This window comes from Lactuca virosa, chromosome 2 (assembly GCF_052849685.1).
Source record: "Lactuca virosa cultivar CGN04683 chromosome 2, Lactuca_virosa_CGN04683_v6, whole genome shotgun sequence".
NCBI classification, from domain to species: domain Eukaryota; kingdom Viridiplantae; phylum Streptophyta; class Magnoliopsida; order Asterales; family Asteraceae; genus Lactuca; species Lactuca virosa.
The window spans coordinates 186,949,981-187,022,069 of NC_136427.1; the positions used below are offsets into that span (position 1 = coordinate 186,949,981).

The 72,089-nt window shown below is 36.7% G+C and overlaps 6 protein-coding genes and 1 long non-coding RNA gene across 13 annotated transcripts; 3 read left to right on the forward strand and 4 right to left on the reverse strand.

The window, feature by feature from the left end:
• Positions 1-22,110: 22,110 nt before the first annotated feature.
• Positions 22,111-23,805, forward strand: LOC145159850 (signal peptidase complex subunit 3A-like). Its single transcript, XM_079078895.1, has 5 exons — positions 22,111-22,324; positions 22,425-22,472; positions 23,096-23,212; positions 23,308-23,394; positions 23,510-23,805. Exons 1-5 carry the CDS (start codon positions 22,199-22,201, stop codon positions 23,633-23,635), a joined length of 504 nt encoding a protein of 167 aa, XP_078935021.1. The 5' UTR covers positions 22,111-22,198; the 3' UTR covers positions 23,636-23,805.
• Positions 23,806-24,976: 1,171 nt separating this feature from the next.
• Positions 24,977-29,913, forward strand: LOC145159852 (uncharacterized). Of its 7 annotated transcripts, none has more exons than XR_013737945.1 (7): positions 24,977-25,540; positions 25,713-25,992; positions 26,151-26,251; positions 26,707-26,930; positions 27,005-27,428; positions 27,524-27,663; positions 27,827-28,085. It is a non-coding gene; the product is annotated as an uncharacterized LOC145159852 (long non-coding RNA). The 7 variants fall into 7 exon arrangements; XR_013737948.1 differs by having other exon boundaries at positions 24,977-25,321; positions 25,404-25,540; positions 26,707-27,428; XR_013737947.1 differs by lacking the exon at positions 27,827-28,085 and adding an exon at positions 29,281-29,913 and having other exon boundaries at positions 26,707-27,428.
• A 4,308-nt stretch (positions 29,914-34,221) lies between these two features.
• CAX11 (cation exchanger 11) lies at positions 34,222-36,101 on the reverse strand. The gene is made up of 2 exons (XM_079078897.1): positions 35,121-36,101; positions 34,222-35,021 (listed from the first exon to the last, which is right to left on the reverse strand). Exons 1-2 carry the CDS (start codon positions 36,018-36,020, stop codon positions 34,257-34,259), a joined length of 1,665 nt encoding a protein of 554 aa, XP_078935023.1. The 5' UTR covers positions 36,021-36,101; the 3' UTR covers positions 34,222-34,256.
• A 2,170-nt stretch (positions 36,102-38,271) lies between these two features.
• Positions 38,272-40,019, reverse strand: NF-YC9 (nuclear factor Y, subunit C9). Its single transcript, XM_079078898.1, has 4 exons — positions 39,849-40,019; positions 39,670-39,760; positions 38,589-39,419; positions 38,272-38,478 (listed from the first exon to the last, which is right to left on the reverse strand). The coding sequence occupies exon 3, from the start codon at positions 39,387-39,389 to the stop codon at positions 38,607-38,609; it is 783 nt and encodes a 260-aa protein (XP_078935024.1). The 5' UTR covers positions 39,390-39,419; positions 39,670-39,760; positions 39,849-40,019; the 3' UTR covers positions 38,272-38,478; positions 38,589-38,606.
• Positions 40,020-42,310: 2,291 nt separating this feature from the next.
• LOC145158029 (uncharacterized) lies at positions 42,311-42,736 on the forward strand. The gene has a single exon (XM_079076990.1). It carries the CDS (start codon positions 42,311-42,313, stop codon positions 42,734-42,736), a length of 426 nt encoding a protein of 141 aa, XP_078933116.1.
• A 2,626-nt stretch (positions 42,737-45,362) lies between these two features.
• Positions 45,363-46,497, reverse strand: LOC145156663 (uncharacterized). The gene is made up of 4 exons (XM_079075947.1): positions 46,275-46,497; positions 46,107-46,160; positions 45,820-45,945; positions 45,363-45,711 (listed from the first exon to the last, which is right to left on the reverse strand). The coding sequence occupies exons 1-4, from the start codon at positions 46,335-46,337 to the stop codon at positions 45,586-45,588; spliced, it is 369 nt and encodes a 122-aa protein (XP_078932073.1). The 5' UTR covers positions 46,338-46,497; the 3' UTR covers positions 45,363-45,585.
• Positions 46,498-69,411: 22,914 nt separating this feature from the next.
• Positions 69,412-72,002, reverse strand: LOC145159855 (increased DNA methylation 2-like). Its single transcript, XM_079078899.1, has 3 exons — positions 71,652-72,002; positions 70,043-71,065; positions 69,412-69,879 (listed from the first exon to the last, which is right to left on the reverse strand). Exons 2-3 carry the CDS (start codon positions 71,049-71,051, stop codon positions 69,626-69,628), a joined length of 1,263 nt encoding a protein of 420 aa, XP_078935025.1. The 5' UTR covers positions 71,052-71,065; positions 71,652-72,002; the 3' UTR covers positions 69,412-69,625.
• Positions 72,003-72,089: the final 87 nt, after the last annotated feature.

Sequence of the window (72,089 nt, forward strand, 5' to 3'; positions counted from 1 at the left end):
TGTGTGATCACATCTTGGAGATGAAGTCACATATTGACAAGCCGGGAGAGTTGGGTGTCAAAGTCTTGAGAAAGTTGGATGCTCAATCACTTTCTAAGTCACATAGTAAGTTCCTTATGGACTACCATGTAAAGGACTATGACATGACCCATAATGATCTTATCTGTTTGCTTTGGGGTGCTTAATCAGCAATGATTTGGAGCACTGGCAGAGCAAATCTGATTAGGAGATCAACTTCTCAATGGACATTGACAATGGTAACATTGGATACCCAGAAAAAGCATTCTCTTCCCAATGGAAAGGGATTGGCCATAGTCAACCCGGTTGACCAAATGGTAAAGAGAAAGGCTAAATCTGAGATAGTTCCATTACCAAAGAGTCCATATGTTTATCTTGCCAAAGGAAGGGGCATTGATTGCGAAGCTGCCTATTTACCTGAAAGATCATAAGGTTGATCAAGCCAAGAAGTTTGACTCTACTTTAGGTAAAGTCCACTATCTAACTCTGTTAAGTTTCTATTCTGAGATTCTTGTTACATGATGTGACTGGGTCACATGTTGATGTTTTAAGAATCAAATAAATGTGAAGAAACTTAAAGGAAGTATATGCTGATTCTGATCGCGAAGATAGATTTCGATCGCATGGTTTGGTGATCATAATTTTTGAAGTTGTTACTTAGGAGTTATGATATATTGCTTAGGAATAGATAACAACAAGTTTTTCATATGCATTTACACTGTAAGGATAAGCTTTTTCCGCAAAGTTTTGAAATAAAATAAAAGGTTTTAATTTTATATTTATTTTAAATATCCTTACAAGTGGCATTTGTGAAAACTGGTTGTTTATATGATTCCATTGATAGCAATATTTGGAAAAAAATGGACTTGATTTTTTCGTTTGTGGTAGTGTCATAATTTACCAAATAAGGAAAGATTCTCATTCCCAAGGCTTCAGTTGGATAGAAACTTGGAATCATGCAAGTTGAATAGTATGATGAATGAGAACTTTCAAGCTTTGGAAAATTAAGACTAATTCCTTGTTCACATGTATATGTCAGTCAAGTAAAGGACTAAAGGGATCGAGTACACATTCTTGTGCACTAGTCAAATCCACCACAAAGATTGATAAGACTATTCGTCATGATTTACTAAAGTTTAGTAAATATGGTTATACTTATAAGTTTAAGTATAATTCTGAAGCATTTGAAAAGTCTCGGTGTATGGCAGAACGAATGAGAAGAATCAAATTAGGCAGAAAGATTAAAGTTTCTCAAATCTGAAAAGATGGGAGAGTACTTTAGTATCATGTTTTGTGATCATCTTAATCATTAAAGAACCACATCACAATTGGTCTTCTAAGGACATCTTAGTGCATTCTTATGACTAAGAAGAGGAGTCATGAATTGTTGAAATGGTTAAATCAAGAAGATGAGTCATACTTCGTTTCAAAACAAGTCTTAGAGTCATACTCCAAGACTATAAGTTGAGTGACATGTCTTAAAGAAAGGTTTATAACACTTGTCAAATGTAAGAGTAAAAGTGTCCTACTCTTGTACATTTGAAGTTGGTAAGTAGTGATGTTTTGGATTAAACAAAGACCAACTAAGGCCAATTGTGTGAAGTGTTTGTCTTGATAAAGAATCCGTACTATCCCTTGAATATTTGACAAGAGAGTCTTATATGTCAAGAGGACAGTGGGAGTCTAAAAGGTCTTGAAAGTCTCAAGAACTAATCAAGAATAAAACCTGAGATACTTCACTAGCACACGACTTGAGGTTTATAACCTATCGTGTTGACATATTCTACGCCCATTCCAGTTAAAGTTGGCTTTGCATATGAGTTCTTAGAGTTCTCAGTTGGTTGCATAACAACTTGGAAGCAATGGCAGGCCCTTGAGCTGCCAGGTGGTAAGAAATTAAGATTGAGTTCAGTCCATATGTGTTTGGATTTGTCACTAACCTAGTCTTGTCATTATGGTGTTGACGATTCACATGGATAAGAACACATACACCATAAAATCTAAGGGTCATAAGGTTTCTCTCCGATTCATGAAAATGATGGTGAGGAAACACTTCCACCAAGTAGATTTGAAGCAGATGGCAAAAGGTCTAAACAATTGAGACTATGATTACGGCATCCCTTTTCATAGTTCTGAAATTGTTTAGACACACATGCATGCTATCTAAGGAAAGGTGTATGATTTTGATAAAGTCTTATCAAGGCAATCTCGTCTCAGAAATCTGAACTTTGGTAAGAAAGTCAGTAAAGTATTGACTTCTAGAAGTCCAGTTGATTTCTGAGTACATGTCAAAGCTAGTGAGAGCATAAGTGTTATGCTAATAATCATCATGTTAGTGGGAGCATGATAAGTATTGTTAGTGTTGCAAGTTAGCAATGTTAATTATAGAAAACAAAAGTTTCAATTCGTGAGGCTGCAAGGGTTGAAAAGGTTGTTTTGCTATAATTAAGGGAGAGGATATACTTCATTTCAGTTCTAAAGGCTTAGATTGAGACCTTAATCATCTTTAGTCAAGAATATATATATGAATTTCGTGTTGGATTTGTTCAAATTAAGGAAATTCTATATATTGCGTTCTCAAAATTCGATTATGATTACGACATCCCTCTTCATAGTCAAATTTTGAAAACATGGCAAATAAAATATTGTAGCAAAAGACTGGTCTAGAATCATGTATTTATGTGAGACATCATGAATCGTGTCCCATATGCTTCAGATATACGATCGACTGCATGTGCTATAATATTCATCCTTTCTAAAATTTTCCAAATGCCTGGGGCATTAAGAAGGGAAAAGGTCTAGAATTGGATATGACTAAAAGGATTAAGCAATTGTCGAGGACAATCTGAGGTTTACCAAAGATTGGTTGCTCAGGGACAGTTGGAAGTATAGTGCTAATTTTGGAAGGACCATATTGACATATACTGAAAGAGAGGCATCTCTTGTTCAGAAGTGATAGTCAAAATGAGAATATGGAGTTGTCTCCATAGGTGGAAGTTATCTGTGTAAGATTAGAAAACTTAATGCAAGAAGCATGTTCAAAGCAATGTACTTTGAATATGAGACTTAGTTTCCATGGAGTTGATCTCCATTGGAATACCTTATAATGACTGTTGACAAGTCTTTGTGACTTTGTACATATTCATTACAAGAGGGTCAGTGCATATAAGTTTAAAATCTAAACAGATTTTGATAAATGATAGGAATTTGAAATTCTCACATTTTTCGATAAGGATTTGCGAGTGTGAAAAGAGAATCATTGAATGTATGTTCAATCGATCTAGTTCACAAGTAAGGATCATAGACAAACATAGAGTGCATACTTGGTGTATGGCAAAGCTATTGTTTTGAAAAACATAGTGTACTTGCTTGGAGCATGGGACAACTAGTGTTTTTAATTCAAGTATAAAGTTGATGAAACCGAAACAATGAATAATGAGTAATCAGTATGGTGATAAATAAAAGTGTCTTATTTATATTCATAGGTTTTGATACCATATTAGATTCAATTATTCTTGTGTTTCACTTTGCATGTTTTGACTTCCAGAATAAACTAGGCCATTCTTCCTGAATGACTAAGTTATTCAAACTATCCACAGTCGGTCATATGTTGGAAGTAGATATGAATCAAGACTGTCATGGGTTGGCTTGTAGAGGTCTAAGATGTTGGACAAAGTGGTGCTACAACACTCATGAGTACTCATAAGTTTTGAGTATTGGATTCAACCCACGCTCATTTGAATCACTTCATGGATTTTATCACGAGTGATCATGAGACGATAATATCTTATATTCTTCAAACCTGGAGATATGAGTTGTTACTATGAGTTGGTTATATATTGATTGCACGAAAACACATTGGTAACTCGATGTTATAAAACGTGTCTTTGTGTATGATTCAACAAGTAGTAGAACAAGCCATATGAGTCGAAGTTTATCCATTCCTTTTACCTTCGGGATAAAAGCGATATCTGTGGGCCCCTCGATGATTTAGTGATGACACATGTGAGTGCTTGGCCAAGCTAGGACTGATTTGATCTGTTCAATAAGTCAGTCATCATAGATCGGAAATCGGGAAACAACAAATGGACAGAGAGAATGATTGATAATCCATGTCTCAGTCCATATGATATCTAGAATGGAGGAATATATGATCACTTATCTAATGGATAAGTCATTGACAAAGGTAAGAGATCATCGGCAAGGTCAGAGTTCGACGAAAGCTTTTGAGAGCTACGATTGCCAGTCGGTTCTTGAAGTCATACGCAATAATAGTTTTAGACTTATCCAAGTGGGAGACTGTTGGATTAATGTCTAAGTCCATAACTATAATTGGTAAGACTTGACCCGACCCGGCATGGTCCATTTGGGTTGCATGGCATCATGCATTTGGATAGACTATAATGAGAGAAATAACACTTAAGGTTTGTTAATATATCATAAGTTATAATATATTAATAAAATTATTTAATTAGTATTAATCAATAATTAGTTTAGAATTAATTAAGTGATCAAAAGAAGACTAATTAAATATATGGGTTGATTGTGTAAATCACCCATACTTGTATAGTGGGCTAATGCTCCATGGATTGTCAAGTTGGGCTAAAACCCATAAGATACTCCATGGATGCTCCATGGAGTATTTGAACCCATGGATCCAAGGAAATGGAAAGCCATGACAATTAGGGTTTACCCTAATTGTCACTAACTATATAAGCATCTTATTGTTGACAAAATCGGTCACTAGAGTATGAACATAAGGGCTAGCCGATTTGATGAAGTGTTCCAATTCTCTCAAGTTATTCCAAGTGTATTTGGTGTTGTGTGAACCATTTGAGGTGTCACACTTGGGGCACTAGGCACTCAAGCTTCATGAAGTCATTCTACATCAAAGAGGTAAGTAATTCTAACTTGATATATTCATATGAATCAATGTTATTATGCTAGTTAGGATGAATACCTTGGAAAGTTCATATTTGCATGTATAATAGAGAAAACATAGATCCAAGGTATTTAGGGTTGCATGTACACTTAGGAGTGTTAGAATGCTCAAAACCCAACAACTCGAGCACTCTCGCCGTTCTTCCAGGAGGTCCAGGTTTTCCCTTAGATTTTCACTATTTTCTCGCTCCTAGGAATACTCTGTTCGTATTGACCCTATCATAATTTTTGCTGGTAGCATCGCCTCAGCCCCGTAAACCAGGCTGAATGGTGTTTCCTTTGTGCTAGTCTGTGGCGTGGTTCGATATGACCAAAGGACTTCCGGTAGCTCGTCTACCCAGTTACCTTTTGCTTTGCCCAACCGCTTCTTGATCCCTTGCACCAACGTCCTATTGGACTCCTCTGTTTTCCCATTGGCTTGGGGGTGCGCCATGGATGTGAATCTCTGCTCTATTCTCCTTTCGCTACACCAGCCCCTGAAAAGATTTTCGGCGAACTGCAAACCATTATCACTGATTAAGATTTTGGGTGTCCCAAATCTTATTATGATGTTCTTCCAAACGAATTTGATTATCTGTTTTCCAGTGATACACACCAGCGGTTCGGCCTCTATCCACTTTGTGAAATAGTCGACCGCTACAACTAAGAATTTTTCTTTCTGTGGTGCTTCTGGAAAAGGGCCGACGATATCGATCCCCTACTGATAGAAAGGCCACAGACTAACTATACTCGTTAACTTGGATGGTGGTACCCCTTGTACCGGCGAGAAAGTTTGACATTATACGCAAGCCTGGGTTAATTCGACTGCGTCCTGGTGTATGTCTGGCCAGTAGATCCCCATGCGTAGTACTTTTCCTGTGAGCGCCCAACTGACCCTGCATGGGCTTCCTTTAGAGCCTCCTTCCCTGACTCACCATCTATGCACTTGAGCCATGGAGTCATATGGCCTTTTCTATATAGTGATCCCCCCAGGATTACATATTGGGGGCTCGTATCCTTGTTTTCCGAGCCTCCCTGTGGTCGTCGGGGAGTACGCCATGCTGCAGGTAGTCCATGATGGGCGTCATCCAGTTGGGTTGCGCTGTTGATAGGGAATCAACCTGGCACTCATCGATACTCCTTTCTTTTATTACCTCCACTAATACTTCCTTTGAGAGGTGCCCAAATCATGTTGACGCTAGTTTGCTGAGGGCATCTGCTCGCCTGTTGTTTCCCCTCGAAATCTGCTTTATTGTGAAACTCTTTAGCGAGCTCGTGATTCGCTGTACCGCCTTGACGTACTTATCCATTCGTTTATCCTTTGCTTCGAATTCCCCTGAGACTTGGTTGGTTGCTAGGCGTGAATCAGTCAAGGCCATAACCCTTTCCTCCCCCATTTTTACTGCCAATTTGAGGCCAGCCAGTAAGGCTTCGTACTCGGCTTCGTTGTTCGAGGTACGGAAGTCGAAACGTAAGGCGTATGTGACTTCTTCACCCGTGGGGTTGGTTAGGATTAGCCCTGCGCTTGACCCTTCTTTACTGGAAGCCCCGTCCGTGTAAAGGGTCCACTGCTAGTCAGTCTTCCCCTGTGACCCCCCTTGCGGGGTCGTGCCGGCTGCTTCTTGCTGGAGTTCCCCTGGGATTTCGAGTAAGAAATCTGCGAATGCATGTCCCTTGATGCTTACTCCGGGGTGATAGCTGATGTCGTGCTCTCCCAATTCTATGGCCCATTTTGCGAGTCGTCATGACGTTTCTGGTTTCAAAAGCACTTGTTTGATCGGGCAGCTAGTCAATACTTCTATTTGGTGGGCCTGGAAGTATCGACGGAGCCTGCGCGCTGCGTAGATTAGGGCGAGCACCAGTTTCTCGATGATTGAGTAGTTGGTTTCGGGTCCCTGTAGGGCCTGGCTCACAAAGTAGATCGGGAGCTGCCGCCCCCGCCTCTCAACTACCAGCACTGATGAAATGGCGTCCCTTGATGCGCACAGATAAACTTACAGTATTTCTTCGGGTATTGGGCTAGCCAGAGTGGGGAGTGCATGGAGCGCCTTTTTTATCTTCTGTAGCGCCGATATATTCGGCTTCTGCGGTCTATTTGAAGTTATTCTTTTCTATGCACCCTTTGAGCATATGGAACAGTGGCATGGCTTTTTTAATTGACTTGGAAATGAACCGGTTGAGCGCTGTTAGCTTTCCTTTCAAGCCTTGCGCGTCCCTTAGCGTGCTAGGCGAAGGTGTTTCCTCGGGCTCACTTATCTTGGATGGGCTTGGCTGAATTCCCACCTTTTTCACATAATACCCCAAGAATTGTCCCTCTTCTACCCCGAAAGTGCATTTAGCGGGGTTTAACTTCATCTTAACTCTCTCCAAGGTTTGTAGTGTCTCATCTACGTCTCGTAACAACTTCTGCTCTTCTGGGCTTTTGATGACCATGTCGTCGACGTAGACTTCGATGTTCCGACCGATTTGGTTGGCGAACAAAGAGTCGACGAGCCGCTGGTAAGTTGCTCCAGCTTTCTTTAGCCCAAACGGCATTTTTGTATAGCAGAAAGTATTGTGGTCTGTGAAGAAGGCTGTTTTCTCTTCGTCGTTTTTGCTCATCAAGATTTGATGATACCCCTTGTATGCGTCTAGGAAGCATTTCCATTGGAATCCTTGCAGAGACTCTACCTTCTGGTATATTTCTGGTAACGGGTAGCAGTCTTTGGGGCATGCCTTGTTGAGATTTGAGTAATCAATGCACATACGCCAGCTACCGTCGTGCTTTTGTACCATTACCAGATTGGCGATCCATGTAGGGAAAATCACTGCTCTAAGGATTCCGGCGCTGGTTAATTTGGCTACCTCTGCGTTGATTACCTTGTTTCAGTCCCCCCCCCTTGGACCCGTTTCTTCTGCTTTATCTTCTTGGTTCCTGGTGGTTATCATCAGCTTGTGTTCTATGATCCCCCGGTCGACCTCCACCATGTCTGTGGGGGTCCAAGCGAATACATGCTTATACTTTTGTAGGAGTTGGACCAGCACTCCTCTTATTTTCACGGGGAGGGTTGTTCCCACGATCACCCGCTGGTCTGGGTATTCCCGGTTGATTACTTCTCCCCCGTCCGAAAAATCCGGTCTTGGTCTCTTGGCTTGGGTAAGATGTCTTTTGGTTGCATGATCTCGTAACACTTGAGCTCCCTTGGGGGTGTGGCTAAAATCGTTCCTGGTCCCTGGGTTGTGCTGAATTTGACTATCCCATGGATTGTTGATGGGACTGCTCCGAACTTCAGTAGGGTCGTCCGTCCCAATATGATGTTATGCTCTCATGGGTGTCGTATGACTACGAAATCTACCAGAGCAGTCCGTCGCCTGGTTTTGTCTTGGCCGATTAGTGTAAAATGGCAAGTGAATCGTACCTAAGGGCCACAAACAGTGCCCAGTGAACCCTGTGAGTCGGCCCGTAGCTGGCCTTAGTCCTTCCTTCCAGGCGTTGGGTAGCCACCAGAAACAGTGTTCGTAAATGATGTCTGCGGAACTTCCAGTGTCGACGTATACTCGGTGGACAACGAGATCCCGGATGGATCCTTGGATGACGAGGGGGTTGTCTCCACTCCAACCAACCGGGCTTGGGTCGTGTATGGAGAATGTCAGCCCCTGCATTGCCTCTGCGATGCTTCGTGTGCCCTCCGTGTGTTCCGCTCTCCCCTTTTTGTGGTGTATCGTCAAGATTTCCAACCTACAGTCTGTACTTCCAGTGGCGTCTTTGGGGTTTTCTGCGTCGAACTTAGCCCGTAATCTCTTGGCGATTTCTATCACATTGCCTTTTAGTTGTTTTTCTTCAATTTCCCTTTTTAGAATTGTATAATTGATTGTGTCATGTGTCCTGCTTTTGTGATACTCACAATATCGCGTTTTGGTGCCTTTTGCTGTTGGTTTCTCGTCGACCGCATAGACTTCTGCTCGTCTTCCCTGCCTTTCGTCTTTAACAAAAGGTCTAAAGCGTCCTGGCAATCGTCTGTCTTGCCCCATGAATCTGCCGCCCCCTCGAGGGTCGGGGTGGGGGGTAGGGTGGTGGCCTCGCCTTCCGGCGGAGGCTGTCATGGCATTGAGGTATGCCTGCTTCGACGCTTCGCCTTCGTCCTGGCATAGGAATCGTTCCACTTGCTCTTTTAGTTCTGCCCTTGTCTGAGGTTGCTTGCCCATGAGCTTCTGGGATAGTGATCCCGGTAACAGTCCCCAGGTGAATGCCCCCACAATTAAACCTTTTTCATGCCCTGGGACATCTAGCGTTGCTTTAGTGAATCTGGAAAAGTAGTCCTTGACTGTCTCCCCCTCTCGTTGCTTGCACCCAATGATCGAGTGGCAATTGCCTTTGTATTTCCGGAGTTACATGAAGTTAGTTAGGAAAAGGTACTTCAACTGACTGAAGTTGTTGATGCTGCCCGGGCGTAGTGTGTTGAACCATGTCCCTGCGTTGCCATCTAAGGTGGTGGGAAAGTATGTGCACCATAATCGTTCATCTAGATTGAGGGACGTCATGGTCCATTCGTATGTATCGATGTGGCTATCTGGGTCGGTAGTGTCATCGTATGTTTTAAGGTGGGGTAGTTTGGTGGTGTTGGGAATTTCATATTCCAGGAGCTCTTTGACGAATGGCGATGTAACACTTCGTGTTAGGCAATCTTGGGTTGGGGTTCGCTGATTGAAGTGATACCCAGGCTGTTGCATTGCCAAGAAGGGTTGTACTAACATGTTTTTATAGGCTATAAGGTTCGGCGTTACCGAGCCATAGAAGTTTGACGGCTGAAATGGAGTAGGGAAGGTATGAGACATTGGTATTTGCTGTTGGGCCATGGGTATTTGCTATTGGGCCATGGGTATTTGCTGTTGGGTCATGAGTATGTGCTGGTAAAGCGCGAGTGGTGATGTTGACATGGTGCCCATCATCAAGGACGGGTGGCTCTGCGGTTGTGGTGTAACGTTTGGGCCGGTTATAGCGTTGTTCGCATGTGAGTTGTCCACGAAAGGCGTCATGGGTGTTGTTTGAAAGTTGTTAGGATTGATGGTGTTGGGGAAGAATGGCGGTGAAGTGGGTACTATGTATTGGTTAGACACACCGCTGTTTGGGAATGGGGGGGTGTTGTGTGAGTCGGAGTGGATGGCGATGTTTGACTCTGGGTTAAAACCGATTGCATGATTGCTGCAATGGATGGTGGTGGGCCATCCGGTGGCAGTGCCGTCACGGGATATGGTGGCGGACCACCAGATGTCGATGCTATCACAAGAGATGGTGGCAGGCCACCAGATGATGGTGCCGGTTCAAGAGACGGTGGCGGGCCGCCGGATAATTGTACTGCCTCAAGGGGTGGTGGCGGGCCGCCGGAGGATGGCGCTACTTCAAGAGATGGTGGTGGGCCACCGAAAGATGGCGTTGTTGGGGTGTTGACTGCTTCCTACGACGCCATCGAGTGTATCGGGCTATGCGGTGGCTCCGATGACTCACCCGTCGTCTTCTTCGTCATGCGTGGTTAAGTTGAAAGACAAGAGAAAAAGGGGTTTGTGTATCTATTGTCACACAAACGAATGGCGCCAAATGATGCAACCTGGCTCCAAACCACCTAAGCTGCCGTGAGATGGTCATTAGAATGGAACCTGGAAGGCCACAAAGAAAGAAAAGCCGTCAGCCGATCCTCGGGGAGGAGGTCCCGGAAAGACGCTCCGACGGTTAAGTTAGTGAGGTGAATCTGGAGTATGGAGGTAGATGGTCGGGGTAGAATAGCTTACCTCTCAAGGCAGAGTGATCGACCTTTTATATTGAAGATCTTCCTCGGTCCGTACGAGGGACAAGGACTGCGGTTCCGACAGGATCCGCAGCTCTTATTGGAGAGCCATGCTCCACGTTTGTGTCCGGCCCAACGATTGGTCCAGGCGATAATGCTCTAACTGCGCTCTTTGTCGCCTGGAGCCGTTATCCTCATACTGTAGCTAAAGGACAATACTTGGCGAGGGCGGACTTCCTACGTGATCGCCTCGCGAGAGTCCTGGGTCGCTGAGGCGGTCGAGTCGCTGGCTCGAATTCTCACTGTGAGCGCCTCATCGGGGGTTCGCTTGCTTCTGGCCCGCTTTGAGGGGCACGTCATCAAATACTAATTAAATAATATGATTTCATATTAATATATTATCACTTATAATATATTAATAAATCATAAATGTCCTCTTCTCAAAAGTCCATCCTTACAAATTGTTTCGGTGCCATGCAACCCAAATGGACCATGCTACTCTCGGGTCAAGTACATACCAATTATAGTTATGGGCTTAGACACTAAATCCAACAATGCAGTCATCCCGAGCCCTTCCCCTTGCTAGTGGAAGTACCTGAAACCAAAATTGAAAATTGTAAGCACGAAGCTTAGTGAGTCTCCCCAACTACCACATACCATACACATAGCACATAAGCATATCTTGGGCCCCGCCCCAGCTACATCGAGTCAAGCTCGGCATCGGGCCCCGCCCGACATCGAACCTTATTCGCCATCGGGCCCCGCCCGACATCGAGCCTCGCCCGACATCGAGCATATCTCGGAATACATAAGAGAATAACAACAATACACATAAACCTAAGCACATAACATTAACACTTAAACGTTCCTCGGGCCCCGCTCGGCATCGGACCGTAATCCGGTAACATACTAACATTCCTCGGGACCGCCCCGGCGTCGAACAAAAGTCCGGAAACATTCAATACAAACACATGCAAGAATCACAAATACATCAAGCATACAAGCATTCCCCGGGACCGCCCCTACATCGGATCGAAATCCAGAAAAGCATATAAACCTACATCGGTCCCCACCCGACATCAGACCATAGTCCGGAACTACTACTAACTAAACGGGTCGGCCTTGTTTCCTTAGACCCATTCCTACTGGATGAAACTTACCTCGAATGCTAGCTGTGAAATCTCGTGTGAGGAATCCCTGACGGCTGCTCCAACGACTCCCCGACTATCAATTTCACAATAACACTTAATCAGAATCTGATAATCCTTCTTAGGGTAAAATGACCATTTTACCCCTAGTCAAAGTCAACATACTAGTCAAAGTCAAATTCAAGGTCAACTCTCAGTCAACCCCAACTCGTCGAGTTATCTCCCAACTCGGCGAGTTCATGTACTACTCAGACTCGTGGTCAACCGAGTCAACTTGTCGAGTCCCTTCCCAGACTCGTCAAGTTCTTCCTGTCAGAAAATCGGGACAACCCGGCTTGAACTCGTCGCGTCCCTTACTGGACTCGTCGAGTTCCCCTGTCTGTTTGGGCTATCTTAATGGATTAAGCCCCTACACTTCAGATCCAGGCTTGATACTTCACAATAACCCTGAAAATGTCCTTTTAAGGGTAAAGTTTCTCAAGGGGTTTAGCTCAAACCCTAATTCCTTGGGACCTGGAACTTGGTCCTTAAGCCATCCATTCACCAAACTAAGGCTTACAACTTCAGATCTACTCTCCTAACACTACTTAGACACGTAAAGTTCCAACCTTTCTCCACATGCATGGCCTTTTTGGGCTAAAAAGGCCAATATAACACTCTATGTCTTGCATGGGGGCTCCAATGTCATAAAGTTTGCACCTTTATGTCATAACAACCCCTCTAAGTCCTAGATCTGGAAAATTATCCACTTTGGTCGTCCATTCTCCAAAAGTTATCATTCTTGGGCCAAAATCGTCATAAAAAGGAAAGGAAGAGATCTAATGAACTAGAGGTCAAGATAGAAACTTGATTACCTGAAAATGTAGCCAAAGAAGTGTAGTTTCTGGATCTACTCTCTTCCTCTTGATCCTTCCAACTCCTTCTTCTTCTCCAATCTTCAAGAACACAAAAGATTGCTTACAAATGGCTCACACACTCACAAGATGCTCTAGGGTTTCGTGGATTAGGGTTTGGGACAAGGTGGTTGTAAATGAGGCCAATGGGTGGGGATTAAGATGCTTAAATAGGGTGCAAAACCCTGAAATTAAGGTTTCATTCTGGCCGATCTACTCGTCGAGTCAAGGGCTCTTGACTCGTCGAGTAGATAACTTAAAGCCCACACATAATTTGCCTTCTACTCGACGAGTTAGGGTCACCAACTCGTCGAGTCCCTCTCTTAAAATGAATAAATACATAAGTTAAATGCATACCAGGAACCAGACGTTACACTTCTGGTTGACGAGATGCCCAAGAAACTGCACCTCACGCAACTAGAACTCACACTTGGAGAACTTTCCAAAAAGTCTCTCCCCCCTCAATGTCTCCAGCACCTCCCTCAGGTGCTCCTCATGCTGCTCCTGAGTCTTGGAATAGACCAAGATATCATCAATGAAAACTATCACAGATTGATCCAGCATCGGTCTGCACACGCGGTTCATGAGGTCCATGAACGCGGCTGGAGCATTGGTGAGCCCAAACGACATCACCACGAACTCATAGTGACCATAGCGATTCCTAAAAGCTGTCTTCTGCACATCCTCGTCCCTGACTCGCATCTGATGATAGCCCACTCGCAGGTCAATCTTGGAGAACCAAGATGCACCCTGTAGCTGGTCAAAAAAATCATCGATCCTCGGGAGGGGATAACGGTTCTTCACCGTTACCTTATTCAGCTCCCGGTAGTCTATGCACATCTGATGCAAACCATCCTTCTTCTTCAAAAAAAGGATCGGTGCTCCCCATGGCGAATTACTCGGCCTGATAAATCCCTTGTCTAGCAGCTCTTGCAGCTGCGTAGACAACTCCTGCATCTCGAGAGGACCCAACCGATATGGTGCCTTGGCTATCGGAGCCGCACCTGGGACTAAGTCGATCCTGAACTCAACCTGTCTCTCCGGAGGTATCCCATGCAAATCCTCCGAGAATACGTCCGAGTACTCTCGTACGACCGGTACATCATCCACAGTCGCCTTACCCTTATCCCGGGTATCCATCACATAAGCGACATAACCTGCGCAACCCTGCTGAAGGTAATGCCTCGCCCTCACTGCTGAACATAAAATTGGTCCGCACCGTGGCCTCTCGACCTGAATCACTAACCCTCCCCCACTAGGAGTCCAAACCCTCACTAGCTGTTGTTCACAATCGATCATTGCCCCATTAGGGCTCAACCAATCCATACCCACTATAACCTTATTCCCGAATAGGAACCAGATCTACTGAGAACTGCTCATCGAATAACTATAGTGTACAACCTCTGTGAACCCTCGCAACCCTAACGGTCCTGTCATCTGCTATCTCCACATCAAGTGGGCAATCCAGCTCCCTTGGAGCTCCTACGAATCGCTTGCTGAGCGCGAGCAACACAAAAGATCGGGTAGCACCCGAATCAAACAGTACCAAGGTTGATATACCGTTCACTAAGAACGATCCTATAACAAACACATAAACATAAGCAATAATCAATACAAATAAAGAGATAAAGAGAAGGTACATACCTGTAATGACATCAGGAGTTGTACGTGTCTCATCTGCTGTCAACTGGAAGGCTCTGCTCTTCGCCACTGGCGCCTCTGCCCGACCTTGACAATTGTCTGTAATCCTCAATGTAGCAGGGGCAGGTGTCGCCACCTTCCCTGTTGCTGCCAAACTCGGACACTAGGACCTATTGTGGCCCCTCTGATTGCACTGAAAACAAATCAGATTTGATAATATGGTGGTAGAAGCAGCAGTACAATCCCTGCTCACATGTCCAGTTCGGCCACACTTGAAGCAGCCCGAACTACCCGCCCTGCACATCCCCTCGTGCGACCTACCGCACTTGTCGCAACAGCCTCGGCCCTGTTGGCCCTTCCCTCGGGAATCTGTCTTGGGCTTCTTGCTCGAGCCCTCCACGCCAGACACAGACTCTGGCTTCCTCTTCCTCTCCATCTCTAAATCAATCTCTCTCTCACGAGCCCTAGCAATCATGTCCTCCAGCGTCTTGCAGCTGGAGCGGCTCACAAACTGGCGGATATCACTCCGCAACATCTCATGATATCGGGCCTTCTTCATCTCCTCGTCCGTCACATACTGCGGAATGAGAAGGGCTCTCTCCTTAAACTTGGCGTTGATCTCTGCCACAGTCTCTGTCGTCTACTCCAAATCCTGGAACTCCCTCGCTAACTGTTGCACCTCAATCACAGGTGCAAACTCGGCCCTGAACCTGGTCGAAAAATCACCCCAGGTCATCGCATCCAAAACTGCATCATCTCCAATGGCTCTCCCAACCTCCTCCCACCAGTCACGTGCCCTGTCCTTCAGAAGACAGGACGCAAGCCTAACCTTGTCCCCCTCGGGACATCTGCTGGTGCGGAATGCGTTGGCGACATCCGCTAACCATCTGGTACTCACAATGGGGTCCGGAGCCCCATGGTAGTAGGGAGCTCCACAAGCCTTGAACTCCCTGAAAGTCAGTGTGCGCGACCCCATCATGGCCGCCACCTTAGTGCGGAAAGCGCTCAGCTTCTCATCCAGAAGCTCCAAAATACCCTCCTTGACCGAACCAAAGATCACAGGAGTCTGGTCTAGAATGGTACGTGCGATCTCAGACGAGATGAACTCCCTCGTCTGCTCGTCAAGCTGCCCGGTTCGAGTGCCCGAGCCTGATCCCTCACCAGTGCCTGAAGTGCCAACTGGCCTAGTGTGTACCGTCACGATACTAAAAATACACCATAACAAACATCAGTATACTCATCATATCTCGAGGGATCTATCACACTACAAGTTTCCTGGATTCATCTCATCCTTCCTTGATTCGATTACGGATCCTCTGCTTTCAGTAGTACGGGCCCATACTACCTTCCACATCCATCAGTACTTTCCTCAAGAACTGCCTTGACTCCACCAAGTCCCTTCTACTACTACTATTGATCTCATGTTAAACTCATCCTAGGCTTGCCCTAGGGTAATCACCAACCCACTCTTCGCTATCAGCTGCATAAGAAGTTCCTGCTATCTCCCCCTAACTAGCTCGTGAATACTATTACATATCGCTAATACTAGATAATTCTTCGAATGAGAGATCCTACCCTACAACGGTTGGACTCAAACAAGAGCTGCGCAATAGATTTAGACCTAACCTTCTGAAATTATTTAGTCCTCGCCATATGTAACGTAACATATTCATTTACTACTTAGTAAAAGATAACTAGAACTTCTAAAAGCACAAAGCAAGCAGCATTCGAGCTTCGAGTAAACATGATCAAGCATATCTCTCTCATGCTATCCCTGACTAATCTGTACTAGCATGCAGTTCATAAAGCTGAGAGACATATAACAGGCACATAAGGCATCCTTCCTATATCCTTAGTAATATTTTAACATGCAATTATCATGAAGCTGATACACATATAATAGGCACATAAGGCATCCTTCCTAGATCCTTAATCCTACTATAGCATGCAATTCTCATAAACATATCATAACATAACTTGTATGGGTAATTTGTGAGTACTTACTTGAGCTCGGCTGACTGCATGCACCACACCCTTTTTCTCTTTTCAAAATTCTTTTTGTAAAAATGGTTTTCTTTGAAAATTTTCATACCAAGTTCTTAGTTTGAGTTCAGACACACCCGAGATTGTGTCAGAATCCCTGAAACCAAGGCTCTGATACCAAGTTCAAACATCCCAAAAATACAGACCAAAAATTTCGTTTTTAATTATTAATAAAACCATAGTTATCCAAAACACATGTCATAATATCTCAAACATCATATCAATGTATATCAAAATATCAGAGTATAAACATCCCAGGCTGGACAAATGGTGTGTGCACTGCAATCATCCCGAGCCCTTCCCCTTGCTACCGGAAGTACCTAAAACCAAAACTCTAAACTGTAAGCACGAAGCTTAGTGAGTCTCCCCAAACTACCACATACCAAACACATAACATGCAACTAGGAGATACGGGCCCCACCCACACTCATGGAGATACGGGCCCCTTCCACACTCCGCTAACTGGGAGATACAGGCCCCACCCACACTCCGCTGACTCTGAGATACGGGCCACGGCCACACTCAGCTACTACGAGATATGAGCCCCGCCCACACTCAGCTACTATGAGATACGGGCCCCGCCCACACTCAGCTACTATGAGATACGCCCCCCGCCCACACTCAGCTACTAAACATACATACAAGTATCACACAGACAACAAGTATAACTAATTCTATCAATCATACATATATCCATAATCAAACTAAGTTATGAGGTACGGGCCCCGCCCACACTCGGCTAACTGGGAGATACGAGCCTCGCCCACACTCAGCTACTAACATAATCATACTGTGGGCTGGCCTTGGTGCCGTAGACCCGTTCCTACTGAAGGAAACTCACCTCGCAAGGCTAACTGCTGAAAACTCGAGTGAGGAATCTGTTACTGCTGCTCCGGAGACTCCCCGGCTATCAATTTCATAATAACACTTAATCAAAATCTGATAATCCTTTCTAGGGTAAAATGACCATTTTACCCCTGGTCAAGGTCAACTCTTGGGTCAAAGTCAACCTTCTAGTTGACCCAACTCATTGAGTTGCTCCATCAACTCTCCGATTCCTATATCCTGAAATCGCGATCTAACTCGTCGAGTCCCCCCCCCCTCCCCCGATTCGTCGAGTTTCCAGGCTACTCATAGTCGCGATCTACCGATTTAACTCGTCGAGTCCCTTCACCAATTCGTCGAGTTCTATCTTAAGATAAAATGGGACAAACCACATCAACTCGTCGAGTCCCTCTATGGACTCGTCGGGTTCCCCTGTCTGATTGAGCCATCTCAATGGATTAAGCTCCTACCCTTCAGATTCAAACTCCAAACTTCATCTACACACTGGGAATACACTTTTAAGGTTAAAGTTTCCAACTTTACCCATCCTTAGTCCTTCCTAATGGGTTTAGCTCAAACCCTAACTCTCTAGAACAAAGATCTTGGTCCATAAGCCATAATACCCTAAACCAAGGCACAACATACTAGATCTAGGATGTGAACATCAGTTGGACACGTAAAGTTCCTAGCTTTCCTTCCATGCATGACCTCTTAGGTCTAAAAAGGCCATATAAGTGCTTATAAGCTTTCATGGGGCCTCCATGGTCATAAAGTTTGCACCTTTATGCCATGGAACCCCTCTTAGATCCTAGATCTGAGATATAAGTCACTTGGGACGTCCAAATCCCAAGGACTAAGGTTTTTGAACCAAAACCCTCATAAAATGGAAGTAAATAGATCTAAGAAAAGAATAATCAATTTAGAGACTTGATTACCAGAAAATATAGCCAAAGAAGTGTAGTTTCTGGATCTACTCTCTTCCACTTGAGCCTTCAAACTCCTTATTCTGCTCCAAGCTTCAAGAACACAAAAGATTGCTCACAAATGGCTCACACACTCACAAGATGCTCTAGGGTTTCGTGGATTAGGGTTTGGGACAAGGAGGCTGTAAATGAGGCCAATGGGTGGGGATATAGATGCTTAAATAGGGTGTAAAACCCCGAAATTAGGGTTTCACTCTGCCAGGCCTACTCGCCGAGTCCAGAGCTCTTAAATTGTCGAGTAGGTGGTTGAATCCCGCGTCCAAGACTAACTTCTACTCGATGAGTCTAGGGCTTCCAACTCGTCGAGTAGCCTTTCAAACAAGAATAATTTGTAAATAAATGCATACCAGAGTCTGGGCGTTACAATAACCATGCTAGTGACCCATTCGGCCTGTAACGACGTTCTTCAGGCGTCGGAATGTTATGCCATTTGTTACCCCAGACCTGCCGGTCTAACTGTAGCTAACAGTTTAGGTGCGGATTGTTAGTCCCGTATAGATCGATACACAAGTATCACGCTCTCCCTACAAGAGATTCTGGTTACAATTACAGGACTTTATGCAGTACTTTAAAAGTACCGTAATGCCGAATGTCTCACAAATTTATTCATTAACAACTTTACTTAAAGTGAAATGAAAACCCTTTTTGTTGTAAACGTGAGTGTTACCCTTTCATAGTGAAAACGACCCATAAACATATCTATTATAGTTTATCATAAATGTTTTGTAGTAATGTGAAACCTTTATATGCATGATTATCACCTTTTTATGGAAATAAAATGGCATGAAAATACTAAGTATACTTTTCCTTAATATTATACACTTTGCTCAACATGTTACAAAGTGTTGATAAATCATAAACCATTTTCCTAGTTATTAACTCTTCTGTCCATGTTTTTAGAAAATTTATAGAAAAATCATCGCAAGTTGAAATCTGGATCCGTAAACTCTAAGAGTTTAGAAAATGAGTCTAATTTGTCCATAATTTTTATTATGACCTTTAGTGGTCTCTAACCAGTGTGAAAATGTTCATTTTCACTGACTGGTTCGAAAACTGCTCTGAAATGATAGACAGTTTTGTAAAACTCGCCATAAATTGTAGAAAATTCGTATGAACGCGTGCGAGTAGTCCTTAGAAAGGTATAAACCTGAACTACTTGAATATTGTACAGTTTTGAAAAATATTAATTTTAAGATGAGTAAAACAGTCCGTGAACAGATCACAACTTTTCTGTGGAAAGCTGTTATTTAAGTTTAGATTATATTTTAGTGATGTAACTTGTATTCCCCCCCCCCCCCTTTAAAACTTGAAGAAAAATTGAAAATGTAGGGGTATGAACTCATCTTATGTGATTTCTTGTAGAGTGGAAGTTTGAGGATGAAGAGTTTCAAGTCAAGAACACTTGAAGATGCTCGAAGGTTTTGATGATCCTAAAGAACACTTGAAGATGCTCGAAGGTTTTGATGATCCTATGAACGATAATGTGTTGATATGTGTGTAAATGATTCAAGATTGTTATGGAGTTATGTAGGGATATTAGAAGTTGTAAAAATACTTACCAAAATGAGGAAAATATCCCAAGAACACCTCCAAAAACGTGGCTAAAATGGAGAGAAGATGAGAGATCTTTTGTGGAAAGGAAAGTGAGATTTTGGAAGAAGTATAGAAAAGTGAGAAGTGATTTTGATCTCCAGGAGATTTCCTTATATGGAAGGAAGGATGATGCAAGTGGATTAGTTAGTATGTGTGAAGGGATAATGATTTGACCAATGGAGACTTGAGAAGTGGCATAAAGGTGACAAGTTGGGATCCACTTGACTCACTTGTGCCCACTTGCGTAATATAATATCTATTTAACTTTAGATATTTCTTAATACAAAAATATGATTTATAATTAATAAATCTTCAAGATGTGGATAAAATACGAGTTTAGGGGGTCTAACATGTGAAAAAAATGAGTTGGATGAAAATCTCACGTCAAAAACTCCAAAAATGGACGAAAAGTGCGAAACTGCCAAAAATTTGGAATGGGAAGCGAAAGGGTTCGCTGCTGAGAGGGTTCGCATCCTGAGAGGGTTTCGCATCCTGAGAGGGTTCGCATCCTGAGAGGGTTTCGCATCCTGAGAGGGTTCGCATATTGAGAGGGTTTCACAGTGAACTTGTCGGTTCCCATTTTCTCCTCCCGTATCGAGTGATTTTCAACAATTTGAAGGGTTGGGATGGTGCGGGTGTTTATGAAAAAGTTGAAAGAGTTTTGAGAGAGATTTGGGAGAGACTTGGGAGAGAGAGAGAGGGAGATAGAGAGAAAGAGATTGTGTTTGTAACCTGAGTTATGGTTTTTGGCCCGTAGTGTTAAGATTATGGACTCCACTACGTCGTGTTATGAATGTTATCAATCCCCAAAGGATACATGGTTGAGTTTTATTTAGTTGTTACGTTACTCACCCTATTTAGGGTTTAGATTTTTGAACGTTTGAAACTTCCGAGTGATATTTTTTATTATAATAGTAAGTTTTACATTAGGAAACATTGCGTAAACCCCAACATACTAGTACTTGTTGAGTTGACCGAGTTGACTTGTTGACTTTGTTTGACCCTAAGTTGATGGTTGTCACATTGTAGGTGGTTATTTAGTGATAATGGAGGCAACTGGAACCCGATGGTGGTCATGATGATATTATGCACGTGGTGATGAGGGAAACATGATGGTGTTCTTTGCATAATTTAACTAGTTTTATGTGACTTTGGCATCTTTGGCGAGTCTTTAGTCATATTCTCCATGGCTAGGTCTTTACATAATTTATAATACACACATGCGAGGTTTCGATTTTCAGATCAATAACTCAAGACACATACACATCATAGTTATATTTTGCTTTTCAAATAAAAAAAATACAAGAACACACACATCAAATCTAGAATGTACACACATACATCAGATATGGACACACAAGAACACATGCAAACATCAGATATGAAACATAAGATGTTTTTGTTTGACTTCTGAACAAGATGGAGGCCGAAGCAGGCCATCATGTTTTTTCAACCCTAATTTGGAACAAAGATGAAGAACGAATACGACATCTTCAGTGACCTTGGAGCCTCCGATGACTCCTCCGGCCAATGACAAACTTGGAACATGAAAATTATGAACCTCATAACTCATATTCAGTGTGTATGTGTGTGTGTGTTTGTTTGTATGTTTCAAGATTGTTTCAGATGTGTGTGAAGATCTAAACTCAAGAGCGCAGTTGTAGATGTTGGTTGAGCCCTGGAAAATCGAGAACTCAAGAACTCGTATGCATATTTATCTTGAACTCAAGAAGTCATATTCAAAACGTATGTATATGTGTGCACATTTTTGTGTGTTGATCCCCCAAACATTGTTTCCTTCTGTCCCAACTATCATCAATGGAGAAGGGGGGGGGGGGGGGTCTTTCTTATTGATTTCTCATATCTGTCTTAAGATCACAAAACTCACAACATCAATAACAAATCATCATAATCTCGTCTTAAGAATAACAGACAACTCAAGAACAAATCATCATAAACTTTCCATCTAAACCCACACACACATACACATTGTATGAAACCGTCAGAAAATTCATGTTTGACCGGAAAAGACGATCGAAAAATTAATGTTGGGCAAAAAACCTATATTGATATGTCATCATGGTATTTTATGTACATTGTAATAAATTAATGGTAATATATATTTAAAAAAATACATAAATACTGAAAAAGTTTATTATCTTCTAAATCTTTAACCCTATGTCTAACATTAAAATATATTAGCCCCGATATGAATATGAAAATGATAAAAACATTGCAATTTATTTCAAAATTTCCTTTTATATGATATATATTTGATATCTCATTACATTAGATTCAATCCATCTAACCCGCTGGTAGTGTAGTCGTCGGTTAAAGGGCAGGGGAGAAGGGAGAGCAGGCAAACACGAAAGATGCATTCCTTCGGTTACAGAGCCAATGCTCTCCTAACTTTTTCTCTCACGATTCTAGCTCTCATGTGCGCCATGGCTTCTCTTTCGGACAATCTCAACTCTCCTTCCCCCACTGCAAGTGTTAAGGTCTCTCTAAAAACCCTAATTACTTGATATTCTGATTTAATTTTGTTTCTTATGAGTACCAACTTTGACTAATTACATTTCTATGATTTGTGCTTCACAGGTCTTGAATATCAATCGGTTTCAGAAGAAATCAACTGGGGATGACGAGGTAGTTCATTATTCATCTTTTTTATTTGACGAAAGGTAGTTGATTTGGAATAGTGAAGTGATCCGTCCGATTCTAGGGCTTTTATTTGACGATATTAAGAGAATTGAGTGGTTGAATTTGATCTATTGACATTCCGATGACTTTTGTTATGCAAAGCTACGATCTTTAATAGTGAATGATTTGGGAAGATTGAGGTTAATTCATGCTTTATCTTGTGAAATTAGGAACATACCCATAATCGAATGTATTTGTTCAACTTGGAGATAGGAAAAACACTTTAAGTTAACCCATGGAAGTTCAAGCCTACTTACCATTGATTATAGCTTGATGGAAAATCTATATGAAGTTCTAAAATATGAGCAAAGTCGATCTGGTGTTTGATGATGTGTGGATTAATGGAAATTAACTCTGTTGTTAGATCAGTGACCAGAAGCTCTGTTATAATTTCCATTGAAGCTCTCTAATGATTTTCCATGTTCTCTTCATTGCTGCTTACTTTTCACTAGTTATATGGTGTTTGCATAATTAATCATGACAAATTGGGGATTATTGAAACCAGTATATACCAGTTTTGAAAAATTAATCTACTCATTCTTATTTTCATCTTCCATAATTCAATGCAGGTTGGGATTACACTAGATATATCTGCAGACCTACAGTCATTGTTTACATGGAACACAAAGCAAGTTTTTGTATTTCTAGCTGCTGAATACAGTACTCCAAAGAACATCCTTAATCAGGTAAAATTTAAACACAATCATGCATCTTCTTCCACTTAACTTAAACTTACTAAATAAAAGCATTCATCTTTGAATTTACTATTATGCCCCCACAGGTTTCATTGTGGGATGGTATCATACCAGCACAAGATGGTGCAAAATTTTCTATAAAAACCAAGAACAAGTACAGGTTCATTGATCAGGTAAATCTACTTTTTTTCTTTTTCAATGTAGTTCACATATATATATATATATTTACATTTATGTTTTTTGTTTTATTTATTTATTTGTTTTTGTTACATATATGATATTATACAGGGAAGCAACCTTCGTGGGAGAGATTTTAACTTGACATTACACTGGCATGTGATGCCGAAAACTGGGAAGATGTTTGCTGACAAATTAGTCCTGCCCGGATTTCGCCTGCCCGAGTCATACAGATGACCATGATTTGATAAATTCATAATTGCTGTTTTTTCTTGGTTTAAATGAACTAGAGATGAGAAGAGGGTAATTTTCTGTTTTCAAATTTGTTAGTTTTGAAATTATAGTTTGGTTTAAACTTTAAACTAGATGGTTTCTATGTTTCAATACTGTTTATCTTTTGGTTTTTATTGTTTGTTGCTTGAAAGTTGAAAGATAGTTTGAGAATTAACCATGGAGAGGGCTGAGGGCATCAACTATTTTGTTTTCAACCCCCTTTTTTTTATAACAGATTTCACTTTCATATCCATCACCTTTTGTAAAAAAGGAGGTGATGTTCTATTTTCTATCAAGTCTATAAATCAAGGTATATGTCAATTGTCATACATCAATTGAATGATAGCCAACAACGTCTTTTTCATATAATGGAAGCGATATTGGTGGTAATGCTTTACTGATGAAGACAACTGGATGACCATTTTGCACCAATCAACGTTGCTCTGATGCACTGGTGCCTATTACCAAAGGAGGGTTAAAATAAGAGGTAGTAAAAGGTTGACCCGGGTTGGGTTTGGGTTTGGGTTCAACCAATTGGATTTAGGTGGTGTTTGTTTTTTTGGCAAAATGTCTTTTTGCCTTCTTATGTTGTGGGCACAAAGACATTTTAGGAAAAGACCATTCGAAAAGGAAAAGATTATTTGTTTTTCAAAAGACAAAAGACAAAAAATATATTTTTGACCACTTTTTCCAAAAGTTAAAAAAAGAATTTTGATTTTAGAGAACGTTTTTCTAAGTTTTAACTATAATGTGATAGTATTTCTTTTTCCACCACTATCCGACCACCATCTCCGCCACCACCATCGTCGCCATCACCAACCAAACACAATGGTGTCGTTTATGAACACTTTAAAAACAATCATTTTTTATGAAGATTAAAGAGATGGAAAAAAAATGGTCTACGTTTTATTCTGCGCACATGAAAAAAAAATTGAATACATTTTACTTTTTAAAAAACAAACACCATCTTGCTAAACAAATTGAATATCTCAATTCAATATAGCCCGATTAATTGCATGGGTTGAGATTCCAATCCAACACAAGTTAAAAAAATGGGTTTGATGTTGTGTTGAGTTTTTTAAGGTTAAGTTCAAAATTAGACATTAAATTTGTGTTTATTTAGTTATTAAACTTTGTTTAAGTTCTAAATTGTTATTGAATTTTTTTTTTAATCAACCATTATATATACTATTAATTGCTAAAATGGTGGTGGTCAGGAAAGTTTTGCGTTTCTTATTTCTGCCACTTTGTTTCTTTCTTTCCTACTTTCGGCACACAAGCTTTTGTTTTAAAAGCTTATATTTTTTTATTCACACCGCCTTAAAAATTGGGTGAGCTTTATCTTTTCCTCCCTTTCAATTCTGCGCTTCTCTCTCTACACCTGCAAGAAACCTCTTCTCCAACCTTCTTCTACCTTCCTTTTGATTAATTTCTCTGTCTTTGTTTTCTCCATTTCGACCTCCCGCTTCCCAGTGATACAGGTTTTTTCCGGATTCCGATCCTTCTTCTTCGCACCAATTCTTCGTCTCCTTCCAGCTTTATCCCTCTAATCCCTGTTCGTCTTCTTCACCCAAAAATCAATTTGTACTGGCTTGGTTTCATCAAAACTCGATCGCTCACCACAGCCCGATTCTCGAACTCAAATCGAAGGTCGGGATTAGGGTTTTTGTTTTGCTGGATTACGGCTCAATCTTCATACAAAATTTGATATTTGGTGCGTTCTTTAACACAGCCGTTGTTTCATCTCCTCATAATTGCAAATAGAAGCTACTGAAGAGCAATAATGGTGAGAAGAAGAAGATAATCAATTACGAGCTTACGTTCAACGTTATGGCCATTAGAATTGGCGTGAACTTCCCAAATATTCAGGTACGATCCTTTCTCTTCTTTGACTTCGCCTCTTTTTTCTTATCTCAACTTGCTCCCAATTTCATTCCATGTCTCTCTTGCGATTTCCGCCGCGCTATCCAAATATTTACCCCCCCCCCCCCCCCCCCCTCTCTCTCTCTCTCGTTTAGGGTTTTTCAGTTTCTTTCCTCAGGAAATTGAAGTTACGTGTATTGATGCCTGATGTCCTGCTGACGGAGGTCGAAGTGGTGGCATTGAAGTCTGTTTTCGACCTCCACTGAAGGATGTTCTTAAACTTGCTTATGTTGACTAATCTAAACAGATCGTTGATAACATCACTGAAGCTATTATGGAGAGTAACGTTTATGATAAGAATAGGGATCCTTCGCAACATCAGATTCTGAAGGTTTTTTAACAGAGAAATCGGTTTCAATCCTCCCAGAAACTTCTCTCGCTGAATCTCTGCTTCCGAGGTTCGTTCTTCCCCAGATATATTTACGATTGTGAAATTAATGGGAAGTTTTATATTGAAATCATGAAATTGATACAGAGTTTTATCTTTAAGTTGTATTTACAGTTTATTTCAGCTCAAGTTTTACAAATTTTAAATTGATTGTGCACCTTGTGTCAGGTTCTGATGTTGCTTCTGGTCATGTAGACAACATATTTCAAGCTCGAATCACGTCTTCCACTCATGACATAACCATAGTTACTTCTGCTGCTGATGGCCAGGTTAGTTGTTTCATAGATTATGTCTGTTGTACATCATCACTGATTTGATTTTCCAGCTTACCTGTTCTTAAATTGTCCGATTTAGTAATAGGAAGATGGGAGCTTAATTAACAAACATTCTTGAATATGTGACTGAAAATGAAACAGAAGAGGAGAGAAAGAGATGAGGGGAAAGTGGATTTAAACAAAGCGTGTAACATAGATGAGAGGGACAATAATAATTGATATAATACAATTATAAGATAGATCACAAACGATCTGTTTTGGCATCTCTGATGCTTACAGGATGCTATTATCATTTTTTTTAGTTTCTTAGATTCTACCAAGTACCAAATGTATAATAATTCGGTACCTAATAAAATTTTCATAGAGATGAATTTGCAGGATGCTATTACATCTGAGAAAATGACCATCTTACCCTTCAATCTTCATAATCCTTTACCTTTATATTGTAGGTAACAAAAAAAAAGAGTGGTTGAGTTCTTTATGTTTATTTTTATTGCACTTTCCCTCTATAGGGATTGGCAAACTCAAGATCATAGATTGGATCATATTCAGAGGAACATCATTGGTGCCCGTTTCATGTGAAGTCATCAATGACAAAAAGAGTATTGATTTTTTGATGAGTATCGATTAGTCTAGGAGAAACAGGTTGATTGTATTTGGATCTCCTTTAACTGTAAGAAAGTCAAACTTTGTTATGTTGACTTTTTTTTTTTATAAATATTTTTAATATGAATGTGTAACCTGAAGTTCCTGAAAGCAATCTGGCCTTGAAAACACCTTTACCTTGAATGCTACACTACTGCCCGGGATGGGGATTGGGATCGAGATGAGGCGTACCAATTTTTTGGCAGGTAATACGGGCAGATGGTTGTGTTACTTTACATGGAGAAAGAGAAGCGTATTTTCGGGTAGACCTGACCCAAATGAAAAAATCCGGGCAGTCACCATCTTCTTAATTGATGTTGACTTTTATGAATATCCATAAATAATGTGCATGTTAGATTTAAGTAAAAAAGAAACATGATTACATATTTGTTTTTGATTTTTTTTGTGATACATCAATATTGATGGCGTGGACAAGACAATGGATGAGATAAATGAGCAAACAGAGAACAAACAAATTCAGGAAGCATTGTTAACACCAATTGGTGTAGCAGCTGATTTTGATGAGGTAAAGTAAAAGAAGTCTTTTTAGCTTTATAAAGAGTTATTTAATTTTGAAAAAAAATCTTGATTGTATAAATATGCATGATACGTTGGAGACAGAACTTGAAAATTTAGAAGATCCGGAGCTGGAAGAATAGCTTCTACAACCTGCCACCACCGCACCTGTAGCTCTACTCCATCTACCTTACAGGTAGACAATCAACAGCAGAACACATGTTTTCCATGCTCCCAACTCCCAGGTAGTTGACATCTAAAAATTTGGCATATTTTTATTAATATGGAATGACTATTAAGACAATAGCTTATACTTTTAACTTTTGACATTCATCCATCCCAATTAACCCTACAAAAGACTCCACTATTAGGAAGTTAGTTATAATATTGATGGTATTTTGTGTGCAGGATCCGTCTCTCGGATTTTGTTAAACGAAGTATGTTGCTATTCGTATGAACACCCCTTCTGTATATGTAATATGTTTTTATTAATATTATACTACGGTCTACCATTTGGTACAACTTAAAATAAGGGGAAAAAAACCAAACACAATGATTCCCCTCTAGTTTATAACATCAGTCAATAAGGAGAATTTTGAATAAAAAACAAGTTTAGTAATCTTGTACAAATTAAACAAAATTTAGTCATTATAGTGTTTAAATTTAACACTTGTTTCCAAACCGTTGAATTCAGATTGAGTTAAAATGTAAATAAAATAAATTACAAACTCCAATACTTTTTAATAGTTTGAAAAAATACAATCATATATAGGGGTGTCCATGGACCGTTTTTTTTTCCAGTAAAACCAAAGCCAGACCATTAGTAACACTTTTTGTTAATCGAAAACCGAAGCCGAACTGTTGAAAATCAGAACCTAAACAAGCTGAACTGTTACTAACAGTTTGACTTCGGTTTTGTTTTTCGGTTTGAGATTTTTAAGCTCATTTGAGTCAGACCCATTAGACTAATTTTGTCAAAAAAAAAAAAAAGCAATCAAATCTGCCAAAAAAATTAAAATGTGTCAAATATTGTTCAATACAAACATGCAACCCAAAACTGTCCCAAATATTCACATATAGAAGTAAATTATTCCAATAATATTGCAAATGTTTTATTTCTAGATAAACCGACTTCCACTTTTATATATATATATATATATATATATATATATATGGCTTAGGGAATATGTGGTTGTTATGTACCTAAGCTTATATATAGAACCCTCCAAACTATGTAGTTGTGATCCATATATATCCATACTAATCATGTTATCTTGTTTACTATTCTTCCTTAATCATGTGGCATACTAAATCGATCGAATGTATGTTCTTTTTCTTCATTTTGTCTAATAACTTAAAACATTAAAATTCATGACCATTTAATCAACCCTACTAAATTTTAAATGAAAACTAATAGAATTAAAAATGAAAGAAGAAACATGCAATAACTCAATCATGCTTTTCACAAATCATTCGATATAGTTTTTCAATTGAAGGACAAAACGTTTAAGTTATATTCGTTAAAAAGTATTGATTTTCACTTTCCCTATAAACTTCAATGATGTTTTGCAAAAAAAAAAAAATATATATATATAATTGTTCTTTTTCATTCCATAATTTAACTTAATTCAAATGTATTCTATTAAAACAAAATTAAGAGAAAATGAAATTGTATTTGTTTTGTTTAAAATTATGTCATTTAAAAGATTTTATACCTAAGCTTACATAAGAGTCATCTCTCTCTCTCTCTCTCTCTATATATATATATATATATATATATATATATATATATAGAGAGAGAGAGAGAGAGAGAGAGAGAGAGAGAGTGTATTGTTTTTTGGGGTTGAATGGCTCTTTTTCAGGTACATCAAGTTACATGAATTCAAAGAATTGACTATATCCATGTTTAGTCTGCCTAGCGACTATAAGGTCATAGGTGAGGGTCAGAGGTGAATCCGTTTCTAGAACTCAACACGTGAGACGGGAGATGACACATCCATTATGAGTTTTGGCTTTCACTCATAGATGATTCGGAACATGTATAAAAGTAGTTGGTATTAATTTCATTCTCTTTATATAACAAATGTGAATCAATTTCTATATTTTTTTTTTGTTATGCAACAAGTACCATGGGTAACTACCTACTGACATACACTTGGGGTTCTAAATAACGTGTCATAACGGCGCCAAAACGTGTCATGACGTTGAGGTGTGGTGTAGACGTCCCGAAAACGACCTAAGCGGCTATGTAAAGTTTGGTGCCCAAATAATGTGGTAAGACGCAAAAAGGCACGCTTTTGTGTAATGACTTTCTTTTTCTTTTGGGCCTTTTATGGAGCCGAGGTTCTGACAATCTTTGCGAGTAGTCTGGAGTCATCGCGGGTGAACCTTTTTGGCCATAAAGAGGTTTTTGTTCCTCCTTAGATTTGATCTAAGGATATAACATACTTTTGTAATGTTCACCGACTTTTTGAAAGACGACATTTTTGTAAACTTTTAGTATGATTGTAAATCGGTGTATGTTAGATTAAATGTATATCGACATGTGAAAACATTAGGTTTTTGTTAATATATGGTTTGTTTATATAATTTGATGATAGTAAAATATATAGACATATATAAAATTATAAAATATATTAAAATTTTGCCGCATTGCCATGCCTTGAAAAACGCCAAGGCCTTGTCATGTCTCGCAAGGCTTGAGGTTTGGCTATGCTGTTAAGTTACGCTTTACGTTATTTACGATCATGCATACACTAAATCCAGTTGATTACTGCATGGGATAAAATCGAGACTCATAAATTAGGATAATTTAGGGAAAAAACAAGTTAACCATCCAAGGAATGATATTTGCTTCGAAGGTACAATTAAATATATTGTTAGTTTAGTGGATAATTTCACATTCAAACATCCCTAATTAACATGAATCTATTAGATCGCACATAAGTGCAACTTATTTTTCTTTCTTAAACGCCAAAGCATGCATTCAAGCATACCTAATTTCACCACGTGTTTAAAACACGTGTATTGATTAGTTTAAAATGGAACTGAAAATACACCCATGATGCTACTAAAAGTTGAAAATAACATAATCGTTCATTAGAATACATGTTTGATCATAGTACATATATCGATTATGATTTAATTAAACTAACAAATACGAGAAAAAAACATGTAATAAAATACGAAGATTAATAACAATAGAAGCCAAGCTTGTAGAGTTTATTTGGCAATCCGAAGGTCTTTATAGCAAACATAGAAACATTGACAAACATCCTTACGTTGATCATCGCATTTTCCCCATCCTTTATCATGCAATTTTGCACACAATTGGTCGCATGACTTTGGTGAGCATGAAAGAGGTGGCTTAGACACTTGTTCATCTTTACATATCAAAGTCAACTTGCAGTTCACACCTATTTGATCATCAAATATATGTAAATCTCGTTATGAATTGACTTTGAATGCCAAAGTTCAAAATTTCAATCACAAAACTAGTATGTATTCCTTAGTTTTCTTTTAGTCTTGTTAAAAGATATATATCACAGTATATAGAAAAATATATATTGATGAGATCATGGACTAGATTGTTTCAAACTTAACTTGTATACACATTCTATATGTCTTTGCAATTTGCTTATTCAAATATCAATGCATTCACATACACTAAATATACAACAGAGATACATTGGCTTTATTGTAAATGAACCATATCACAATTTATTTTGTGAAGTGACATGTTTGACCTTAAAAACCCCTTCACCCATAAGTTAGTTTTCAAGGTCAAACTTAGAAAAACTGGCCAGGAAATTTGATACACAATAGTATAAAAGTTGTTTAATTTTTTTTAACAGTATCTCATAAGATATACTAAACATAGAATACGATGTGTAATTGTTGTCATGATTTTTACAAAAAAAAAAAACAGATAAATTTTGAAATGCTAAATAAAGATATTTTACTTCAAGAAGACAACAACATATTAATCTAACCGAGAAGAGCTCTAAACATGCGTACCAAGAAATGGGTCAAATAGCATGAGGATTGCCAAAACTGCTACAAACAACCTCATTATTGAAGGTTTTAAGTTTTGTTTACAACTTCAAAGAGAGGGAGATTGGGTGCTTCTTTATCTAATGAGTTTTTAAAAGCTGAAAATTTTCAGTTTCTTTATAACCTGAAACTACTTTATTTAATGAATAATTAACTCTTTTGTCTTTCAGTTTTAGTTTATAGCTTAATTAGGTGTTTTAATACAAAAATTGTTTGTATAAAAATGTCAATTTTTTCTTTAATAACAAATTTAACCTAGTGAGTTTAAAATACGTGAATCTAGTAAAATAGCACACACTCCGTTGAAAATCTTGGAAATAAGTCGGTATCACTTAAACCCATGTGCATTAATTTTCAATTATAAAGAACCGAAACCGAATGGTTTTTGTCATGTATTGAAGACAAAAGTGACAACTTTTTATCCCACCATAAGCATGCCCTTCTTCTCATTATCATTAGTAGTCCCAGAAAGTTAGTCAAGTTCGAGCTTACCTCTTACAACTTACAAAGATGCAACAATGGGAGTATAGCATGGAATGATAGTCGGAAAAAGTGGCGGGCCCAATCCCCGAAGGATGCATGGATGTAAAAATTCCCATGCGTGGTACCACAATGTTTTCTTAGACCATGTAATGTAAGCGATGATGGCCTTGATGGGGATAACCAAAACTGTAATTATATAGACAAAAATAATGTTTCTTGAGTTTTCCATTACAAGGAATTCATTTATGTTAAATATAAATGAGTTCTCAATTGCACGCTACGGCTCCTAGAATTGCATCATACATTCTGAGAGGCGGACACAGGAATGTCTAGCAATAGTGACACCAAATTTTTTTCCTGATCAAATATAATAACATAGACCTTAAATGAGTTGAGAGTGATGGACCTAATAAACTGAGTTGAGCCCAAACTTAAAAACACAAATGAGCTTGATATTTGACTGTTAACCGAGTCGAGTTCGAGCCGAGCTTAGGTTCGTTTAAGCACACCTGATAAACAAGTCAAGCCCAAACCAAGCTCGAGCCAAACTCGAGCTTTGAAATTTAATCTCGAATCGAGCCGAGCTCGAGCTCGAGCCCCATGAATTTAAACAAGTCGAGCCCGAGCCTCCCCGAGTTGGAGCTCGGCTCGGATGGTTTACCCCTATTCGTTTTCAGTTCTTTATAATTTCCCCCCAAATTGATAAAATACTTGTTCTTTTTTAGGACAAGAAGGGTTTAAGCATGGGCAGGTTTGTTAATATTTCATCTTTAGCATTGCATTTAGAAGCTAAAATCATTCATTTTTATATATTTTCAGTTATTTCTAGTCTATCGAGTGAACATTTTTATTTGCACACTTTATGGTGTTTTTAAGGTGTATTTGAAGATTGGAATGCACATGGAGGACCTAAACGAAGCTCGGGACAAAACTTGGAAGCAAACGGATCGGAAATGAAGAAGTTAAAAAAAATAAGACGGGCCAAAACATTAAATTTCACCCTGGGCGTGTTGAGCTGTCAAAAATAGACATGAAATTCCACAACAGGCGTGTTGACCATCTCTCCAGTCGTTGACTTCATTCCACATGGAGCGTGTGGATTTGCACTTATTTCGAGATCCATCTACAATCCATTGATTTCTATAGTATTTAATGAATTATCGTATTAGTATTTCACTCCGTACAACTTTTCCATTTACTTTCCATCATACATTTAACTCTAAAAAATTTCAATGTAACATATTTGAAAATATCTACAAAATATGTTTTTCTATTGAATGTCAATTTGGCGTCACGATTGAATTTAATCCATTAAATACTAACATTATTTTTCACGGTCATTCAACAATTACATTAAATTATGCATTATGAATGCTCTAAGGTTGTGTTTGGCACATATAAATTAGTTTTTTTTTTAAGTTATTTCAATTTAGTGTTTGGTGAAACCACTATAAGTTATGTAAGTTATTTTTTAATAAGTATTTGAGATGGTTTATTGATAAATTATCTTACCACATTCTCTTCTTTGTCAATTCCAATTTTTATCCAAAGGTTCTTTGCCACACATGAGAGAGAGAGAGTGTGTGTGTGTGTGTTTCTTGCCGCATGCGGCCAAATCACATTCGAAATCGCATGGTGTTCCCACCAAGTGATGTGAAAACCGTGGGTGCTATTGCACCTACACCCTAGAGCCTTATATGCCCAAAATACTCGATATAAGCACAGCCCAAACACACATTGCTAAGCTTGGCTATTAAATCATTTAGCTTGAAGGTTCCTTAAAATGGCCTAAACGCCTCATTCATGAGAGCTTGGAAAGTAAGAGGGAGCAATAATGGAGTCAAAAGGCTACAATAAATCAATAATGAAGTCAAAAGGCCAAGTTTAAATAACGTTAGACACTTGGGAGCAATGTCAAACCTCAAGCTTTATCGACCATGGCGAGATACGACGTTTGTAAGACGTGACTTAAGGCAGTAATTTTGTATATAATTAATAATTATATATATATATATATATATATATATATATATATATATATATACACTACTATTTTTCATTTTTATATACATATATGATTTAAGACGATACTTTGTTAAAGCTTGATCTCAAGTAGAAACATTGGAGTCATGACAAATTTTTTAAAACTTGGGCATTACTAAGAACAGTTTTGATTCCATAAAATATCCTTTACAGCCTCTCACTATTACACAATCTAAATCTAATAATTTTTTTTTTTAAAAAGAATCTTATTATAACTGAAATGATTTACTGTGTAAACCGTAATACAACAATACATTGATTAGAATTGTAACTTTGCAATGAGTAGACTTAATGCTATAAAGAACACATATAACCCAACAAGACAGAATCCCCAAAACCTTGGAACCTGAAATCTACACCATGTCACAACCAACAACGACCCCATAAGGCTCAAAACCAAAAACACAAACGCCACCACAATACTAACATGAAATTCAAGCTCATAAGCCTCTGGATAAACATTAAACGTCTGTATAACCAAAGCACTTCCAAGCCCAAAAAGCATATTAAACATGGGTCCAGCAAAGCATCCAGCCATAGCCATGGCAGGTTGCCCTGCTTTTGCCACAGCAACATCCGTCACTAGATCCCCTACTGAGTTCCCCCATGCCAACACAGTCAACCCTAGCAGAGAGTGCGGCACCTCCAGGAGTGACCCTAAGGCCGCCAGACAGTTGAGAAGCTCTCCGGCCATGGTGGAGATCCAACACACACTCATGATGAATCCCATTAGAACTATTGGCAGTTGCTCTGTTTTGGGGGGCTTTTTTTCGACTATGCAATGGACTAGTGATAGTGATGAGGTCCCAAAGAGTAGGATTAACCAGAGAGGGAGATGGATGTTAGGAAAGAGAAATGAAATTGGATGATTTAGAGGGATGAAGGATTTGCAGGAGTACATTAGAGCGAGAGGACATAACGCAATGTTTGCAGATCGATAGAATCTGTTCCATTCTGAAGGTGATGATTGTGGGATTGTTAGGTTTAACATTATTCTCACTGGAACTTCCCATGTTTTTGATATCTGTTTAATCATGAAACTCATTCAATGTTGCATTCAAACAAGATATAGAACCAAAAAGAGGATGTATAGTTAATAGTTACTCCATGATCAAGAACATACCTTGTTAAAAGCTTGTCGAATCCCAGAGGTTGTCTTCTTCTTGGTAAAATCCATTGAATTACTTCCATTTTCAGGGTCAATTTCCATGGAACCTTTATGATCCTGAACTTCACTACCACCACGCTTCAATTTCCCACCATTATCCATCCCTAAATCCATCCAAAACACAAAACCAACGAAAAACAGATAGAACCCTACGAATCCCACAGCTTGCCATAGGTAAATCTCAGCACTAAGATACACATAGAACAGAAACAACGCCGCCGTCAGATAAAACAACACGTCCCTTATAAAAGGCGCAGGGGAGACGGCGAAGGGAGCTGCGTAGATCGCGACAAAACCAACGACGAGAGCTGAAACGAAAGTCCCGGCGGATAAAATCGCACCGAATCCAGTTCGGGGGTTTCCGCCACCGACGGCTGCGACAGATGCGAACACATCAGGAGCGCCGTTTCCGAGTGCAAGAAGAGTGACTGCACCCATACTAGGGGATAGATTCAAGTGAGTGGATAGTTTAGTGACGACGACGGAGAACTGATCTTGGGCGGTTTTGACGAGGATGTAGAACTGTAGGACGACGGTGAGGGAGAGAAAGGGGACTGAGAGAAATGGGTTTTGATTGAAGTGACAGAAGTGGAAGGAGAAGTAGTTGAGGAGGCCATTGGAGTGGGCGGAGCAGTGGAGGGTGGAAAAGGAGCAGCGGCGATCTTGTGGGATTTGAAGAATGTGTGAACAAGTGGTGGTGGTGGTGGTGTTGAGGAGTGACCTCCGGTGGATTTGGGTGGTGGGGAGACCCTGGTGATTGTTTGATGAGGGGAATTGAAGGAGGAAGAAGAAAATCAAAGTGAGGAGGATGATGAGGTAGGTTGATGCGGTTTTGGGGAAGGAGAAGACCGCCATGCCATCCCCAAAATCCTGCTTTCGATCGGAGTCTGGCCTTGAAAGTGTTTTTGATTTCTGTATACGCGTTTTGCCAATCAAAAATCATATGATATCAATTAACAACGGAATAATTTATAAAATATAAATAATATTTCACAACGTTTATATTTATTTTATTTTTCTAATGGAGTTTATAAAAATTTCGTTATCAAATAAGTTTATTTTGATTTAGAAAAAATATTACTAATATTTATAATTTAACCAAGTTATCCCATAGTATTTTTATTTGCAAATTACCCCTAATAGCATGGCATACTTGATTATAGAAATTTAGATTTATTTAAGAACAGATTAATTAAGGTCATGTTTGGTAGAAATAAACTAACCTATTGATGAGCTAGTTTGAAATAGCTTATTAACAAACTAGCTTATTGATAAGTTATCTTATAAGCTATAATAATGACTTAAAGCTCTTATTCACAAACTAGGTTATTGATAAGCAAGTTTACATGCTAAAAGTTAGGGACAAAACAACTAGTAAGGAAGACATCATACCTAGGCTAAAATTTCATCTAAGATGAAAACCAACATATTTTTCCTTCTTGTTTTATGTTCATTAAGAACTTTAAAAACATTAACATGATTATAGTAGTAACCCTTAAGACACAGTTACAGGAACAAAGTAAGTGATCTTGTCATTCTATGCATTTCATGTGCTATTATTTTTAGTTAAGGTTCAACCCTTTCAATTAACTAGTACATAAATCCCTGACTTTGTTTGGATTTTATTTGTTTTCAACACTATATAATAAAGTTGTCAAAATCACGATCTTGATTGTAGGATCTTACGATATTAGATATAAAAAACTTAAAAACGAGCCGGAGCGTATACAGATCATATTTGGTGTAGGATTGTAGGTAAGATCGTAAGATTGTAGGGAGAATCGTAGAATCGGGATCTGATCTGATCCTACCTTCCATTGATTTTTTTTTTTTTTGAAAAAATGAATTTACTATTTTATGACTTTTACCATTTACCAGTTTACCGTTTATAATTTTGTGTTGTGAGTTGTGACTAATGTTTTGAAGTTTTTATGATTTTTCAACGGAAACCTGAATGTTTGAGACATTTTTCATGTTTTAAAATTATAAGTTAAAATTATGTTTTATTTTGTAGGATATTAGGATCCCAATCCCGATCTTGCAAACCCAAAAACGATCTTAGGTAGGAACTCGGTCTTGACAACCTTGCTACATAATGCATTACTATTGATTGCGAGTCATCAAAAGTTGAAATTTGTCTAGAACATGGAAAAAGGGGGGAGGGGTGTCAAATACGATTATCGGTGTGGGATGAAGTCATATTATGTGATGTGAACTCGGTTTTGTCGTATTGCGAATTAAGGAAGTTTGTGAAGTATAATGTAAGACCTAAAAACTTCCACTTTATGTTTTATAAGTGGTTATTTTTATAAGGAAGTGATATGAGAATTTTATGTTAATTATCTCACATGACACCAAACAAAATGAAGTTGCTTATCATCTTATTGCAGATTGTACTATGGCAATGAGTTGATAATCAAACTATGTTGTGGGTTCATGTTATAAAAGCCGTTCACGATGAAGACTGTCTCCTTAATCAGAATTTGATTGGTTATACCTAAATTGTTGATTGGTTGAAAATTGTTTGTGCGCTCTTACAACTTAGGAGTAAAGGACTACATTTAAGGTCTTTGTGTAGTGTTAAAGTGGGTAATGATCAACACACAGTTTTGGATGGATACATGGTTGGGTAATTTTACTCTTCGGCAAAAAAATCCCTAAAGTTTTTGCTCTTGATTTGAATTGCCAATGTTCGGTTGCGGATCATTCGATGTTGGAGACATCATCTTATATTTTGCATAAACAACCGAGAAGGGAGAGAGGGATCAGAAAAATGGGTTGAATTGAAAGTTCTTCGATCTTTTGCTGACTCATATCAAAGAGACAAATAGATTTCATTTGTAACAAGTAGGAGTTATTAACATATTTACACCAACTTGATAAGTATTTAGCAGATTCTTAAGTTTATTTGTGTTCCCTTTTCAAGTTGTAATTTGTATATAAACTGCCTGAAGATGGCTTCTTTTTTTTTTTTTTTTTTATATCATATTTAAGATACTGATTATTTATACAATTGAAAAAAGAACAATGACCATGTTTCATGATTTCATCATGAAAACAACTTTTTTTTAACAAATTCAACATAATATGCAACTATTGACTCATATAACACAAAATTTCACTGGATTTGGCATTAAAATGTTTTGACTTCCCAAGTACTAACCCAAACCAATGCATATGTTAGGGAAATCAACATGTATTTCCTTATTTAAAGAAAATAAAAAAAAACAAAGCCATGATCCACCACCATCATATGCTTCAGTAATATCATTGGATTCACTGGAAAGTGGATTATAATTTAAAACTCCAAAATCTGCCAAAATCAAACACAATTTCAATCAATACTCATGGTATACTGATATCAATCTTAGCTACTACAACTTTAATGTAAAATCATATAATAAAAGAACACTGAACACATACACTTAACACTTCCATGTTCTATGAATCCGAGGGTGATTGAGGCTGCTGAGGTGGCGGTGGCCAAATGGCAGGACCCATATAAGGTGGAGCCTGCTGTGCATAAAGAGCAGGATCCAACATAGCCTTGTTTGACATCATCCCTGGTGCTCCTGACTGTGGTGACTGCTGAGCTGGCATATAATAGTAAGGAAAAGCATCCGAAGGCCCGCCAACTGGCACAGTGACAGCTGGCATAGATGTCATACCTTCATCTTTAATATCCTCTCTTGGGACAATATCAACCAAAAAGTCAAAAATATCAGTCCTTGTGATTGCAGCAGCAATATCATTCTTCTGTAATGTCCTTCTTTTATTCTCCTCAGTGTGATTCCATGACCTTAAAGTCAACTCCAATATGAACATTTCACATGCCCTTGCAAACACAATTGGTGCTTCTGCTGATATCATCCTCACATCTTCATCAGCTTTCATGATTTTCTTGATTCTTGCTAATGGAAGACTGTGGTTCTTGAAGTCAGTGACATTTTCGATTTCTCTGTATTGGTTTGCCCAAAATGATTGGAGTTGTTGTTGAAGTTGCTGTTGTTGTTGTTGTTGTTGGATTTGTTGATAAGCCAACTGTTGTTGTGCTAATTGAGCTGCTGTAGGCTGATTTGTTGCTTGAATTGCACCACCTACTTGTACTCTCCCAGGGGTCCCACTCAGTTGAGTTGACTCGTATGGATTTGTTGCATATGATAACTGAGTTACACTGCTCATCATGTTGCTAGATTGAGGCTGCCCATGCCCTTGTGGATCCATGATTAGATGCAAAAATGGTAGGTAAATTTCCTAAATCAAAAACATCATGTTAATCATGAAGAACATGATATATCTACTCACATCATTACTAAACAGAGATTGATTTGATTGGACTTCAGAATGTAACTTTCAATCTAAATTTTTTGAACTTCCATTCAGTAATTCGTAGCCAAAAAGGAAAAGGTTTTGCGATCGACAAGCAAAAAAAGGCGTATGAATTGTGTGATCTCGGAAGTACTAGCTTTCAAATTAAAAGGTGTAAATGTGAAGGAGACAGAACCTGAATCACGATTTGATGATAGACGAATGAGAAAGAAGGAGAGAGATCGTGAATCAGGTTAATGATGCAGTTCTAATGAACCATTTGAATCCTGCAAAATGAACATAATCGAAATCGATGAGTGAAATTCGGTAAATTGTGATATTTTTTAGGGGAAACAAGAGAGTGTTGATTCTTACACGCAACAGAAAGTTATGATATTGATCTTTGATCTTTGATCTTTGATTGTGTTCTTGATGGCTACGATCACCTTTCGTTCGTCTCGTTTCCTTGGGAGCAAATCCCAGAAACACTCACCGGCCAAACAAACTTTTCAAATGTTTTATGTTGGTATTTGACTATTTGCTCAAAGGAATTATTCTCTTAAATAATTCGATTAATATGTTCTTCTTTTTAACTTAAATTTTTAATTATTCCATGGGTCCCAGAAAATATTCTCTTGCTTTTGTTTTTTGGACAAATAATAAATGAAAAAAAAAATCAATATTTATTCCTTTATATGTTAAAAAAAATTATTAAAAGATTGAATCTTAATTTTCATTAATACATCATATTTTAACATGCCATTCCGGCTATAATATTATATTTTAACTTTTCTAGATTATAAAAATTATATTCCAAAAAACAATGAAATTGTTGTTTAATGACATCTTTATAAGAGAAAAATATAAAATTGTCTATTTTTTTTAAACAACAAATCTAATATATACTTAAACTACTTTTTAATTTCATATATGTCTAAGTCTAGGTCGGGACTTGAACCCTCAACCTCAAAACAAAAAAATTAATAATAATAATACACTTACCGATAGACTAAAAGCTCTTTATCAAAATTATCTAATTATGAAAATAATTTCCAAGATTTAGACGAACCCCCGAAATCATGAAATTGGCTGCAAAAAGTGCAACGGGACCAGGAATGGTGAATCGAGATGCAAATTTGAAAGAATGGGCTGTGAAATGGGCCGCTATTGTGGTCCCCACGTCATTTTTTAGGGAAAATGACATAAAAGCCCTTAAGTTTTCACAAAAATGTCGGTTTTACCATTGGACGTGTTTTATGTCCAGTAAAGCCCGAAGTTTTGTTTAATTTGTTCATTTTTACCCTTGTACCCGGTTTCCAGGTAACCTACCGGTTACCTAATGCCAGTAAAGCCTTTGAATTTTCAAAAATGTTCAGATTTACCCTTAAGTTTTTCAAAAGTGTTCGGATTTACCCTTACATTGATTTGACCCTGCAAAAAAGTTTTCCAAATGGCATCAATGATTTGACCCTGCAGTTTTTAATTTCAATAATCACAGTTTTAGTCCCTATTGTTTATAATTTGCATTGTAACTTGGTCCCTATAGTTAATAACTTGCATTAGTTACAGTTTTGGTTCGTTTGGTTTTAAATTTAGATAATTAGAGTTTTAGTCTCTATATTTATTAACTAGGTTATAACCCCTGCAAACACGGTCAGTATATTTAAAAATTTTATATAGATAAAAAATAATAAGTGTAAAAAGACCAAGATATTGTCGATTGTAAGTAGTTATGAATTAATTTATTAAGCAAAATAAACATAATAATGTTATTAGGATATGATTTTGTATTTTTAAATTTTGAATTGAATTTGATTTGTTACTAAAAAAAAAGAAATAATAAAAATCATAGAAAAATGTCACGTGTCAAAGAGACATTCTAAAACACTGACACGTGTCATTTTAGGTTTCATCTATTAGAAGATGTTGATGTAGATGTAGATGTAGATTTGTTTTAATTATAGTTTCGGTCCCTTTATTATTTAATTCTATAACTATATATTTGGCCAATGGAGTTTTTAATTTCAATACTTATAGTTTGGGTCCCTATAGTTTATAATTTTCAGTGGTTGTAGTTTTAGTGAGTGTGCCGCAGATTGAAGCCATTCACGGACGATTACGAGCAATTTTATTCGCTAAAGTTTTTTTTTTACTGTTATCTTGACAGTTTGGCTTTAATTAAAAAAAAATTTCTTTTCAATTTAAAACTTCACCTATATATACAAACACATAAACACACATCAAATATCTTATAACAAATACACTCAATAATAACAATATGAATAATTTTTTGGGTGTCATTTCTTCTTCATCTGATGATGATAAGTTGATTTTGTATACGTTGTTGTCTGATGCAGACGACCTTGGACATCAGGAAGGCGAAAGTTCAAATGGCAAGAAGAAACGAAGAAAGTCGATCAACCGGGATCGTATCGCGGCGAACGAACTTTTGGTACATGATTACTTTAGCCCTGATAGTTTATACGACCTATCGAAATTTGAGGATCGTTTTTGTATCAATAGAAATTTATTCCTACGTATAGCTACAGATTTGGAAAACAATTATGAGTTTTTCCAATTGAGATGGGATGCTAGAGGTAAACGTGGTTTTACTACGTTTCAAAATGCACAACAGCTCTTAGACAATTGGCGTACGGCATAGCCGAAGACGCTTCAGATGAATATTCGAAAATGTCTGCGAGAACCGGTCGAAAATGCACATATCTTTTTTGTGAGTATGTTATAGAACTTTACGGTGACATATACTTGCGAAATTCAACTAGAAGTGATGTCGAACAGTTGTATGCCGCACATCAGGCTAAAAATGGATTCCAAGAATGCCAGGTAGCATTGATTGTACGCATTGGGTGTGGGAAAATTGTCCCACTGCATGGCGAAGGCAATTCACTCGAGGTGATCATGGTGTGCCTATTGTTATACTAGAAGCAGTTGTTTCACAGGACCTCTGGTTTTGGCATACACTTTTTGGTATGTCAGAGTCAAACAACGAGTTGAATGTGTTTGGAGCATCTTTGTTATTTAACGATATTTTGCAAGGTAAAGCACCAAACATGTCATACGTTGTAAATAGACATGAATACAATTATGGATATTACCTAGGTGATGGGATATATCCAGAGTACGCTACATTTGTCAAATCATACACATATCCGACCGATGAAAAACGAAAATTATTCAAGTTGGCACAGGAATCTGCAAGGAATGATGTGGAGCGTGCATTCAGAGTCTTCAAACAGAAGTGACACATAATCAAACATCCAACACGAGCATGGGATAGGGAAAAATTGATGAAGGTGATGAAAGCGTGTGTTATTTTACATAAATGATAATAGAAGAAGAGGGTAAGACTATTTGTACATATAATGTGAACGATATGCTCAATCCACCTGCAGTAATACAAGTCGGCAGCCTTGCATACTTTACAATGCTTTTGGATATACAAAACAGTGAAACACATCACAATTTAAGTCAATATTTGACTGAGCACATATGACAACGAAAATTTGAATACCGCAACGACGACGAGGAGGATGAGGATGCGAACGATGAGAACGAGGCCAACGATGAGGACAACGATGACGACAAGTAGTATTTTTTTTATTTCAATGTTTTATTAATGTTTTTTTATTAGTAAAATGTATGTTGAATTTCAAAAATATCATTTTTATTTAAGTTAATGTTTTTAATTTAAAAAATATTTATGTATGTTTAATAATTGTGTTTTTTATTTAATATAATGTTAAAAAAAAATTTAAAAAGATAAAGAATATGGAGTGATAACTATTTACAATGGTTAATGAACATGTAATGGAGGTGACATGACATATAAATGACATCACTTTTCTAGTGAACATCTTGTGACCATACCGTTTAGCCTAACAAAGAAGTGGTCCGTATGTAATGGCAATATTGTATAAATAGTCTTTGTAATATGTTTGATAACGATATTACAGTTCAATAAATATCTAGAATAGTGTATACAAGTACACGTTTTCCATTAGGCTGGACGGAGTGGGAGCGGGAAAGGGGGTGAGGGAAGCTTCCCTCACTCTTGAACACCACTCCTTGGGTGAGGGAAACATCCCGCGGGAAAGAGGTAGGGGGAGGGAGTGCCGCACTCTCTCTCTTCATGCTATTGGACATTTTTTTTTCTTTTTTCTTTTTATCCTTTTTAATATTTATAAAATTATATACCTATCAAAAAAAATATAAAATATATATTAAAATTCATGGTTTTTAATTCCCTACAAAATGAGTATAATATATGTATGAAATATATTTTTAAAAAAATATAAAAAAATAGTGAGGGAAGCTTCTCACCCATTCCTTGGGTTTTAGGTGAGGGAAAAAAAAGTGAGGGAAAGAGTGGTGTAGCCCACAAAAAGTGAGGGAAACATCCCTCCCACACCCTCCCGTCTTATATATATATATATATATATATATATATATATATATATATATATATATATATATTACCAAAACCAAAATTTGTATGTGAGAGGATTGACTATTCATTCCACGTAAGCAGCAAAATGATTTCATACTTTTAATTCTTTTTTCATTTTCCTTCCTTTACTTTTATTTGTTTTTATATTTTGTACCCCTAAACTAATTTTGATGTTACAATTTTTATCCTTATAATTAAAATTCTCTTTACTTTTATTTGTTTTTATATTTTGTACCCCTAAACTAATTTTGATGTTACAATTTTTATCCTTATAATTTTAAAATTTATATATATTTATATTCTTTCTTACTTTTATTTGTTTTTATATTTTGTACCCCTAAACTAATTTTGATGTTACAATTTTTATCCTTATAATTTTAAAATTCCCTTTACTTTTATTTGTTTTTATATTTTGTACCCCTAAACTAATTTTGATGTTACAATTTATATTATTTCTCCTTAATTAATTTTTATTTAACAGTTTCAACCCTTATAATTTTAAAGTTAAATTATTAGTATTTTATACATTATAATTTGGTCCCTTACTATATTTTAAAGTTACATTTTGGCCTCTTATATAATTTTTTAATAATCTTTTTTTTATTAATTTCTTAAAGATACACTTTCAAGTCAATTGTTTGTATCCATGTTTTATTTTGATATTTTTGTGCTCCACTTTATATGATTTAATTGTCTTCGTTGTATACATTGTGTCAAACTGCGTTTTTTAACATACCGGAGCTTCCGCAAACGGATGGTCCAAACCCTAGTATATATTAATTGTCAAAATTTGTTTGTGAGGCAAAACACTGTTCATTTCAAAATCAGTTTCAACCGTCGGATAGAAAAGAGTGTAGATACCACGTAAAGTGGTGATCGCTGATTTACTATTGGGCCCAATTTCTAAAAAGGCAATGTCATACGTTAGCCTCCCCACTTATATTTAATTTTATAACTTTTTTTTATGTTTTTTTTCCTATTTTATATTTTTTATTTTCCACTTAGACTTTTAACTTCTTCTTTACCGATTCTTCTTTTATTCTATTCATTATTTATTATTTAGTAAAACTCATTGTTAAAATTAGTAACATTATTCATTTGTTTTCTATAAATTTTTTTCTTTTAACTAACTTTTATCTAAAAGCTTTTAATTTTTTTAATTTTAAAGTTAAATTATTAGTATTTTACAAATTGTCATTTTGGTTCCTTATTAGGTTATAATGTTACACTTTTGGTCCTTTATATTCGATAGGAACTTCGTTTTTATACTTTTCTGGTGCAATTTCCATAGAAGTTCTTCGCCCCAACGCTCGCAGTGACTAAATACTAGTTCCATTTTATTTGGCAAAACAAAGGGGTTTCTTCCATTCCATTTAATTAATGAAAGAACGGATGAGATATTAACTTGGAATCACTAGAACTATTACAAAAGGGCATTTAAGACATTTAACATTGATTGCCATACGTATGCTACCAATTTGACAATGAGAACTCTGATATACAAGTATAGTATTTACACAAGAACTACAACGCCATATAAAAAGCCTATTCTAATGATGATGATGATGCTATACTATCTGTTTTCTTTCTTTTTCTTGATAGTGATAGATATTCAAGAAGAGAGGGAGTTTACTTATGTTTGCATCAAACATTATCTGGCCAAAACTCCCTAAAGAAAGCACGTTGGAATTCATTCTCTTGTAACCTCTTCTCAATTTCTTGAGCTTTCTTCATCTTCTTTGACAACTTTGCTTTACTTTTCTTTGATAACTGAAAACCAACATTCAGATAAACATCAGTGAGGTAATTACTAATTACTAACAAAAAAACAAATTTAAAGATGAAATCCAAATGCATCAAAACAAAAGGGCAACTTACTTTATCATTAGTCTTATCAGAAGCCAAGTTTTTTTGATCCCCTGTGTTCTGTGGTTTCTTTATCTCTGCTGCACCCAACCCTCGTTTGTTCTTCTTTAAAAATGCCTGCACAGGCTCCAACCTTCCCTGTTTAAAGAAAGAATAGATTAGTTGCTTCACAATGAAACATCTGCATCCGAGTCTGATCAATCACAAACGAACAACAACTTGATGTGTAACATTGAATAAGAGCACATCGAAAATCTACTTAGAAAGTCACATTAGGGTTTCCGAATAGGTCAACTTACCTGTTCAGAAATACCAAGGCCGGTTCCTTCTTTCCAACCGTGTTTTTTCAGCAGCTTCATGAAAAAAAAAACGAAAATACAATTACAAACTAGGAATTGAACAATTGTGTAAAAAGAGATGGAAAGGAAAAGTATATATGGAGAAACATCAAAGAAAGATAATTTCACCTGAAAACCAATATTAGAGGAGGAGATGGGCGTTGCAGTAGATGAACCCTCCGAATTCGACATTCCGCTGTAAGTTCTCCGGTAAAGTCTCCACCAGTTGGCTGAGTTTTGCGATCTTTCGGTACTCCGGCGCAAGACTCTACCACCTGCGGTGAAATTCGATTTTTTGATTTGATAAGACCTAGAATGGCGATGAAATTGGGGGAAAAGAAATCTGCGCAGTTTTAATATTTAGGCTAAACTGCAAAAATGGTCCTTGTATATTTTTTTTGAGTTTTAATTCAAAAATCGACCTTTTTTTAGATTTGTGGTCCCTTGAAGTTTTGAGTTAGGTTCATTGTGTATTTGTTCCTCTGAATATTGAAATAACTGTGATATCCTTGAGGTATTTATTTTTCATTTTTCTTTCATTTTTTTAAAATCTAATAGTTATGTATTTATTTTAATAATTAAAAAGTAAGAGGGACCCACCCCCTCTCTATCTCTCTCTCTTTCCAGACACAAAAAAACTACATATCCCCACCTAATCTTTGACTCTTAGATTACAGAAGTTACCTCTTCCAACCTCGCATCTACCAATAAGAATAATTCCAAAAGAACCACCAACTATGGTGTTCGTGAGGATTTGGCTACCGTCATCGGAGAACAAAACTCAACTCCATCTGGCTGCCGGCACAGGGGGTGTGATTTTTCTTCTTGCACGCAGTGACACATATACAAACGTATACCTAAAACACCCCTGTTCTTCAGAAATTTATGATACCATAACTGATAATCAAAAGAAGTATAAGCCAACCCTACAATTGATTGAGAAAAGAAGAGGTGGGTCTCGATTTATCTCTCTTCTTTGCTACCATATTACATGCACAAGGAGATCCCCAAGAAACCTGGTTCTTCAATTTCTTTGACGACCTTTAAGAGCCGAAATCCTGTTCATAAATTTACACACACAAAATATAAGAAATACTGAGAATTGCCTTTGTTTTTTCATCCTTTTACCCAAACCTGGTATTTAATTAGCACAACAGCTAGTTCTCTACCTGGATTCAGATTTTCAAGAAGGATCGATTCAAACCCAAATTGTGATTTTCAAGAAGATGATAAAGTACCATTCGTATGCAAATTCATTGTAACATCCCGAAATAAGGTACATTTTATCATTTCTTGAATCTTTATCAAAAGTGTCAAATTTGGTCCTTCATAAAAAAAAGGATTGCAAAAGTGGTTGTATGTGGGGCGTACATATGAATACGCGCAGCGTACTCATGCAACATGCATGGATGCGGATGGCCAGCTAGTACGATGGGCGTAGATGTGGTACGTCAGGCGTACTAGCCCAGATGTTAAACCCCAATTTTAAGGGTTGCCCCTATTTAAAGAACATCATGACTTCATTTCTGGCCACCCTTATCAACCTTCAACCCTCCCATAAACCCTAACCTCATGTGAGTTGCTTATGTGTGTTATTGCAAGTTTTGAGTGTTCTTGGCTCTTGTAGTAGAAGAAGGAGGTTAGAGAAGAAGAAGAAGGTGCTAACAAGCTTGAAGATCCAGAAACTTCCCACCTTTATGTATCATTTCAGGTATAAATTATATACCTTGACAAGTGTTCTTCTAGATCTCTTTGGCTTAAGATTTATGAGCTAAAAGTCCCTAAGTTTGGACCTTTATGAGTTTGGGACTCTCCAGAGGATTTAAGTTGTCCTTTCATGCATATTAGGACATTTAGATTCATATAAATGCTTGCTTGATCTTCCCCTTTGGCTCATGCATGAGTAAAGTAGGTTAGAATGGATGAAGTGATGCTTTGAGCCTTTCATTGCCATGCAATAGCTTAAAGCCAATGACTTTATGGATTAAGAGGTCTTAAATTAGTCAGATTTGTGGTTAGGTTGGTTATCTTAAAGGATTAAGGTACCAACTTAGTGAAATTAGAGGCTGATGGAGTACGTCGGGCGTACTCTTGGCTACGCGCAACATAGCCTGATCCTTCCTCTATGAGTGATGACCCTGTCGTACGCCCATCGTAAGGGGTTATACGCTCAGCGTACGCACTGAGTGTTGAATTTTTTTGACTTTGACCCTTGGTAAAGTTTTAGGGTTTTTGGACAATGAGAAGGGTAAAATGGTCCTTTTTCCCTTAGAAGGTTTAGCCGTGGGATTTGGACTCGCAAGTGGGGTTTTGACCTTAATTATTAATTAGGGTTAATTATTTTATTGACTAGGCGGAGTCTAGATCCGGCAGTTCGGGTGCTAGGTTTTCGTGTCGTCAGTATCAGGTGAGTCTCCTCACTTACTATTACCTGTATGGTAGGATATCTCTATTTATGATGACCAGTCGGGTCTATCTGTTATGACTATGTTATGCCAATTATATGTAACTGGGGCTGCTGATAGCCAACCTGGGTTGCTGATAATCCATTGAACGTGTTGTTAGCTCATCGGGACTGTTGATAGTCCTCATGGTTACTGATAACCCATAGTTGTTTTTGTATGTTATGTTGTATGAGGTATCTTGGAAAACTCACTAAGCTTTGTGCTTACAGTTGTTTATTTACATGTGGCAGGTACTTCTCAGGACCACGGGAAAGCGAATGTATGATTGTACACACACGCGCTGGGAGGATTTACTATTGGGACATGTTATGAACTCTGATAATTATGATACTAGTTGTTTTTGGATAATTATGTATTTGATAACTTGGTTGTGAAATTCTGATTTTAGTAATTTAAAAATGAAAATTTTGGTCTAAAATTTGAGGTGTTACATTCATAATGTGGTAACCCAAATTTACAATGACCAATTTCACCTTACTTTGTATCTTCTATTTTTTAAAACGTTGTCACCGAAATCGACACCAATTTCACCGTCACATCCAAGGAAAACGACAAATACATTGATTTTGCAGACACCGGAATCGACGCTCCTCATCCCACCCACCACCGTATTGATTGAACTCCGACCATTGTTATCGTGTCGTCGATTATGCTTGCTTTGATTTTCTCCTTTTTGTGGGTTCATATCTTGATATAGTTAAAGGAAATGGTAATGAGATGGGGTAGCTGATGACGGGAGAGAGAGAGAGAGAGAGAGAGAGAGAGAGAGAGAGAGAGAGAGAGAGAGAGAAAGAAAGAAAGAAAGAAAGAAAGAGAGGCCAATTTATTTTTATATTTGTTTAAATATTAAAAAAGGAATAAAGGTATTTTAGTCTTTTCAAATTGGAGAGGGACCTTTTCCACACACAAACATGGCCAAAATGACCACCAATCTGTCACACCCCAAAACCGGAACGGCGGAATCGTTCGGGGATGGAGGACGTCATGTTCAGTATCACAACAATGCAAAGTAGTAAACAAGCAACAACATCATCCATTGCATTAATAATATAGTTTCATACAAGTGTGTTTTGTCAAGTTATATAGACACCAAAAATATACATCAAAATAAAAGATGGGTCTTGAATGAGCTCCATCTTCTTAAAACCTGGCACCGGTACCTGTCTACTGGTGACCTGAGAATACAAGTTATTTTGAAAGAGTTTATCAGCATTAAAGCTGGTGAGATCATAAGTATATTAATGTGTGTATTTGTATGAAAGTGTTTGTAAGTCTGTAATTGTATAAGTTTGTAAAAGTTTGTAATTGTTTGAACTCTGCTAGAAAACCCTATGTTTCCTACTAAAAGTAGCCTTCTACCAAGGCATCTAGTATCTGTGTGTGTGTCTCTTGTAAGAGTGTATATTTTCCCAAATCCTACTATCATTAACCAAAAATATAGTTTTTACATTATTGTTTATTGTGTGAAGATCACAAAGTAAATGTAATGGGAAAATGAAATAGTACTGTAGTGTTGTATTAAGTAACTACTGCTGTACTAACTACCTTAAACCAAATGTTATTTAAAGTACCATGTGATCGGCCTGTATCCTGCTACCGACTCTATAGGAAAACGACGATGTAAGACGTCGTAAGAAATGACGTTTGGCACCCGTAGGATAGTCAATCCAGTATAGATCTATACACAAACTCATACGCTCCCCACTTAAGGAGATTATGGATACAAAACGGTCATGACAGGTAGTGTCATGCCCCGTTACGTGGCTCACATAAATGTAATAATGTTCTAGTATATGTATGTGCTACTAGCTGTATTGTGTGTTCTCTCCCTGTCTAGCATGTATTGTTTGTTTCTCATCATAGTATTCTATTGTTTGTTTCTCATCATAGTATCTATTGTTTGTTTCTCATCATAGTATCTATTGTTTGTTTCTCATTATCGTATCTATTGTTTGTTTGTTATTGACTCATGTATGAACTGACTCATTGTATGTTTCCCCGTTCTAGTAATAGTATTAGTATCTCCCTAAACTATACCTATTATAGTTTACTAGTAATGTTGTTTGAATGTATGAACATGTTTGTGCACCTTTGCTACCCAAAGGTATTGAACTGAATGAAGTAACCTTTTATATCTATACATATACACATGATATATAACTAGGATTCAAACGACTTTCGGACAAATAACCTGAATACCCTAAGTCCACAACCAAACAAGGAACAGGAAGTAAGGTGAGCTATCAGTCCTAAGTCCTTTCAATCCTACTTATATAACTATATCTACATAGATACACAGAATATAAGTTAAAAGAGTTTAATAAAAGTATTTGATATGAAAAAGAGTTTGTAAAACAGTTTGAAGTAAAACAGTTTGAAAAGTAAGAAATCCACTTGTTTGGTAGTTATTAATCACATGTGATTGATAAAATAACTATAATAGTTCAACTTGTATTCCCCCCATAAAAGCATTTAAAAATAATTAAAAGGTTAATTAAGGGGTATGAACTCACTTGTAGTGAGTGGTTTGGAAGAACTAATGATATAGGATTGCTAGGTGTCAAGTGAAGACTTGTACACACACAATGATCATAGTTAACATATAATAACACATATATGTATCCAATTAGTTTTTAAACAACTAATTAACAAAGTTAAGACATCCTAGGACATGCAAAACACCTTATTTAAGTGTTATAAGTGCCAAAGATTGCATCTAAGTGTTGTAGGACATTGTTATTGGGTTTAGGGTTCATGGGTAAACTCCCTTGGAGTTTACGGTTTTGTGACCATCACTAAATGAGTTTACGGTCTTAAACCCATGAGTTTACGGCCGTAAACTCATGGTATTTTGACCATTTTGAGTTTTGAAGCTTTAAAGATCATGAGAAGCATTCCTACATCATGTTTAAGCCTTAGGAAGTGTTTAGGGCACCATTTCACTCCTTTGTGGAGTTTACGGTCCTTGGACCATTTGTCTTTGGGTTTATGGCCGTAAACCCAAATGGTTTATGGTCTTTTGATGTTTTCAAGTATTAAGCACATCAAGGAAGGGTCTAGGCTAGTTTCCAAGGCTTGGTAAGGGACTAGGGCACACTTTGGCACCCTTTTTAGGGTTTACGGTCCAAGAACATCTTGGACCGTAAACACCTTTGATCTTGTGTTTCTTGGGTGTTTTCTTGATGATTAGAAGTGTAACAAGTCTTATAATACTCTAGGGTAGAAGTACTTACTAGGTAGAAGCTTGAAAAGGTGCTAAAAGTCCAAGAACACTAGTGTGTGTTCTTGGTGTTCTTGGTGATACTTGAAGATCTACACTTTTGGAATGATTTCACGGATGGAATCATGTAAGATCACTAGATTAAGTAAGATATCAACTTTTTAGGGCTAGAAACACTTACAAAGTTGAAGATCAAGAAGAAAAGTCGGATGATACTTGAGAGGATTTGAGTTTGGATCTTGAAAATGTGAAAAAGTGGTAAATAATGACTAAGTGTCATATTTATACCCCCTTTAGGGTTTACGGCCGTAAACACCTTTGTTTAGGCCGTAAACTCCAAACTCTTGGAGTTTTGGGACATTATTGTTGCACAATAAACCCTAGGGCATTCTCTCTCCTGTTATCTCCCGAAGTACTAACTTTAAAACACTCAAACTTATTCCAAAAAACTTGAAAGTTAGTAGAAACTGTTCTGACTTCTATTGAATTGAATGGTTGTACATAATGGAAATTTCGGGTTGTCACACAATCCAAAAAAGTCGGGGTTTGGAACAAAACCCGAAAAAAATTCATACCATAAGGACCTTTTGATGGGTTTTGAGCATAACATCATTTATGTGGTGTACATGCAACCATAATGCTTTGGATCTAGGTTTTCCTCAAGTTATACATGCAAACAATCTTGCAAAGCATAAAACCTAATCTAACATGTCAATGAACGAAATTCATATGTAAATAAGGGTTTGGAACCTTACCTTACTTGTTATGTAGTAATAACAAGAACAATCCACAAAGTCCTTGACTCTTGAAAGCTTAGTGTCCCAAGTGTTGCACCTCTAATGGAGTCACAAACACTCTATGCAAAGGATGAAGTAGGAGAGAGGAGATTTCGACCTATCTAGGATTTCTTAAGCCTTGGACGAAAATCCCTTGGTCATGGGGTCTATTTATACTTGTGTCTGCTAGGGTTTTAGGTGGAAACCCTAATATGACTGCTTAAGCCTTAAGCAACCCATGGACTCCTTCCTTAGAGCCCTTGGACGAAATCTTATGGGATTCCCCATAAATTCCGTCCACTCCACTCGATAAAGTCCATCAGCCCATTTATACAACTATCAATGATTTGCATAACAGTCCCTAATTATTTAACCAGTCTCTTTTGACCACCAAATTAATTCCAAATTAATTTCTGATCAATACTAATTAAATAATATGATTTCCAAATAATATATTAATCTTGTAATATATTAATAAAACCATTTTGAGTACGAATTTATTATTCACATAATAAATTCTACTCTCTCTCCTCTTGTCATCCTATCAAGTTGCATGAGTGAAGGCAACCCAAAAGGACAATGCTCATAATCGGGTCAAGTACATACCAAGAATAGTTATGGGCTTAGACACCTAATCCAACAGTCTCCCACTTGGATAAGTCTAATAACTATTATTGCAAGTACGACTTCAGAACCTGATTAGCAATCATAGCTTTCAAAAGCCGTTGTCGAACTATGATCTTATCAGCAACGCATCCTTTAGATAAGGGATCATATATTCATCCATTCTCAAGATATCGTATAGACATGAGACATGGATTATAATCATTCTCTCTGTCTATGTGTTGTTTCCCGATTTCCGATTTATGAAAACTGACTAATTGAACAGATCAAATTAGTCCAGGCTTGGCCAAGCGCTTTGGGGTGTCATCACTAAATCATCGAGGGGCCCACAGATATCGCTTATATCCCACTTTGGGTAAAAGGAACGGATAAATTTCGACTCATATGCTTGCACTGTTTACTCATCAAATCACACACAATAATACATTTTATAACATCAAGTTATTGATGCGTTTACGCATTATCAATGTGCAACTGACTCGTAAACAATAACTCATATCTCTCCGTTTCAAGAATATAAGATATTATCGTCTCACAATCACTCGTGATAAAATCCATGAAGTGATTCGCGTGAGCGTGGGTTTAATCCAATTCTCTAATCTTATTACATGAGTACTCATGAACTCTGCAACAAACTTGTGCTATGTCTAAAAACTTTAGACAATCTACAGACGGATTCATGACATTCTTGCCTCAATACTTACTTCCAACGTATGATCGACTGTGGATGTTTGAATAATCTTATTATTTGGGAAGTCAAAACATGCGAACTGAAACACAAGAATAATCGAATCCAATGTGGTCTCAACCTTTTGAGTATAAATAAAACACCTTTTATGTAATCACCATATTGATTACACATTATTCATTCTATAATGTTTTGAGTAATCAACTTACTACTTGAATTGAAATAATAGTTATCCCATGCTCCAAGCATGCATATTATGTTTACCTATGGTCCTCACTTTGTGAAATAGATCAATTGAACACATTACCAATGTGATCATTTCACAACTCCTAATCCTTATTATAAGTGTAAGAATACCAAATTATTGCCACTATCAGAATATGTTAGATTCTAACATTTTATGCAATGATCCTTTTGTAATGTCACAGCACCAAAGTTACCAAGACTTTGCCAATGAAAATACAAAATGCTCTATTGGAGATTGTTACAAGACAACTCCATAGACATGACGTCTCACATTCAAAGTACATTCCTTTGAACATCCTTCTTTCATAAAAGTTTCTAATCTACATAGATTCTTAATATCCAACTCCCATTACGGAAACATTTTCATATTCGCCATATGACAACTTATTCTTAATAGATTCCTATCTATTCATAATAATGCCAATATGTTCCATTCAATACTTTACTTCCAACTGCTCACAAGCGACCAATCCTTAGCGAACCTCAGATTGTCCTTGACAGTTGTTTAATTATTTTAGTCATTTCTGGTTCTGGTCCTTTTTCCCTCTTAATGTCCTAGGTATTTGGAAAATCAGAACAGTCGGATATTACAACATATGCAATTGATCCTATACACGAATCATATGGGATACGATTCATAATGTCTTACATAAAGACATGATACTTTACCAGTCTCTTGCTATAATATTGCCAAATATAGAATTCCCTTGTGTTGAACCTTTTCAACATAACATTCATATATGTTCTTTGACTAAATTTGATTAACATTTCTCGATCTAAGCTTTTAGATTTGAAATGAAGTATAATATTCTCTCCCTTAATTATAGCAAAACACATTTTCATCCTCCGCAACTTTGCGAATTGAAACTTTTGTTTTCTATAATTAATATTGCTAACTTGCAACACTTAACATAATAATCATGCTCCCATTAACATGATAATTATTTCCTTACCAGCATAACTCTTATGCTCCCACTAGCTTTGATATGTATTCAGAAAACAGTTGGACTTCTAGAAATCAATACTTATTGACTTTCCTACCAAAGTTCATATTTCTAATGCGTGATGCTTCGATAAGACTTTATCTAAGCTCATACACCTTTAATTAGAAAGCTCATATGTGTGTCTAAACAATTTTAGAACTTACAACAATAAGTCTTAATTGTTCAAACTAATTGCTAAATCTCACAATTCGAACTATGAAGAGGGATGTCGTAATCATAATCGAATTTGAGAATGCAATTTACACAATCGCTATCTCCTTAAAATCTTCTTAGTGAAAGCGTTTCTTCACAATAATTTTCATGAATTGGAGAGAAACCTTATGACACTTAGATTCTACGGCGTATATGTTCCTATCCATGTGAATTTGTCATAACCATAATCACAAGACAAGGTTTGTGACAAATCCAAACTCTTATGGACTGATCTTGTTCAATCTTAATTTCTTTGTCATCAATTAGCACAAGGGCCTACCAATGCTTCCAATTTTGTTTAGCAGCTCACCCTCACAGATCAATGAACTTTCACTAATCAAGGTACTTTGCCTTTAGACATTCAAATGAGAACTCATAGAACTCACATGCATAGTCAACTCAACTGGAATGGCACAAAAAACAAGAATATGTCAACACGATAGGTTACGAACCTCAAGTCGTGTGCTAGTGATGTACAATAGGTTTATTCTTCATTAGTTCCTGAAACTTTTTCAAGATCTTTAAGACTCCCACTAACCTCTTGACATATATGATTCCCTTGTCAAGAAACATTTCTTGACAAACAAATATTCAAGAGTTAGTGTGGGTTCTTATCAAGACAAACACTACACACAATTGGTCTTAGTTGGTCTTTGCCTTATCCAAGACATCACACCTTACCAATTTCAAATGTGCTAGAGTAACAAACATTTCTTACTCCACATTCGATTAGTGTTATAAATCTTCTTAAGATGTGTCACTCAAGTCACAATCTTGGAGTATGACTCCAAGACTCGATTTTGGAACGAAGTATGATTCACCCTTTTTGATTTAACTATTTCAACAATTTCTGATTCCTCTTCTTAGCTATACTAGTGCACTAAGGTGTCCTTAGAGGATCAATTGTGATATGGTTCATAATCACTAAGATGATCATAAAACATGATACTCAAGTACTCTCCCATCTTTTCAGACTGGAGAAACTTCTATATTTCTGCCTAATTGATTATTCTTATTCGTTCTGCTATTCATTGTAACTTTTCCAATGATTTGGAATTACACTTAATCTTGTAAGTATAACCATGTTCACTGAACTTTTAGTAAATCATAACGACTAGTTTTATCGTTCTTTGTGGTGGACTTGACTAGCGCACATCAATGTGTACTAAATCCCAGTCCCTCACTTGACTCTTTGTCAAGGACTTAGTCTTAATTTCCAAAAGATGAAAGTTCTCATTCATCATACAATACAAGTCGCATGATTCCAAGTTTCTTCCCAATTGAAACTTGGGTGATAAGAATCTTTCCTTATTTGGTGAATTTCTGACACAACCACAAATAACATAACTAAGAATCACATCCACTTTCATTATTTCTAATAATAGAAACATATACACATCAATTTTCACAAAAGCCATTGCAAGGAGATATAAATAAGACAATAAATCAAAATTTATTTTATTTATATAAAATGCAAAAAACTTGTCCTTACAATGTGATTGCAAATGAAAACTATGTAAATATTCCTAAGCAATCCATCATAACTCCTAAGTAGTAGCTCAAAAATCCAATTATTGAACCATGAAATCCATTTCTTCGTGATCAGAATCAACACGCTTCTTCCTTTAAGCCTCCTCTATTTTCTTCGATCCTACAAATCATCAAAATGCAATCTTATCACATCATGTATTGAGAATCTACAAACAGGAACTTAATAGAGTTAGATAGTGGATTTTACCTGAAACAGAGTCATACATCTTGACTCTCCCATCTCTTAGATCTCTCAAGTAGTTAGGGCAGCTTCGTAACCAATGCCCCATCTCTTGGCAGTAGAAACACACAGACTCTTTGGGAATGGCACAAGGGACAATCTCAGAATTTGCCTTTCTCTTATAGTCGAACTTTTTGACCATGGCAGATTTCTTTCCCTTAGGAGAAGAAATCCTTTCTGGACTATCGTTGTCATTGCCTATGTCCATGGAAGTTTGGGAGGTTGATCCACCAGTCAAATTTGTTTTACCAGTGCGCCAAATCATTGCTGATTCAGCAACAATAAGCAAATATGTAAGATCAATGAGGGTCACGTCGTGGTCTTTCATATAGTAATCATCAATGAACTCATTATACGACTTAGGAAGTGATTGAAGAACCAAGTCAACAACCAACTTCCTTGATATTTCGACACCCAACATTCCCAACTTGTCAATGTGCAACTTCATCCCTAGGACGTGAGCACATATAGACTTTCCATCTTCGTGTTTGCTTGCCAAAAGGACTTGAGTGACCTTGAACTTTTCAAGTCTTCGAACACGTGGGTCATGGAGAATTTTTGGAGGAGGTGGAGGAAGTGAAGCATGATTTCCATTTCCATGATCTAATCGTGGAACATCATCTTCGCGTGGAAAGCTTTTTCCAAGGGATTCAGGAAGACCATAGTTGTTAGATTTTGACATCTACAAAAGGGAGAAATTCAAGTTAGTTGATAAGAGTCCTTGATATAACACCCAGATGAAATATCAAGGCTAGGATCCAACACAATATTCTACAACTCGGAAGAGGGATGTCATAATCCAGTCGCAAAATATTTGAAGGTAGGTAAATGACGATTTACCAATTTCCACCATGAAAAACGAAAAAGTAGTTTAAGTTTTAAATGAACTGAAACTCCTAGTTCTTTTGATATTCATTGAACCTTTCAATGACATGTTTAATATCGATTATGCCCTTCAAGTTTGTGACTGGGATGCCGAGGATCACAAACAAGGTGTGAATAACCATGCAAATTAGCTTGGTACTCTCGATGTCGATCACCACCCAATCAATGTGCCGGTTAACCACACACGCTCCATTGATCAATGATAATCTTACGAAAAACCCATTGCCATCCTTCATTGGTCCCATATTAGTGTGCCGGTTAACCACACACGCTCCACTAACGACCAACAAGGTGCAATGTGTAATTTCATGGATTAGCACCAATTCCACATTTTTCTTAAAGTAACTAGGATTTGGGAATTTGTAAAAGTGTTTAGTTCCTTCGTATTTCATTATACTTATAATAGAAGGTTGTGTCCTATCCTACCCGTTCGGCTAACGACCCTCTACTAGTCAAGAGTGCGGTGGGTAAGAGTGGATACCCAATGGCGGTCATTTTACAGGCCGCTTCCTTAAACACCCCTTATAGACCAGCTTCGTGAATGAGGCCTACTAACGGTAAGACTGACTTTTAACTCATACATATATAATATTAGACTTTTAATTTTAAATAGTATAAAGGTGTATTTTACACTTTTAAAATACTAGGTGGTTTAATCTATTAATAAATTAACCTTTTAATTTTATTAATCTTAAACCATATTATTATGGATTCATTAATTTTCTCTTTTAATTAAACACTTAATTAATTTAATAAAACCATAAGGGTGTAATTTGAACTTTTCAAAACACTAGGGTTTTAGAATTTAATATTTCAAAATTAATACCATTTAATTAAATTATAAATTCCAAAACTTGAAGACAAATTTTGAAACCTTTCAAAATATTAGGGTTTAACTATTTAAATTTCAAAAACTAAAACTTTTAAGTTCAAATTTAAACTATAAAACCTAAAAGGTGTAATTTGAAACTTTTTCAAAATATCTTTTAGATCAAATTTAAAAAAATAATTAAATAATTATCACATAATTTAACCTAATCTATTTTTCTTACAAGATAATTCTAATCAAAATACAAATGATTAATCTTTATCTTATAAAACAAGTAATTATCTTAATTTGACAATTATCTATTAATTTGATTAGGATATCAATTACCATAATAGAAAAATATGATTTTAGTTTGGAAAAACAATTTATGGTAATTATCCAAATCAAATTAGGGCAAAAATTTTGAAATTGTGTTGTCAGACTGTGTTCACGAGGTGAACACACTGTGTTCACGACGTGAGTTTGGTCAGATTCGAAATTCGCAATTTTTTCAGTTTTGAAAACTTAACTTTTGCATCATATAATAGAAAAACTTCCCTAGGCTCTGATACCACTGATGGGTTTTGAGCATAACATCATTCTTATGGTGTACATGCAACCCTAATGCTTTGGATCTAGGTTTTCCTCAAGTTATACATGCAAACAATCTTCCAAAGCATAAACCCTAATCTAACATGTCAATGAACGAAATTCATATGTAAATAAGGGTTTGGAATCTTACCTTACTTGTTATGTAGCAATAACAAGAACAATCCACAAAGTCCTTGACTCTTGAAAGCTTAGTGCCCCAAGTGTTACACCTCTAATGGAGTCATAAACACTCTATGCAAAGGATGAAGTAGGAGAGAGGAGATTTCGACCACTCTAGGATTTCTTAAGCCTTGGACGAAAATCCCTTGGTCATGGGGTCTATTTATACTTGTAGCTGCTAGGGTTTTAGGTGGAAACCCTAATATGACTGCTTAATCCTTAAGCAGCCCATGTAGGGCTGTTCACTATTTGGATAAAACCGAATTGTCCAATTGGACAATTTGGATTGGACTAATCGGTTCGGATATTCGGATTTTTGGATTGGTTTTCAACAAAACCGAATTATTATTTTGGATTTCGGGTCGGTTTTGGTTTATAAAATAAGAACCGAATAGTCTAAAAAAACCGATTAAACATTTATTATATATATATATATATATATATATATATATATATATATATATATATATATATATATATATATATAGTTATTTTTTCAAATAGGTTCAAAACGTTTCACCCGATAAAAAACATTGATATGCATTTTCTCTCAAAAGTTTTATATCTATAAATTATTTAACTATAATATACCTTCTTAGTAGTTGTTTATTAATTTCAAATCACGACCAAATAATTTGTTTTCGCTTCTTCGGTAAAATTCAGTAACATTATATTATATTTCGTTTTAAAATGTTTCGGTTTTTGAAAACCGAATTATAAAAACCGATCCAACCGAATTGTAATTGGATCGGATCGGATCATATTTGAATTTAGTTTGGACTATCCGGATCCATGTTTTGAAAACCGAAATCAATTTGGATTCACTTGATTGGATCGGATCAAATCGATCCATCCAAACGAACACCCCTAAGCCCATGGACCGGTTAGAGCCCTTGGACGAAATCTTATGGGCTTCCCCATAAATTTCGTCCACTCCACTCTATGAAGTCCATCAGCCTATTTATACAACTATCAATGATGTGCATAACAGTCCCCAATTATTTAATCAGTCTCTATTGACCACCAAATTAATTTCTGATCAATACTAATTAAATAATATGATTTCCAAATAATATATAAATCTTGTAATATATTACTAAAACCTTTTTGAGTACGAATTTATTATTCACATAATAAATTCTACTATCTCTCCGCTTGTTATCCTATCAAGTTGCATGAGTGAAGACAACCTAAAAGGACAATGCTCATAATCGGGTCAAGTACATACCAAGAATAGTTATGGGCTTAAACACCCAATCCAACACCTTTTTTGTAGTTTTGTCTAATATTTAACTTTTAACCGACCAGACCGGTTCAATTGAGGTTTAGTAGACTGTGACTGCAAGGTAACAACTCAATCATTTATTATTAATGGGAAAATGTCAGTGTAGCACAATCAACTTAGGTGTTTGGCCCATTTTGACATTTTTTTTGCGCAATAGGCAATTTAACTTATACTATATGTCTATACATCTCAATTAAGTCACTTTCGTTAGTTTTTAGCAGATCCTCCGTTAACCAATTATTCTAAATTTACATGAATGGTCCATATGTTTTCATGTTCTTTCGTGGTAACATTTTGTGATTTAAACAAATCCCGACAAAATCTACACATTATCCCATGTTATTATGTTATAGAGTAGTCATCAATACATCGAGCTTTTTCAGTTGTCAAGCCGCGTTATGATAAAAATGGTGATTATTATTTGACGTTTAAGATGGTGATACAGTTTGCTACAAATAATATTTTGGTTTTTTAAAATATCCCGGTAAAAAAATACAAATAATATCATGTTTGAGAAAGTCAAGCCAGACAGTCCTTCTCTCAATCCGGTGCTTATAAGATAAGACCAGTAGATGAATTAGGAAAGAGGGTCTATGCCCGGTTAAAGTGAAAGGTTGTAGCGAGAGCTATCTTAAAGAATAATGATAATAACATTGAGTCTTTTAAGTTGCCAAATGTGTTATGATATTCTGTATCATTTGAAGAAGTTGATACACCTTTCGATATATTTTTGTCATCTTTGTAGTTTTAATCTTTAAATTAACCTTATCTAATTTGATTACTTTTCTCAGTAACATTTAGGTTCCGAAAAATGGCAACCTCTGCTCTCGATAAATTGACAAACATTCAAAATGTGCTACAGATTGCTCTCAATAACGAAAAAATGTCAAAAGAGAAGATCATGAAGGTTTTTAATGATGTTAGTAAAGACTATGAAGCGAAGGATAAAATGTTGGAGGAAATCAAAGATCTGTCAAGTTCACCTAAGCACTTGTGATTAAAAGTGTTGTTCATCGATACAAAGAACACATATTTGCAGACCATGAGGGTTTTGTTGGATGTTTAACTCAATTACGGAGCGAAAGATTTTAGTTGATGTTTAGTTTTTTTTTTTTGGGAACATGATGAAAATGTTTTTGTAATCAACAATTGATGTAATAGATGTTTATTTTATTCATAATTTTTTGATGTTTTCTTATTTTCTATTAGTAATAGCTATAAACTATGAACGATTTTCGATGAATCAATAACAATTATCATAAAAAAAAATCTATCAGTTTTAAAATGACAATTGATAGAAGTTGAAATTCTTGATACCGAACATAAGGTTATGATAAATGAATATATTATATTGTTCGACACCGTACATAATCGTTGACAAAAAATATTTTAGTTTTGCGACAACGTCGTCGTTAGATCTTACCAAATATAAGTGTGAACAATTTTCGATTAATCAAAAATATTTATCATAAAAACATATTTTGTAGTTTTAAAAAGTCAATTGATAGAATTTGAAGTCGTGGATACCAAACATAAGGTTATGGGATCTAAATACTATAGTCTTCGACACTGCACATAATCGTCGACAATACAGAATGTAATTTGACAAATGTTCAATTGTAAATGCAGATGTGGGGACCGAATATATGTTATTTTGACAGCGTTAAGTTCAATTATTTACCAAATATAATTTGACGAATGTTTAACTGCAAATGGAGGTACGGTGCAGAATATATATTGGTGGAGTTAAAAGTGATTTTGTTACGAGAATAGAGATGATTTTGCAAAGTGTGTGCGACATAATTTTTTCGTTAGAAAAATAATTTTAATGAAATTTTGTGAATACCATGTATACGAACTAAATAAATATTTTATAATAACTATTTAAAAATAGTTAAATTAATATTTTTGTATTTTTGAGAAAAATAAAACCACAAACATTCTTTACTTAAAACCCCTCAAATATACAACCGCCACAAGCATTAAGCATCTATGTGCAAGTGGCGCTTTGGAGCCTTGAGCATTGAAATTCAACCTTTCCTTTCGAGAGTAGCGAGGGCCACAAATGGTGGCATTTTGCTCACAGAAATCAATCAAAATTCAAAATACTTAACATTCCTCTCAAGAATCGATGACAGCTATGACGCAGTCTCATCAATTTCGCCTCCCAAATTCCTTCATTTTTGATCCAATTTCTCCAAAGAACTCTTTCTCTTTGAAAACCTGTTGTCCCTATGTACATCCGAATAGATTTCACTCCCATAAACCTATAATCACATGTGCAAGGAGCAGCAATAAAGGGCTCTTCGGATCTCAACGATCCAGAAAAACCCTAATTCAATTTGTCCGTTTCGCGGCATCGAATCTCCATTACGTCTTACCAGAGCCATTGAATTCCGTGATGAGGGAATTCGGAGGCGGGTCAGGCAGCGGTGGGTCAGGCGGCTCGTGGAATGGATTCGGATGGGGAGGATTCGACGGCGGTGGTGGGAGAAAAAGGAGGGTTAACCGGAAATCACAGTTTTGGTTTTGGGGGTTTGCGACAGTTTGCTGTTTAGGGTTTTGGGCGTTGATTTTGGGTGGAGAATTGGAATTAAAGAGCGATGTATTGTTAGGGGCGCTGTGTTTGTCAATGCTCTTGGTGTTGCTTCGCAATGGATGTGTTCCTGAATGGGTGTTAGGTTTTTGCAGTGGTGCTGCTGTTGTGGGTATGTCACTACACAAGAAAGATGAATTGCAGAGGTTTGTTAAAGGTTTTAAGGCAATGGGGATTTCAAGAAGACGACAAAGAGGTCGTAGAGCTCTATGAAGATCAAGTAAAGATGCTTCTTTCACATATTCTTTAATTTTCAAGTAAAGATGCTTCTTCATGATGTTCTTGGAGTTAAATTTTGCTGTTTTTTGCAATGAGGATATAAACAAGAATTGGTTTTGAGATTGTACTTTGTTTGTTTTTGATGTGGCGATTGAGATTATTATGGTAATCAATTCGTTCATTATGATTTGTGGTGGTGAACTTTGTTTGATCGTGTTTGGGTTATAGTTTTTACATTAAATTTTGTTTTTCTTAAAGTTATTGTCTTTGGAGTCTTCTAAATTTCTTGATTTTTTTTTGCATATGAGCATCAATAACATGAAAAACTCGAACATTTGTGAAGTTTGTGTGGTGGTTGTTGACGCGTGATCATGGTGATGGTGATGGTGATTGTTGAACATGAAAAACACCAGGAACATGCATATCATGAATAAATTCAAATAAGAGTAATTTAACAAAATAAATAAACAAGATTGATAAATGAATGTATTAATTAATTAATAGTGCTTACAATATAGTAGTTGTAATAATTATAACAATGTTACCAATGTTTTGAATGCTCAACAACAATAACAGCATATCTCATAAATCTCATTAGAATGGGAAAGAATAGGTAAATGTCAACAATTAGACTGCACGGTATGGGCAAGGAAATTAAACGCCATTGAAAGGTCACATAGGCATAAACCCTCTTCATCTTTCCACCACACTTTTTCAGGGGTGGTGCTTCAAGGTTCGCAACGCCATTGTAAGGTAAATTAAAGAAGAAAAACAATGGAATAACTCCTTTTGCATTTCGTTGCCACACCACGGAGCATCACATAACGGCTAGAGGGCGGTGTTTCCCATGTTCATGGCGTTAAGGTGCAGACACGTCGGCAATAACGAGCCATAACGTGCCCACACCCAATGGTCTTATGTCTTTATAATGAGATAGACTATACAGTGATGTGTCACATAAATGACATCTGACATTTGTATACGGGAATGGTAAAAGAGACGAAATGTCAAAGTAGCAAGACATACACATGTTAAATCATTCAAATAATGATTATAGTAGGTTGTAAAAAATTAAAGAGCCCCTAACTTAATTATCATGAATGTAAATAATTAATAAAAGAGTTAAGTACTTATAAGGGTAACATAGTTTATGTTTTGTTCACATTTAATCTTTTTTTTTCCATATATTACCATTGAACTTGTTTTGACTGTTTACATTACATTTATGACCGATTGGTGTGGGTAACATGGTTTAGGTTTTATTCACCTTTGGTCTTATAAATTTTTTTTGTCCACATGTTACCATTGAACTTGTTTGGACCGTTCACATTACATCCATATAAATTTGTTTGAACTGTTCACATTACATATTTATGATCTGACAACTCCGATTGTCCTCTATGCTTATAAATTGTTTGTCTACTAGCTCGTACGCGAGGTGTTTAAGTTTGAACCCGATCCTACTGAATCTTTCATCTTTTTTAATTTGTCACAACTCTTTCGTTTGAAGCTAGAATGACATGATTTTTTTTTCAATCTGTAGTCTACTATGTGTACTTCATTTTAGAGAATATAAACACCTTATTTGGTTACATATTGATTAAGTACTTACAAGGGTAACATAGTTTATGTTTAGTTCATATTTAGTTTATTTATTTATTTATTTATTATTATTTTTTTCACATATTACCTTTGAACTTGTTTTGACTGTTTACATTACACCTTATTTGGTTACATATTGATTAAGTACTTACAAGGGTAACATAGTTTATGTTTTGTTCACATTTAGTCTTTTAAGTTTGTTTGTTTGTTTGTTTGTCACATATTACCTTTGAACTTGTTTTGACTGTTTACATTACACTTTTATGACCGATTGGTGTAGGTAACATGGTTTAGGTTTTATTCACCTTTGGTCTCATAAATTTTTTTTGTCCATATGTTACCATTGAACTTGTTTGAACCGTTCACATTACATCCATATAAATTTGTTTGAACTGTTCACATTATATATTTATGATCTGACAACTCCAGTTGTCCTTTATGATTATAAATTGTATGTCTACTAGCTCGTACGAGAGGTGTTTAAGTTTGAACCCGATCCTACTGAATCTTTCATCCTTTTTAAACTGTCACAACTCTTTCGTTTGAAGCTAGAATGCCATGATTTTTTTTCAATCCGTAGTCTACTGTGTGTACTTCATTTTAGAGTATATAAACACCTTATTTGGTTACATATTGATTAAGTACTTATAAGTGTAACATAGTTTATGTTTTGTTCACATTTAGTCTTTTAAGTTTTTTTTTTCACATATTACCTTTGAACTTGTTTTGACTGTTTACATTACACCTTTATGACCGATTGGTGTATGTAACATGGTTTAGGTTTTATTCACCTTTGGTCTCATATTTTTTTTGTCCACATGTTACCATTGAACTTGTTTGAAACGTTCACATTACATCCATATAAATTTGTTTGAACTGTTCACATTATATATTTATGATTTGACAACTCCGATTGTCCTCTATGCTTATAAACTATATGTCTACTAGCTCGTATGAGAGGTGTTTAAGTTTGAACCTGATCCTACTGAATCTTTCATCTTTTTTAAACTGGCACAACTCTTTCGTTTGAAGCTAGAATGACATGATTTTTTATTTCAATCCGTAGTCTACTGTGTGTACTTCATTTTATAGTATATAAACACCTTATTTGGTTACAGATTGATTAAGTTACAATCCCCGAAACATAGAGTATCAAAGCTTAATTGTTTTATATTTCAACATTATGCACAATCTACCCCTCTTTTTTAAACTGGCATAGCTTCTTTGTTTGAAGTCGGAATGACATTTTTTTCAACATGTAGTTTAATGTTTGTACTTCATTTTTGATTATAGAAACACATTATTTTGTTACATATTGATTGAGTTATAGGCCCCATAACACATGGTATCATAGCTTAATTGTTTTTTGTTTCAGTATTATGCACAATCTACCCCTCTTCTTTAAGCTGCCATAACTCATTCGTTTAAAATTAGAATGACATGATTTTTTTAACATGTAGTTTATTGTTTCTACTTCATTTTTGTCTAACTATTTCCGGTTCCAAACCGGGTCGAGCCAATTCAGACAGACTTCTCACACCAATTCCAGTTAAGCATCATTGGTTTGGTCAACCTTTATCTGACCAACTACCTAATACTACGCAGACTCATCAACCAACAAAACCATACCATTTCTGACCGATCCAAGACCATTTCAGAAAGCATGTCTAGATTAGAGTACTACTATATTAGTATTGAGTACCTCTCTATCCAAAAAGTATACCTCGTTGGACTTAATATGCCTAGATTTGAGTTCATGGCTTTAAACTAATGTTGGGGACTTTGGGCTAATATTTGTACATCACGAGCCAACAACTTTTAGCGTGTTTTTTTGCAAAATAATTATAATACAATGTTGATGAAAAAAATATGTATGTTTTTATATTTAATCATGGTCCATGAAGTATATCTAAAAGTACAAGTTCCATCCATTTTTAATTGGGTTAATGATTTATAAGGGTAATATAGTTTAGGTTTTGTTCACATTTATTATCTTCTGTTTTTTTGTCCACGTATTACAATTGAACCAGCTAAAACCTACACCAACTGGTCATAAAGATGTAATGTGAACAATTCAAACAAACTCAATGATAATATGTGGACAAAAAAAAGCTTAAAGGACTAAATGTGAACAAAACATAAATTATGTTGCCCTTATAACTCATTAACCCTTAATAAAATAAAGAAATCGTTTGACAAATAAATAAACTTCCAATGTTTTGCAATCATAATATTCATAATAACTATACAAAACTATTTAAATATATGGTACTGATAGTTTCGTTTTTTATTACTTCTTTTCATAGTTTATTTTTCGTCATAACCATCTCATTTTAGTTAATCTTCATGCATATTTTCTCTTTTTGTTATTTTTCTCATTTACCGGGTGCTTTCCAGTCTTTCGAGCTTAATTGCAGGATTTATCGAAGACTTTTTATTATTGGAGGTGTGGAAGGAGTGCGAGACTGCTGGAGACTTGCAATTTGTTCATGGACTTGAAGTGGTGCAACTGGGCTTGGTGTCAACATAAACAAGAAAGCGCGTCAGACTTAAATTTCGGGCGGGACGAGGAGAATTCGAGCTATAGAAGATTAAAGGAGCATTGTAGCATCTTGGAAGAGCTTTGGAATGACACAATTGGGCTATCAAGAACTTGCACAAATGGGCTAGAGCATAAATTAGAAGATTGGGCCGGATGGTATTTGAAATGGGCCAAAGCATGCATTCAACGTGCCCCACGCGGTCCGCGTGGATCCACACGCGGTCCGCGTGAAGAGTGGAGAATTAAACCCGTGTTTTGACTTGTTGACCCTATTTGTGGAAGGTTGGTGGGTAGCTTTTGGGACCTTTTTGAATCCGGAAATGAGGCCCTTTTTGATGGAGATTGGAAGATTATTCACATACATCACTTGAAGAACAACTCACTTTTCTCTCAAGAAGGTTTTGGAAGACTTGAAGATTTTTGAAGACTAGTGTAATTTCTTTCCATCTTGCACTTAGAACAATGTTTGGTATTTCTAAACTACCTTGTATTTCTTTTATTTTGGTCATGCTTGGCTAAATTCTCATTTGGTTGATTAAGGTTTAACCCATGGATGATTAGTTGTTTTGAAGACTTATTATTATCTTGTGTTTGAAGTTTATGGAAATGTTTTCTAATTAAACATCTTTTTGTGTTTATTTATCTTTGATCATGAGCTTAGATGAATGAATGCTTATTTTTGTTGACTAATTTCTTGGTTAAGTAATGGACCCTCAAATTAGTAAGCAACAAATGGTTTATATGTTTGTTTTCATTTCATTTAGACCATGGAAATGTTTCCTCCATAATGATAATGTAAGCATTTGATTATCTTTTGGACTTGGTAATTCTTAGAACTTAAAGCTAATTGATTTTCACAAGATTATATGCTTCATTGATCTTGTGACTTTAATTAAGGGAATATGTTAGAGCTCCTCTAACCATTCTAATATCTAAGAAGAGTTGAGGCAATTTGTGCTTATGAATTGCTATAGCCAAGTTAAACAAATTTACAAGATTTGCTCCATTTAGTCTAATGATAAGTCAACTATGTCATCCATGTGGTGTATCCCAAAATCAACCAATTTCACTTCATTGAATTTAATCAAATCATTTACTTGTTTACTTGTCATATTTACATTCTAGCTAGTTTTAATTTTATCAAACAATCAAAAAGACCAAACCCCCCATTTTTAAGTTATTGCCATTTTACAAGTATTTTTACAAAGAGACTTTTCATAGAGTTATAAAATTGAACCAATCTCCGTGGATACGATCCCTTTACCACTATACACTATTTTAGTGTGTAATATTTAGGGTATTTATTTTGTAGGCCTCGACAACCACCAGGTACATTGTGTTAAAAAGATTAAGTAATAAATTATCATAACAAATATAATCAGATCATCCAACCTAACTTAACTTTTATATATAAAATGGCACATTATTAATGTCATGATAGTGAATAAATTGTAAAAAGACATGCCACGAATCAACAACAACAACAACACCCAAATCTAAATCAATGTCATGGTTCCAAGACTCATCATTAACAAATGTGTATTTTTCGATAATAAATCAAGACACAGATACTTCTATATTCAGAAAATATAATTTTATATATCCCAAGTTTATATTATCCCAAATTATCTACTCATAAACACCCATACAACCTTCAAAAAAGCAAAAAACAAAACCAAAACCTAACCCCATCATCATCATCATCATCAAAGCATGATGCAATACATAAAAAACATACCTGTATGTAAATGCATCAAAATGAAAGATCTTAATTCTTGATTCTTAATCATCTTTTCATCTTTCTACGAGCTTTCATGACTATTCCTTCAAGAATTCCATCAGTTCCAAAATTCCCAGAAAATTGTTGAGGATCAACAGGACCTGGAAGCTTAAATGAGACTGAAAAGTGCCCTGGAGGACAAAGCTTGTGTGTCTGCATTTCAAATATTTGATCAAATCTACACACACTTTTTTCACCAGTTACTGTTACACCCCTCACCAATACTTTCCCATCATCTTCAACCTCACAACTGAATTCTCCTGCACCCATCAAATATCCATGTTTATGTTTTAGCATCCTACTTTCATTTAAATCTTGAAATGCATTTTCATTCAAGATTTAGAGATTTTGATGAAAAGGTGATAGCTTTTTAAAAAAAATAAAAATAAAGAAGCTCTCCAAAAAAAAAAAAAAGTAACTTACTTTCATCCCTTTTGACCCCAGGAAGAGAGACACGAAAAAGGTAGGAGTCTTCACATTCCCCAATGTCAATGCTTCCAATACTTGGCCCAATTTGACCCATTGTAGCACTTCCACTCAAAGCAAATCCACTTTTGGTGGAATTCAAGATTCTATTCCATTCTTCCCTAGTGGGATAAGATGAAAAAAAGATCATGTCTGATCCAAGATCAGCCAAAGCATTTGTTTTCATTCCAGGTGACACGTAATCATCAGAACCAAATATAGATGGTGTTGTGCCATTGTTTGTAGCTACACCATTGAAAGAACCTTTTTGCTTCAGTAGAGGACTTGAAGGAATTGTTTCATCTTCTTGACCACTAGAAGATGATGCTTTCTTTAAGTCTTGATGATATTTGATTTCTTGTACGTCTATGTTGTATAAAACTTTCCCATCAACGGTTGTATGACGCCTAGCATCATCTCTATCCAAACAGACATCTTCTAGTCTAGTCAACCTTTTGAACCTTTCAAGATACTCTTGCCCAATGTAAAGGATTTTGGGGTCACTAATGAATACAATGTTGTTAATGGCTTCATACTGACCTTTGATGATTGAATGTGGATGTAATTCGGGAGGAAAAAGATCATCAAACTGTGGGAAAGGTGGACCTGGGGTTCTGGTGGAGGTTGAGAGATGATTCCTCCCGTGAAAGAATTCTTGCAGCCATGGTAGTTTTAATGTGACAGATTGATCGGCTTTTCTGAGTACATAGTAGTAGATTCTTTCTACTTCAACTGTTTTCATGCAAGAACCTGCGAGTTTTTGTGGAGGATATGGTGGAAGACCCTCTGCACGTCTTTGGAAAACAGATTTGTGTGATTCTCCCTTGAGATCAGGGCCAAAATAGGTGCCCATGATGAAATATAAGAGGAAGAATTGATCATCTGTTGGTGTTCTTCCGCTTGATTTGTCATCCATGTCTGTTCCCATGTCGATGAGGTATTCTCTAACTGGGAGTGAGCCCTCCATTACTTGAAGAACAACTACAACGACAAAATCACCAGATTGAGATCCCCAAAGTAGTTGCAGCAGATTAAAAACCAAATCCAAAAGAAATAGAGCTGTTAATATGTGTTTTGGAGGTCAAAGCTGTTCGTTTCTGAATTCAAAATTGGTACAGATTCTGTCACGAAATCAACAGTAAGCTTATTCCACTTGTAGGATATGATATAAAGTTCGATAAATTTTGGAAGAATCCGTATCCAATTTCAATATGGAAATGAATCAACTTGAGCCCAAAACATCTTAACGAATTGAGAGAGGTATTAGTATACTCAAACGTAATTAATATTTTTATTTTGTAAAAAAATCATCGACTCACTGCATTAGAATCTCACATGTTCAATCGTAAGGGCATGGAAATTTCCCGAAAACCACAATCTCTCATAAAAAACGAATAATTAGAAAACAAATGCCTCGGTAATGATTAATTAACATGAATAGAAGAAGAAAAACAAGAATGCATGTCGAGAATGCCAATCAAATTGCACGGAAAACATAGAAGCGTAAGAAATCAAAGTGGAGACGATATTACTAAGAATAGCAAGTGAGGGAAGGGGGAAATCTGACCTTTACGAGATGAAAATCGTGGAACCTCCGACGAAGGAGCAGTTTTCAGGTGAAATTAAGCGTTTTGATTATTGATTTTTGAGGGTCGAAGGCTGAGGGGTTGTGAGCTCCGGTAGTTGAGCACACATGATGCCGCCGGCAGGAGGAAGAAACAGTTCTAAAACGTGGAATGCTTTGGCTTTTACCCATCCTTCCAAATTTATTTGTTTCTTTTTGTAAATTTTTACAACAGAATTTATTATTTTCTATAAAAATTATTTATTATTTTCTATAAAAATTATTTATTATCAATATATATTTTTTTTTATAAAAGAAATTAATGATGATAAATTTAAAAGCTATATGCTATTTTTTTTTTACTATTGTTAAATCAATGTATTTTCAATATTTTTTTTATCAAAGTATTATATTTTGAAAATTTATCAGATTATGACGTAT

Coding starts and splice junctions, on each gene's coding strand:
- NF-YC9 (XM_079078898.1), bottom strand. CDS start 39,389: ATGGATCCACAAGGGCATGGGCAGCCTCAATCTAGCAACATGATGAGC.
- LOC145158029 (XM_079076990.1), top strand. CDS start 42,311: ATGCCAGGTAGCATTGATTGTACGCATTGGGTGTGGGAAAATTGTCCC.
- LOC145159850 (XM_079078895.1), top strand. CDS start 22,199: ATGCATTCCTTCGGTTACAGAGCCAATGCTCTCCTAACTTTTTCTCTC. Junction 22,473..23,095: donor AATCAACTGGGGATGACGAG/GTAGTTCATTAT, acceptor AATTCAATGCAG/GTTGGGATTACACTAGATAT. Junction 23,213..23,307: donor CAAAGAACATCCTTAATCAG/GTAAAATTTAAA, acceptor ATGCCCCCACAG/GTTTCATTGTGGGATGGTAT.
- CAX11 (XM_079078897.1), bottom strand. CDS start 36,020: ATGGCGGTCTTCTCCTTCCCCAAAACCGCATCAACCTACCTCATCATC. Junction 35,022..35,120: donor TTCGACAAGCTTTTAACAAG/GTATGTTCTTGA, acceptor ATGATTAAACAG/ATATCAAAAACATGGGAAGT.
- LOC145159855 (XM_079078899.1), bottom strand. CDS start 71,051: ATGGAGGGCTCACTCCCAGTTAGAGAATACCTCATCGACATGGGAACA. Junction 69,880..70,042: donor TGGGGTCAAAAGGGATGAAA/GTAAGTTACTTT, acceptor TGATGGGTGCAG/GAGAATTCAGTTGTGAGGTT.
- LOC145156663 (XM_079075947.1), bottom strand. CDS start 46,337: ATGTCGAATTCGGAGGGTTCATCTACTGCAACGCCCATCTCCTCCTCT. Junction 46,161..46,274: donor CCTCTAATATTGGTTTTCAG/GTGAAATTATCT, acceptor TTTTTCATGAAG/CTGCTGAAAAAACACGGTTG. Junction 45,946..46,106: donor GCCTTGGTATTTCTGAACAG/GTAAGTTGACCT, acceptor TTCTTTAAACAG/GGAAGGTTGGAGCCTGTGCA.